This window comes from Alligator mississippiensis, chromosome 2 (genome assembly GCF_030867095.1).
Source record: "Alligator mississippiensis isolate rAllMis1 chromosome 2, rAllMis1, whole genome shotgun sequence".
NCBI lineage: Eukaryota > Metazoa > Chordata > Crocodylia > Alligatoridae > Alligator > Alligator mississippiensis.
Genome location: NC_081825.1, coordinates 179,524,534 through 179,593,769, shown reverse-complemented (window position 1 = coordinate 179,593,769; position 69,236 = coordinate 179,524,534). Strand labels below are relative to the sequence as shown.

Genomic DNA, 69,236 nt, shown 5'->3' with positions numbered 1-69,236 from the left:
CTCCATCATACACATGCACCCACACACCTCTTGCATACATGCAGGCCCCCACCCCCATCACACAGCCCAGCCCCCCTCCCCCCACACAAATCTCCCCACAAACCCCACATATCCACACCCACATGCTCCCTCATCCCACATACCCACACACCCATAGCCCCCACAAACCTATACCCACCCTCCACAACATACAAAAGTAAGTCTTCATTTAAGACTTCATATTGTGCAATCACCTGTATGTACACTACACAAACACATGTAAATCTGAACAAAAATATTTTTTAAATCAAATTAATGAATGCTGTAGCTGTTTCCTTTTTAGAATATAATTTGGTATTTTTCTGGTTCTGAGATGGCAAAACCCCTTGCTGAAAGGAGCACTCTTGGAGGCAAGGGAGGGACTTCTGGTGGCAAAGGTCAGGGGTTAGAGGAGGGACTTTGGGTCACAAGATGGCGACCACGGGGTGGGGCACCTGCCAAGGGGCAGGGCTACCCATGCAGCCCTGGACAGCTTGCCACAACTCAGTAAGCAGCCCTCCACCCAGAATAATTGCCCGCCCCGGCTTACATGACTGGCCCTGAAGGGTGAGTGGGGGTGGGTCATGCAAACACGCCCTAAAACACACCATCATTCATAACAGGCAAGTGGCTAGTAAATTAATAACATTTGATACTGATACAATTGTTATGGGTACCAAAAAATTGTCTACACCCTCAGTATAAGGTACTGTTATCTTTCTTAGAGAACAGGAGTGAGTACAGAGCCCTTTCCTGTGGCTTGCTGCCTCTCGCCCTCGAGTTCTGTCCTGGCAGAGGAGTTTGGTGTGGAGATGATGTGAACTGGAGGAGTGAAGCAGCTACTGTCTTGAAGCTGCTCTCATCCTCCTGACTAACCCTATTAGCAGCCTAGTCATCCCATGACATGTTCATTCTTCCTAATACCTCACCTAAATGTCCCTTGTTGAAATTTAAGCCCATTACTTCTTGCCCTGTACCTTGTACATGCAATCCTAAATAGAGTGGAAAAAACACTTTTCCCCACTTGCATATAACACTCTTGTTAATACATCCCAGTATGCTAGTGTAACGATATTACCGTGTTGTCTTGTATTCAGCTTGTGACCCACAATAACCCCCAGACCCTTTTCTTCAGTACTGCAGCCCAACCAATCATCTACCATTTTGAATTTATCCATTGGACTGTTCTTTCATAAATGTAGTATTTGATCATGTCTCTATGAAATTTCATTTTATTTTTAGACCATCTTTTTCCAAATTTATCAAGGTCATTTTGAATCTGTTGTGTTTGTCTGAATACAACCATAAATAAAGTGACCCAAGCCACAGGTGTGGGTAAAAGTGCTGCCTTGCTGGTCAGCAATGTATGCATTTGGTACATAAAGTAAAGTTATGCAATAGTTGCCATCAGCAGATTTAACAAGCCAAACATTTTGTTTGAATTCTAATGGATCCATTACTTCCATGTATCTCACAATATCTTAGTGTTATCCCCTACAGTGTCTGCTACCCCACCCAGTTTGAGGTCACCCACAGATTTCTATCCTCTAAGTCATAAATGAAGATACTAAACAGGATCTAGGACATATCTCTGAGGAACCCAACTTGATACCACATCCCTATTTGACAGTGAGGCATTGATGCCTACTTTCTGAGCATGATTATCTAAGCAGTTATGCAATCAGCTCCTAGCATTCAGTTATGCAGTCCCTAGACTGTATTTCCTTAGTTTGCTTACAGCTAATTTTCAGCTATGTGGTGGGGAAAAAATCATGTTTTAGATGGCAAAACTATAAAATTTTATCTGGGGGGAAGACATATACTGGCCTTGTGTCTACACAAGACACTGACTGCACAGTAACCGGTGTTACTGAGCAGTACTGTCCCCAAACATCTTTTTGGTGATGCTGACTGCACTCATTACTACTGTGCAGTAGCATCACATCATGCTTCATGCCACATGACACTACTGTGCAGTAGTAACGAAGTACTGCACAGTCAGTGTCTCATGTAGATTCAGCCACTGAAAAGTACATTAGTCATTAGGGCTGTGGATAATTTCACCACCAGTTTTGTTTTGCTGCTATTTCAACCTGTTTCAAGGTTGAAGCAGAAAAATCAAAACAAAACAGATATGGTTGAAACAGCCTTGAAATGAAATGAGGCAAGTTGAAACGTTTTGCCGTTTTGATGCTGTTTCAACATTTTGCCCATAGGCTATAATGGGGAAGGTCAAAACAGCCTATAACGTTGTCATTTCTGGCCAGATTTGGATAAAACATGAAGAAATGGTGGCCTCTTCTGAGGGCATAAAGCGTGACAAGTTTCAAGAAGATCAGTGCAGGGGGTTTGGAGAACCTGCACCCCAAAATCCTGAAAGCAAAACCCATGTCACATGTATGTGTTAAACCACAGAGGTGTCAAAACTGCAGGCATGCTAGCTCCTGCTGAGGCCACAAAGCCTGCCACGTTTCAAGGAGATAAGTACAGAGGTTTGGGGGAAACTGCACCTCAAGCTGCAGATAAGCAAAACTCATGACATGGGTGACACTGTGTGTTAAGGCACAGCAGGGTGAAAGCTGCAGGCCTGCTCGCCCCTGCTGCAGTCATGAAGCCTGCCAGCTCTTGAGGCGATAGGTGCAAGGCTTCTGGGTTCTGGGGCCCTGCACCTCTAGCTGATGGCAGGCAAAACTCATGACATGCATGCTTGTGCAACTGTGTCAGTCTTGGGGCACAGGGAAGAGGGGTGGAATACTGCAGACCTGGCTGCTAGGCCCTGCTGCAGCCATGAAGCCTGCCAGTTGTTGAGGAGATGGGTACAGGGGGGTTCTGGGGCCCTGCACCCCTGGCTGCTGACAGACGAAACTTGTGCCATGGGTGCTTGTGCAACTGACTGTCTGTCTTGGGGCAGTTGATTGTCTGTATTGATTATTTCCTCTCCTTAGTCTGGTTTTGTAGGGGTTAATCCTTGCTCATTAACTAGTTATGTAGTAGCTAAGTACTGTGTAATGAGCTGGTCCCTGAGTGAATCATGATTGATTGGTAACTGGTAACACAGCAGCTTAGCAGCCAGGCCTGCAGCAGTTTCCCTACCCCACCCCCACCCCCGCCAGTGCCTCAAGACAGACACAGTTGCACAAGCACCCATGTCATGAGTTTTGCTTGTCTGCAGCTTGAGGTACAGTTTCCCCCAAACCCTTGCACTTATCTCCTTGAAACTTGGCAGGCTTTGTAACCTCAGCAGCAGTCACCACCCCTGCAGTTTTCAGCCTGCTGCGCCTTAACACATACACTGTCATCTATATCACGAGTTTTGCCTGTCAGCAGCTTGCGGTGCAGTTCCCCCAAACCCCTGCACCTATCACCTTGAAATTTGGCAGGCTTTGTGGCCTCACTAGGGGGCTACCACCCCTGTGGTTTTGACCCCACTGTGGCTTAACACATACACGTGACACACGTTTTGCTTTCAGGATTTTTGGGTGCAGTTTCTTTGAACCCCCTGCACCTATCTTCTTGAAACTTGGCAGGCTTTGTTGCCTCAGCAGGGGCTAGCATCTCTGCAGTTTTGACTCCATTGTGGCTTAACACATACACGTGGCATGAGTTTTGCTCTTGAGATTTTGGGGTGCAGGTTCTCTGAACCCCCTGCACCGATCTTCTTGAATCTTGGCACACATCATGCCCTCAGAAGGGGCTACCATTCCTGCAAGTTTCATCCAAATCTGGCCAAGTGTGGCCAGAAATTACAAAGTGATAGCCTGTTTTGACCTTCCCCATTATATCCTATGGGCGAAACGGTGAAACAGGGTCGAAACGGCAAAACACTTTGACGAGATGAAATGGAACAGCTGTTTCCATTCAAAACAAAAGTTGAAACAAAACAATGTTCTGTAGAAATGTTGGAACTAAACGCTTCCGTTTCGCACAGCCCCATTAGTCATGAAAAATGTCCTAGAGAAGATTTGAAGTGGGAGGGTATTTGCTCTGATGACTCACAATGCCACAGATAATCTACATTTTACTGCAATATGGTGTGTTTAGTGCACCCTAAGTCTGCTTCCTAATGATTTCACTGAAGCGGGAACACAGAAGAAGAGGCAAAGAAGTCATAAAATATATTAAAACTATTCATGCTATAGCTCCAGTCTTTAAAAAGAATGAAGGAGAAAAGCAGGTTAAGAATAAAATGGCAATGTAACTTTCTCATAAAAAATAAGGTGGGAAAGTGTGGTCATGTCATTTGAAAGCTCACCAGAAAAACAAAGAAGCTCTTAAAAAAACAATGGTAACTTTTGATAAACAAGTAACTATGCAGATATTTCAGTATTTCTTGCCCCCACCCCCTCCCCACCCTTCAATTCCTCCTGATACCATCAAAATGTCTGTAAACTTTCCATCTCTAACTAAAGAACTTTCAGGTCAATAAAGAGAAATACCTAACCTGTTTAAATGTCTTTAGGTTTAGGTTGTCACTGACTGTGGATTTTTTAAATGAAATATTAGATTTAGGCACCTAGCTCTGTCTAAACCCTACTTTAGACACCCAAGTTGTTCTTTGAATCTGGGCTTTACTTAGTTGAGCAATGATTTCAGGAAATAATTCAACAATAAGCCATTTACAGTGAGGACATTTAAAGGGAAGTTAACTAAACTATTATTTTTCAGTGATAACCTATTTCTGCTCCTAATGGAACATCATTGGATAGAGTGGATTCTTCTCTCTGGCACATGGTGTGTAGAAGCTTCCACCTCCAGGCAGATCCAATCCAGTTTGAGATCAGTGGCAGTATTATAGAGAGAGGAAAACAAATGTCCATCTTTCCTCAGTTAAAAGTCAGGATGTGTTTCCTCTGAGACCACCTGTTTCCTAACTGTGATTATTGTTCTCCTGCTTCCTCTGACATCTGTATAATGGGAAAGAGCTCTTGCGGCATAACAGCTCTCAGGCAAACCTTCAGTTGGTATAAATCATCACAGCTCCATTGAAACCAAATGAGTGACACCATCTGATACCCAGAAATGGGTTCTCACTTGGTCTATAACTCTTCTTTTCAGAGATCATTTTCTTTCTATTGGTGACTTTTCTAGTTTTTTCAGCCTGATGCTCTAAAATGTGTTATATGTCTTCACCCTTCCTGCCTCCATACACTCAAGCATGGCTGGATCTAGAATTTTGACAAGCGGGGTACAGGTGGTGAGGTGCATCACCAGATGTAAAAAAAGACATATTTTTCTCCAGTTAAAAATGAACCAGAAGCTTTATTAATATGCTACAGTTCTGGGGCTGTATTATTCAGTATATGATTGAAGCAAAAAGATGATAACTTTATTGGAACGAGTTAAAAACAACCTGCAGGGCTGTGAAATAGAACCTTCATTACCAGGAGCGAGCCAACCAGCAGAAGAGTGGCAGAAGAAAGGATAGCCTGATTGGTGGAACATCAAGACCGTTACAAAGAAGATAGGGTCATTAACACCTGTGGAATGAAGAGCTGAGATGGGATCAGATAGGCTCGAATGAGCCATGAAGTCAGTTGAGTCCCTCTGCACTGCCTGACTAGGAATGCTGCTGCTGCCAGGGCCAGGCAGTTGGTTTGAAACTTTGGGTGAAGCAAGAATCAAAGAAGGTGCAAGTGCACCAGTGCAGTCCCCTGGTTCTTCTCCTGCTCTCAAACCATCATTTTGTGAAAACCAAGTCTCCAAATAGGGCATTTTTCCTGTTGTTCAGGCAGCACAGAGCATATTTTCTCCCCTCCTAAGGGACCCAGTTCTGCTGAGAACTCTTTTAAGAAGCAATGTGGTTCACTGACTTCTGGCTCTCTGCCCTCATCAGTTGTGAACATAGTTGTAGAAATGTAAAAAGTCTGGGGCCGAGGGCCAGCATTTTGAAATCTCTCTCCTTTTCAGGTATAAAGTGTTAGTGAGTTATCTAAGGTCATACTCATGTAAAGAAATCTGTATGTTCATGTAAAAGGTGGGCCGGTCTCTGCCCTTTTGCAGGCTCAAGGAGGGCCTGATGCCCAGAATCATTCGCACCCACAAATTTGCATTCTGCAAGTGGTTGCAATAGGAAAAGGGGGCAGGGGAGAATTCATGAGCTACAAGATTAAGTTCATGGGGATCATTCTTGATTAGGAAAGCTGTAGGCATACTCATGGATTTATCACATTTTACTTTTGGGCCACTTAAATTGTTCACAAATGTAAGACAATCTTTGTAGAGATTTTCTGTGTTTTTTGTGTATGTCTAAACTTGTGTATCCCTTATTCCTCCACTTGCTCCCACTAAAATCAACCTAAGAAAAAAAGCACAGAATAGGGCCCTGTTTGTGCAGAACAATTAAGTTGTCATCAGACACTTTCGGATTTCCCTAGTGGTGTATAAAGATGTTCAGATCTCTTACGACATGATTAGAATAACTGCCCGTGAGTTAGGTGAACTGAGTTCCTACTCTCACAGTTAAGCAATTTTTTTTATATACACAGTTCAAGTTGTTTTCATACCACAGCAATTACTAATATTAGATGTTGCATTTTGTTTCAGTCTGGTTATTGGATGCATATCAATGGGAAACCAAAGCAGTAGAATCATTGACCTTCTATTGCGTGCCCTTGATAATATCTCTCAGGAAGATTTCAAAAGGTTTAAAGACAGTTTACTGCATTCTGACTTCAAGGGGAGAGGTAATATTTCCAGATGTCGGCTGGAAAATGCTGACAGGATAGATACCAAGAACCTCCTGCTGGAATTCTATGGCAGACATGCTGCAGCAGATGTGACCATAGAAGTTTTCACTCAAATCAATCTCAGGGATGCTGCTGCCAAACTCAGAGAAGAAAAAGAGAAAGGTGAGATTCTTAACTTTGCTGTAACACCTGCAAGTTTTTCACAATGTATTTGCTCTATGGCAGATGTACTAGAAGCAGAAGAAAAAAAACAGGCTGATGAGGCAAATGAGGAACTGTAAATCCCAATAGAAGCTCATGGTGAGTCCAGACAGAAGTGCCCACACTGGACCAGATCCACTGACTTGCTACACTCTCCTGTTGCTTCTCAGCTGGGACAAAAGGAGTAGAAAAGACCTGTAGCCTCAGATAGGAAGTTATCCCCATGGTGCGATGTCCACCAAAAGTCCACCAAAGTCTACACTATAGCAGTGTGGAAGGTCCATTATGGCCAGAGAGATGTGGGGAGGGGGAGGAGTACCTGTAACATCACTACAGCTAGAGGCCCAATGGCAGCTAGTGCAAGGCAGCATGGACCTCAAGACACTCCAAACCATGACATAGTTGAGACAGGGAAGACTGATGATCACAACAGAGAATGCTGCCCAACATATTACAGCTGATGAGAATCCTTATGAGACCCTTTTGGGGGTGCAAGTATGAACTTTATCTCCAATCTATATTTTGAATTTTTTAAATATACATGTCAAGGAACCAGCAAACCTGAAGAGTTGCAGTTCAGGCGCCCTGGGCTGCTTTTTACCATATCCAGGCATAAAATCTAGTGCCGCCAGGGGCGGGGGCGACACAACACTCTCCAGTGGACCAGGGTTAGAGTCCATGTGCTCTGTTACATACATTCCTATTCTCTCACCTATGCTCTGTGATGACAGTGGAGATGAGATGAGTTGTACCTATTCTAGATATCCAAAGCTAGCAGTAGGGCTCTCACTAGAAGTGAGGGAATTCACCACTCTTGACAACCCACAAGGCCAGAGCGTATCAACCTCCAGAAAGTAGGAGAAGCTGTAGATCTGTGTATATTTTTGAGGTTTGAGTAAATTATTCCCTAGAAATAGTTATTAAGGGATGTTTTGCAATAGGTATAGCCAGTTTATCCCACCTATTCTTGGTTGCCTACATGAGTATATATTCATTTAAAACTGCATCTAGTTGACTGGGCAATTAGCATTTATAATAGTATATTTAATAAAATAAAAGGAGGCCTTTTGGAAGGCCTCTTCTCCCACCCTCATTGGGTTCATCCTGCCTATTAATTATCCCAGGAACAATGTTTCCATCTGGCTGAATTCTGTGGTTTTGAGCTTTGCCAGGGGCTTCTCTGTGTTTCCTTGATGTTGGAGTTGGCTCATTATGTGAAGTGCACTTGAGTCATGAATAGACACAAGCAGAGAGAGGTCATCTGTAGAGGACTTCCTTTAACCTATCCAGCAAATTGAACTTCATCAGATGACTGCAGACAGCAATACTCTCTATAGCAGCATAGGGTAGGAAGTGGCTTTTGCACATTACAAAACCCATTTTGTTCTGAAACAAAACTACGCTCTTTCTAAAGGGAGAGGGCTCCAGTGTTCAGGGCATTTACATCCAAGTAAATGCCCTGAACACTGGATCTTTAGGGTATCACGGTATGTATTTCCCTCTCTGTATTTGACTACAAACATTATCCTGAATCCAAGAAATTTTTCCTGTCATACCTGATTCAAACATTCCCAAGGAAAGTTTCAGCTTCTACAAATGAGCACTGTCCACCAACAAAAAAATTGTCAAAATGTCATGGTGAGCTCTAGTTTTCAGTGATTAGTACCTCTCAAATATCCAATGTAAATGCATCCCTCATTCCCTTTATACACAATATAAATACACCATACAGTTTTACACTGTTGTTCAGATGTAATTTGTTTTTCAGATATGGACCTGAAACCAAAATCAGGAGTGAACGTCATCCCAGAAAAAGGTATGTGTCACTTACATTGGGGAGTTACTCAAGTATAGTGGTGTACTTAACTGGATGCTCTCTTGGAACTATAGATAAGAAGCACAAACAGTAATGCTAACAGAATCTGTGCAAATACCTATCAAGTTAATATCATTAGTACATTTATTCAGCATAAAAAATACCACAAATACTTCTGTAATATTATTTACTACTAAACATAGTACTGAAACTTTTTAATGGCATATATCTTAATACTTAAAGTAAAAGAAGGGCTGTAGAATTGCCAAAGCAATTGTGGCCTCCAGCAGACTACATGCAAATGTGTAGGAGAGAAGAGGCGTCAGTCAACAAAGAAAACTGAAGGTCTACAAAGCAATTGTGTTGCCAATCCTGATGTATGCATGCAAAACATGGACAGTGTGGAGACTCCATGCTACGAAGCTGAACCACTTTCACATGGGCTGTCTGAGAAAACTGATGAGATAAGATGGCAAGACAAGGTCCCAGACACTGAGGTTCTCACATGGGCAAGCATTCCAAGCACCCGTACTCGGCTGATGTCACCAGGATGTAGGTGGAGTGACTGACAAAGAAGATCTTTTACAGGGAGTAAAAGGAGGGAAAGTGCTCTCAGGGAAGCCAGAAGAAACATTTCAAGGACTCCCTTAAGTCATCCTTGAAACATTTCAACATTGACCCAAAGTCTTGGGAAGATCTTGCTCATGATTGTTCAGCCTTGTGAAGCCTCATCCATACTGCAGCTACAGTCTAGGAGAGGAGAACTGTGATGCAGAGCAGAAGCACAGTGTAAATCTCGCAACAGCAGCACGTCCACTCTTGATCAAGCAATCCAAAGCAGCATCTCTTGCTCAGTGTGCCACAGACAGTTCATAGCACAAATTGGCCTGATCAGCCACTCATGTGCTCACAGAAACCAAACCAATCAGTGATGTCATTGTCATCTTTGAATTCAACAGATGGACAAGAACAACAGGTCTGTGACTATGGGGTTCCGGTAAACACTAGCAGTAAAGGTCCTTTGACACACTTTAGCACTTGCCCAGAGGACATACATTTGGCACTTGGTAGAGTTACTCTTCATATCTAAATTGTCACATGTTTCAATTGTACATAATATTTTCCTAAACTTTGTGCCTTAACCAGTTGGATAGCATTGTTGTTCAATGTTAAACAGTTGCCAGGTTTATTTCAAATTATTCTTTTCTGTGGAGGGTGAAGGGATATCTCAGTTTTTGACCAAGTTTAAGTTGTTTTTTTTCAATTAGGTAAGGCTTGGAGGGTTAAGTGATTTTAGGATCTTTTTGTGAGAAATAGGGCAACATCAGGCATACTTAAAATGGAATTAGTGTAAAAGATTTGTCACTTTTCTGAATCCCCAGTTCACAGTTTTTCATGTCTTATACCACTGAGTCAGATTCTAGGGATTCTAAATTACATGAGAGAGATGTAGTGCCAGTCATGTTAGTGACTCTGAGAGCCTAAAAAGAAGCAGAAAGCTGTTTATTGTAAAGAAACCACTATGCAAGCGAGAAAAAGCATCAAATCGCATACAATATTTCAGTTAATTACATTGTACAACATTCTTTTACTCAGTAGTTGACATGAAGTGGTGGTGCATCACTCATAAACAGGGATCCTGGTTTTCCCAAGTACAAAAATCACACATTTTCTGATTTAAAAAATAAAAATAAAAATCACAAATTCTCTGATAAGAGCTCCAAAATCCATGATTAAAATGAAAGGCCCCTCACTCCCTTCCACAGCCCCCCCCAGCTCTGCTGGTGACCCTCACCCCCCGCTCCAACAGACCCCTGGCCCTGCTCATGCCCCTCATGGGTCACCCCTGCCTCTATGGGAGTGTGTATAGTGGTGGGGAGCCAGCCCCATTCCACCCTTCCACCCCCTTGATGACCCACCCACAGCCCCATCCTGCTCCCTGCCAGGGCCCAATGGATGCACATTGTGGCCCCAAGCCCCATGCATCTCCTGGCTGGGCAGAAGCCCAGCCCCAGCTCTGCCCAACTCCCTCCCTCACTGTGAGGACCTCTATCTCTCCCCACACCAGCTGCTTTCCAGGCTGCCTGCCAGCCATGTGCATATATATGCACATGGCGCCCCTGCCTGACTGCTCTCCTCCTGCTCCCCCCAGCCCTTTGCAGGCTGAAACTCTGCCAGCCTGCAGAGAGCTCTTTGCAAAACTGCAAAATCCATGGGTTTCTCTGGTAAAATGAGAAATTGGCATTTTCCTCTGGTAAAGGGGGAAAATCTGTGGTTTTCTCCATTTTTTCTGTGGGAAACGGAAAACCCTGATCCCTGCTCATAAAATAATTTATTCTTACAGTGCTTACAGATGCAAGTAAAGAACAATAAAGGCTAAAGAACCCAGGTCCATAGTTGAAAACATGGTTTTCAGCAGTGGTGGGGTAGTACCTTAAAATGGATTTGCTATTTTACTGAAAGAAAAGAAAAAGGGGTCATTAATCTGTATCTATTATTAACACTGCTAACAATTCATCTTACTGGTTTAGATTACAGGGTGAAGTACAGAGAACGTATTCTGAAACAGTACCAGTTAATGAGAGACAGGAATGCTCGTCTTGGTGAGATGGTAGGACTAAACAACAGATACACAAAGCTGATGATTGTTACTCAATATCGTCCTGATAAGGAAAGAGAACATGAAATCATTGCCATGGGACAGACGCATTCAAAAATCATGAACAAACATGCTCATTGTGCTGTGACAGTAGACAGACTTTTTAAGAAAGATAATGGTGGACGAACACCGCAGACAGTTGTGCTGCTGGGGGCTGCAGGAATTGGAAAAACAATGACAGTAAAAAAGATCGTGCTAGACTGGGCAGCTGGAAAACTGTACAAGAAAAAATTTCATTATGTTTTCTATATAAATTGTAGGGAAATGAATTTCATTCCTAAGCAAGGAAGTTTAGCTGACATAATTTTGAAAAGTTGTCCTAATAAAAATGCACCAATTGAGCATATCCTGGCTAATCCAGAAAAGCTCCTTTTCATAATTGATGGGTTTGATGAACTGAGATTTTCCTTGGATCAGCCTGAAAGTGATCTGTGCTTTGATCCCTGGGAGAAGCAGCCAGCTGAAATCATACTGAACAGTTTATTTAGGAGAACAGTTCTCCCTGGAAGCTACTTGATAATCATTACCAGGCCAGTTGCTCTGGAGAAGCTGAAACAGAGTTTGCAGTGTGCTCTTTATACAGAAATCCTGGGATTTTCTGAAGAGGACAGGGAGGAGTATTTTTACAGGTTCTTTGGAAATGAAAAACAAGCCTCAGAAGCCTTCAACTTTGTAAGAGAAAATGAAATTCTCTTCACTATGTGCTTTGTCCCTATTGTGTGTTGGATCATCTGCACGGTTCTGAAACAACAAATGGAGAGGGGTGAAGACCTTCTACAGACTTCAAAGACAGTCACTGGTGTATACATGCTTTTTCTCTTCAGTTTAGTGGACTCTTCTAGCAGCAATTCAAGGCTTCAGATACAAGCTCACATGAGAAGACTTTGCTCCCTGGCTGCAGATGGGATGTGGGAGCAGAAGATACTCTTTGAACAAAATGATATCAAGAGGTATGGGTTAGACCAGGCAGACTTTCTCCCCCTCTTTCTGAATGAAAACATTTTTCAAAGAGACCTTGGTTGTGTGAGTGCCTACAGCTTCATTCATTTAAGTTTCCAGGAGTTTTTTGCAGCTTTGTCCTACGTTCTGGAAGGGGATGAGGATACAAGGAAGGATTTGGTGACTCCAAGAAGAGAATTGAATACCATTCTAGCATATTATGGGAAATCTAGGCATTATTTGATGCTAACTGTGCAATTTTTGTTTGGTCTCTTAAATGAGAACAGAAGGAAGGACATAGAGGAAAAACTTGGCTGTAAAATGTTACCAAATCTGAAGACAGACATAGGAACTTGGATTAGCTCATTTTACCCATTAGCCAATAACCAAATTGAAAATCTTGAGGCATTGTACTGTTTGTATGAGAGCCAAGAAGAGCAACTTGTGAAAAATGCATTGGTGAATTTCAGTCAATTAGATATATGAGGAAAACAGCTGACCCAAATGGACCAACTTGTTCTTTCTTTCTGTGTAAAATCTTGCCCCCAAATTAAATCACTTCTTTTATGTTACTGTGGATTGAGATTTGAAGACCATAAGGAAGAAAAGTTCCAAAGGCTGTCGAAGCAGTTACGTCAGTAAGTATTAGCTGAACTCAAAAATCTGTAGATATTTTTGAACAGATAAAACATTTTCACACACACCCCCCCCCCAAATGATGATTACCAAGTACAGAAAAATTTACTCTTCCTGCAGGCTACTAATAGATCAGTTGAGGCTTTTTTTGAATCACACTAGGAGAAACAAATGTGTTTTTCCTTTCTCCTATCACAATTGTTTGTTCTTCTTTCCTCTGAGAGTGCATTATCTAGTTTAGTCCCATGTGCAATACCCTACCTAGGGGTGGGTAAGCAAGGTGCCAGTCCCTGGCACTGACTTCAAGAGGATGCCATTATGGCCCCCTTTGCCTAGGAGTCTTTTTCATGGTAGGGGCAGCCCTGCATTACCTGGCTGTAGGAGCCAGACAGGCACAGCCCCATACCCAGTAGCATATCTGGGGGGAAGTGGGGCGGCACACCTCGGGCACACCCCCCTGGGAAGCTTTGCCATGGGAAGCACAGTCCTGTGCCTGTGGGGAAGGGAGGTGCTAATAGGGCACAAGGAGTGGCACCAAAGAAGTCTATGGTGCTGCCTGTCCCCTAGGGGCAACACCCAAGCCCATGCTGCTATAGCTGTAGCTGCAGCAGTAGCAGCTGCTGGAGTGAGGAGAACTGGGCAGGTAAGACCTAACTCACCCTCCTCTCTTGCCCACGTTTCCCCCTCATTCTTCACTTGTAATTCTCCCACACCACCCACCTATGCCTCAGGCATTGAAAGAGCTCGTTGCACCCCTGCTATGTGAGATACAGACACGATTCCCCCGTCCCTCTGTGTCAAATTGCTCCAGGAGAAGAGTGCTGTGTCCATTGCTTTACAGGGAAGGCATGGGACTACTTTGGGCTGTCAAAGACTTTGCAAAGACCTTTATCATGAGGTAAAGAAAACAAAGAAAATAGCCATTGCCCTCCTTCCTCCCATATAAAGTTACATTGCTCCTCTCAAAAAAAGATAGAAAAAAGTATCACCCCCTTTCTCCCCCTCCCCCCCCAATTCAAAGGGCACAGGCTTCAGTGCCTGTACACATGCAGTGAGACTGCTCCAACATGCTGTAATTATAGTACATTGGAGGAGACTCAGTTAATTGAATCTGCTGGAGTGTGGTAGTTACCATGCTCCAGCAGATTCCAGCATCATGTGTATCAGCATCCCTGTGCTGAAAAAGTGGCAGGGGCACTTTAACTAATGCTCATTTGACAAACTTTGAAAAATGGTAGTGCGGACACTTTAATTAGTGCAGGGATGCGGATACATGTGATGCTATGGGTACTTTAATTAGAGGGGCTCTTCAAGCAGGAAAGATAATTTGGGGACAGGTGACCCCAGGAAGATGACTGTCTAGTCTCCTCTTGAAGATTTCCAGGGTAGGTGATCGTACCACTTCTGGAGGGAGCTTATTCCCCAGTCTGGACACCCTGACTGTGAAGAAGTTTCTCCTAATGTTGAGCCTGAATTGGTCTTCCAGGAGTTTGTGGCCATTACTCCTAGTTTTCCCCTCGGGTGCCCTGATGAGCAGTTGTTCACTGAGCGCTTGATATACGCCCCTGATGTAGTGGTCAGCTGCTACTAGGTCCCCTCTCACCCTTCTTTTTCTCAGCTGAAGAGTCCCAGATCCCTCAGCCTTTCCTTGTATGGCTTGCATTGTAAGACTGATCATATGGGTGGCTCTTCTTTGGACTCTCTCAAGTTGGTCCATGTCCTTGTTAAAGTGCGGTGCCCAGAACTGAACACAGTACTCCAGCTGCAGTCTCACCAGTGCTGAGTAGAGCGAAAGAATCACCTTCTTGGTTTTGCTGGAGATGCATCGATTGATACATGCTAGAGTGTTATTTGCCCTACTGGCTACAACATCACACTACCAGCTCATATTCATACTGTGGTCTATTATTACCCTCAGGTCCCTTTCATTCGTGGTGCTAATCAGTTTGGTGCTGCCAAGTCTGTAGGCGTGTTGAGGGATGCTCATCTCGAGGTAGAGCACTTTATATTTCTCAATGTTGAACTTCATCAGATTCTGATCCATTCAACTTGCTAGCCTGTCTAGTTCCTCCTGTATCTTTAGCTTATCTTCAAGCGTGACCACGCTTCCCCATCACTTGGTGTCATCTGTAAACTTGGCCAGTGAGCTCTTCACCGCCACATCCAAATTGCTAATAAAGATGTTGAAAAGTACTGGACCAAGCACTGACCCCTGTGGGACACCACTGCCCACGTCTCACCAGGATGACATAAATCCATTCACTGCGACTCACTGGGTCCTATCCTACAGCCAGTTTCTCACCCACCTGACTGTCTCAGAGTTAAGCCCACAATCCTCCTATTTTCTTGCAAGGAGTTCATGGGCTACTAGATCAAAGACCTTTTGGAAGTCAAGTTATACAATGTCAACCTGCTCTCTCATGTCCAGGTGGCAAGTTACCTGGTCATAGAAGGAGATGAGGTTGGTAAGGCAAAACTTTCAGTTTCTTCCAATGGATGAGCTATACACAGTGTGCTGAAGCTCTCTTCTTTTTCATTATAAAAGGTTTCTTCAAAGAGAATTGGTACTGACAGGCTATGATTAAAGCTGGCTGTCATTCAGAATCTTACCTTCTGCAGATAGACTCCTTGATGAACTTTTCTAGGATTTTCCCTAAGATAGAAGTTATGCTGACTGACCTATAGTTACCTGGGTCCTCCCTCCTGCCCTTCTTGTGGATGAGCACAGCATCGGTCTTTTTCCAGTCCTCAGGGATTTCTCCAGAACCCCACGAGTTGTGGAAGCATTTCTCCAGGGATTCTGCAGTGACTTTGGCCAGCTCCTTCAGCACTCTCGGATGAAGATCTTCTGCTCCCACTGATTTCTATAGTCTCATTTTTTTAATTGGTCATACACCAATTCTATGGCAATGGTAGGAAGGTCATTATTCCTACCATGCTTATCCTGTACTCTACCTGGCATTGTTTTCCCCTTGGTCCAGTGAAAGACCGAGGTGAAGTAGTCATTCAGGAGTTCAGCTTTCTCCTGGGTGTCGATAACCAGCTCTCCTGAGTTGTTGAGCAATGGCTCCATACTCCCATTTGTTTTCCTCCAGTTACCTATGTACCTAAAGAGGGACTTCTTGTTCTCCTTGATTCCTATTGCTAATCAAAGTTCAGTCACCACTTCAGCCTTTTTTATCTGTTCCCTGCAAATGCAGGCCATCATGGAATAGTCCTCTGTGACAGGGGGCAAATTAGGGGCCGGGTCCCATGCCGGCCCACCCACCTGTCTCTATGGGGTAATCTGCTTTATCTCACCTGCCATGACTTTGGTGCTCCCATAAATGGATGGTAAATGCGGGAGACTGCCCATTACATGCCCCGATGGCAGGGGGCACTATCTGTGGCTCCAACCTTCCCTGCACCACAGCCCATGCCTCGCAGATAGCATCTACATGGTGTAGTTATACCCTGCATCACAACTGGTGCTCCCAGGCCTCATAGGGACTCTCACTCCCTCCCTGGAGCAGCAGGTCATTGTGCTCAAACTACAAGTCTTACTTTCATCCCACACTAAGCTTCCTTGGAGCGGAGGACTTACCGGGGTCAGGACTCGCCCCTAACTCTCTGGCAGAGTCCCCTACTTGGTCTCTGGCCCAAACTGCAGTCTCAGGCATCCACAACCATGCCTTGGCCTCTTTCCCACCTGGGATTCCTACTACACCCCCTCTAGGGCCTCTACACCACGCCCACCCTGGGGCCTTATAATCTTCATGATCAACTTACTCATGGGGCTGGCCCTTGCACTGCCCTTCAGGCTTACTCCCAGTTTGGCCCTACTCAACCCCCCCTTATGCACAGCCCTTCAGGTCTACTCCCATTCAGCCTACTCTGTGTGGGGTCACACAACAATGTTCCCCATGCTACCCCATCTGGGGTCTCTGGGATCTCACATCCCTGCTGGAATCAGGTGGCAGTCTGCTTGCCATACCTGGCCCCACTACTCCCACAACTGCCTCCAAAGCCACCCGAAGAAGGGGGCTGGGGTTAAGGCGCCCCTCCTCAGCTATCACCAGGGAGGTAACCGGCCTGGTATATCCTGGGGGCTCCCACACCACTAGGAGCCCCACTAGGCCACCCTTCCCCAGCAGGGTGCAGTTTGAGGTCCTACCTGCTAGATGTTCCATGTAGCTCAGCCAGGTGATGTTTCTGCCTGACTCGCAGCAGCAAACTGTTCTGTTTATATAGACAGCCATACTCTTAAATGGCTGCTGCAATCAAGCACCTGCTGGCTGCCTGACTGTCACAGGAAGGGGTCCCCAGGGATGGCCGTGGGACTCCTAGGGCTCCCTTGACCATGCCAATTCAGCCCAATGGGCACCCTGTCTTACCCACCATGTCTTGGTGTAACTATAATAAATAAGGAGGCTGCCCTCAAGTTTGTTTGGGCACGGTCCTGATGGACCCCACTGAACCTTGTGGGTTCTCAGACCCCCATTTGGGTCCTGCTCAAAAATGGATGTCTCGGGACATCCTCAGCCTTATGGGCAAGATGCGTGGCTCCAAATCATCCCTTTATCACACCCCAAGCCTCACAAATGGTATTCACACAGTGTCCCTCTGAGGTCTTAATTTCACTTGGCCTCTTGCCCAACACTGGGCTCTCTGCAGCCTTGTCTCTCTTTGTCTGTGTCCACACTGGCACTGGGGCCTGTGCACCTCAGTTACTGCGCCCATACTGGTGCTGGGGTCCCCACACTATAGTGGGTCCCCAGTGAGGTCTCCTCCTTTCCCAATAGCCTCAGCCCAATCCACCAGTTTCCAAACAGAAATCAAAATACAAGCCCCTGGGCTATAACATAATGCAAGCAGCTCTGGGTGTGCTCTGTTCCTTTAAATGAATCACCCTTCCCCAGCACAACATGCCTTGTAGGTCAGGGTCTGGGGAGCTCCTGAAGTCCCTTAACCTCACCAGAAGCAGGAGATGGGCTGTCCAGCCCCTTCACTTTGCTTTCTCTAGGAGGGCTCCTTCCCCCTTAGCTGCTGGCAGAGACCTGACACTCTGGTCCCAGCCCTGGGGTTTATATATGAGCCAGGCCCTGCCTCTTCCTGTCAGCTGACCGTACCTGCCATCATTCCTGCTGCCATGGTAACTTGAAGCTGCGGGGTTCCTGACTGACTGCTAGGGCTCTCTCCCTAGCAGTTTCAGTCCTTAAAGGAGCAAGACACCTTAGTGCCCTGTGACACAGACTCAGCCCTTAAAGTGCACTGCCACATCCTCCTTGGGCCCCGCTCCAAGTTTCCATTGTGTATAAGCCTCTTTCTTCTTTCTTAAGAGGACCATGATTTCCCTGTTTAGCCAAGAGGGCTTCCCAGCCCTTCTGTTACCTTTTCTTTGCATGGGATTGGACTTCCTTTGTGCTTCAAGGATTGTGTGCTTAAGGAACAACCACTCTTTGTACACACCTTTCACCTTCAGTCCCTGGTCTCATAGCACTCCCCCTACTCGTGACCTAAGCTTGTTGAAATTTGCATGTTTGAAGTCCAAGATTTCAATCCTGCTAGCAGATTTGTCTGCCTTACACTGGACAGTGAACATGATGGTTTCATAGAAACAGCCAGGGCAGTCTTCAAAGGACTGGGGCATTTTTCCAGGGTCCTAAGGAGTGAGAGGACTCCATATATTTTTCCAGGCCTTTTTTCTGCATCTTGCACATAGGTCTCTTTCCCCAGAGACAGAAACAACCTACCACTAATACCTCATAGCAACTGGTTTCCCAAAACTGACTCATGCCAGCATTTCTAAGGGAAGCTTCACTCCCTTCCAGGTGGGCCTTATAAACAGATTGCCTGCTGCATTTCTGAATCCACCACTCTGAAATAACTGTGCTCTCAGCTTCCTAATAACTCCAACACACAGACATTGTTTCACAAGGTTTAACAGCAATACTGGCTGATAGTCAGATATAAAACTTTAAGAAGATACACATGTGTTTGTGCTTTGTCTGTGGGGATGAATGAAAGCAAGACAATGAAACATGGTGATTTCTACTGTATCTCCAGCAATGATAAAACAATGATTAATCAATACAAAAGGTTTAAAGCACGGAAGACACACTGTGTAGAGTGCATAGAACAGAGTTTAAAGGCTCACGGCATCAGAGTATCAGAGCTTGAACACTGAAAGAATCACACTTAGTAGAACATGTTGTATTACTCTATGGAGTTAAAGTGCCTCTTTCAGTACTGGACATATTCCTGTAATGGAGGATTTACAATTATTTTATACTGCAGCACAGCTCAGTATGTAATGCATAGTCACCCCACCCAAGATAGTGGTTTAATGTCAAAGAAACAGAGTTTAAAATGTTATGTGGAAAAAAAAAGAAAAAAAACAACTTGTATATTATTTTCTTTCCAGGGAACAACAGAAGCAGTCCCCTATTTACCTGCTCTGTCAAGCACTGAAGGCTCCAAACTGCAAATTAGAGAAGTTAAAGTAAGACACTTCTTTTCTGTTCAAAAAATCCCTTTGTGTTGGGATCTATAGGCCATACTCCCCAGGCCTGACAGTCACAGATAGGACTCAATGGGCTGGTAGAAGAGGCAGAGTCAAGAGATAGGAGCACAAGACCTACTAACAGGGGAATGAGAGAGCAGGATCTCCCAGCGCACAATTTGAAACCTTGTCCAGCTGCCTCAGGTGGTGGTTCCCCATACAGCCTCCATAGACCTGCTCTGATTGGGTCATACTGTTCTCATGATGTAATCAGTACCCAGTAGACTTGACTGTCAACAGCTGTGTAGATGTGCAGATTCCTTTCTGGTCTGAATTGTGGTTTGGTAGTGGAAAGGTCTAACGACAGTTCTTAGGGACAAAGTCCCTATTCTACCCATTATTTCTTAGAAAATAGGATCAGGAACTTAGATGCATGGTCAAGTCTCTGTTGAGGATTGTGGATGAAGAACAAGCATGGGGGATAAACCAGGAAGTCTCCCTCTACCATGATACTACATTGACTCAAGAGTGAATGTCAGTACAGGGTCTAGCTGAAACCCCGGCTCATTCTCAAGGCAGATTGTGCACTAAGAGGGGCTGTTGGGTGAGGATGGCTGTCAGAACAAGCACCATGCACATCATGGTTACTCTTCTCTGTCTTTTCTCTTCTATAGCTTGTGGAGCTGCAAACTCACAGTTGCTTGCTGTGAAGATCTCACTGATGTTCTCAGAAGAAATGACAGCCTGAGAGAACTGCAGCTGGGTGACAATGCTCTGGGAGACTCTGGAGCGCGGGTGCTGTGTGAAGGAGCAAACCATGCCAAATTAGAAAGATTGGGGTAGGGAGCATTTGGCTTCATCTGTAGATTCCCCATGATCCTCTTTGTTAAACTCTTGACAGCGTTGTGTATCTGGTGCTTGATGTCTGTTTACTGCAGCAACCTGGAGGCACTGAGAGCTGAGTGTTTCTCCAGTTCCAGTATCAAGAGCTCACTACATGCACCAGCTTGCTCTGTTTGGAAACCAGAAATGTTAGCTTGAGCTGAGCCTCCAAGCAGCCCCATGTCTTTTCCAGCTTCATCCTTCCTGCTTTTCCCAACATCACTGCTCTTTTCGGAGGGTCTGCCATCTTCCATGCCAAGTTTCTCCATCATAATTAGCACTGTAACATTGTTTTCTGCCTAATCGAGGGAAAGGCAAGAACAGCCCTTTTTATAAGCTAGGAAGATCTCTCCGTGTCTGAAGGAATTCCCACCAGAGAAAGTTTGGTGTTTCATTGGCCACAGGATGATATTGGGGAGAGGGTCTAGTATGGGATTTGTGGCCCATTATGAATCATCCTGGGTTGCAGAGAAGAGCTGGTGGGTGGGACTCACTGTCAGGGTAGCTGTGACAAGCCCCGTTCACCCATGAGTGTTCATGCCTACCTTTCACTCCCCTGCAGCTTGTGGAGGTGCAATCTCACTGGGGCTTGCTGTGGGGATCTCTCTGCTGTGCTCAGCACCAAGCAGAGCCTGACAGAGCTGGAGCTGGGTCACAATGATGTGGGGGACTCTGGAGTGCGGTGGCTGTGCGAGGGACTGAAACATCCGAACTGCAAGTTACAGAGACTGCGGCAAGTAATGTTTGGCCTCCCCTGGGCATTAAGCTGGGTCTTCCGTGTGAAGTGCTTAGTGCTGTGTATTGCCAGTGCCTGCTACGTGCTCCCTAAAGTGAAAGGGACGTTCTCAGAGTTGGGTTTTTCCCGACAATCATAGAATCTCGTCCACGTGCGGCTCTTCTCCCCAGTGTCCCACCTACATTTCGAGCTGCACTCGCCTTTATAGAAATGAAGCCTTCTCTTCCTCAGTGACGAGATTGGGCAGGATTTAAATTTGGACAGGCCTTCTGCCTATGCCAAATTGTGGTTGGTCCACAAAAGGGCCATGAATGATGCTTGCAGGGAAGTCTTGGCTCACCCCTTATTCCTCACTGGTTGGGGCAGAGGGTTGAGGAACAGGCATGGCCCGTTCTCAGGGAGGACTGGTTAGGAGCGAATTTCAAACGCATTTGGGCGTAAGCAGGAAATCAGTCTTAGGAGTGGTTTCTCACTGGCCAATGGATAGGAGTTGGCACAGAGCCTATGGCAGGACTTCTGGCTGTTCCCAACATAGATGGGAGGGGCAGATGGGCATCCTGGGTTGTCCCTCAGGATATTTGTTAATCATGTGGTTGCTCTTCCCCACCTTTCTTTTGCAGGTTGTGGTGGTGCCAACTCACAGCGTCTTGCTGTGGGGATCTGGCAGCTGTTCTCAGGAGCAACCAAAGCCTGGCAGAGCTGGAGCTGGGTGGTAATGAACATCTGGGAGATGCTGGAGTGCAGCAGCTGTGTGAGGGCCTGAAGCATCCAAACTGCAAGTTGCAGAAACTGGGGTCAGTAAGGTTTCCTTCCTCAGGGGATTTACCAGAGGCCTCTGTATAAAGTACTCATCAGGGCTGTGTGGCCACTGCTAGATGCCTGCTCCCTGAAGTGAAATGGCAAAGCTGAGGGTTATGTGTCTGCCAAGTCCCTACACCAGTGGTTCACAACACACACCCAGGTGATTCTTCTCAGCCATAACTGGAAAAGGGGGAGCACAAAGCAGGAAAAAATGGTGGTTCAGCAGTGAATATTATTTGTGAAGATATCCAAGGGCAGCCCTGCCTCAGAGAAACACTGGTCTCCAGGGAACCTCACAATAATTTCCTTTTTTTCCCCATTTAACATAGTTTGCTTGTATCTGGAAGTCTCCTAAGGAATCCCATTAAAATATATTCTAGAAGCTCTGCCACAAAGGGGAGCCCCCTGCTCTGGCCTGGGGAGGAGACAGGGAGCTTTGGGAGCCCTACAGGTAGCCCGCCCTAGTTCCCCTCTCTCTATCAGTCTTTGGCTCATTCCAAGCAATAGAGGTGCAAAAAAGGATCCAGTATTCTCCCCAGGTTTACTCTGGGCATCACATTTTACTTGTTAAAAATGTTTTTATGAAAGTGGGTCCTGCCTGGTGTGCTGTCACTTCTTCCACGGTTTGTTTAAGAGCGGTGGTCTAGAAAGCCCAGAAGATAGTGTCCCTTTTGGACACAACTGATGTAGATTAATTGAATGACATAAGCATCACTTCCTCTGTGTGTGTGTCTACAGACTAAGTGGTTGTGACCTCACAGCTGGCTGCTGCAGGGAGCTCTCCTCTGTTCTCAGCACCAGCCAGACCCTGACGGAGCTCAACCTGCGGGACAACCAGCTGGGACATTCAGGAGTGCAGCTGTTGTGTGAGGGGCTGCAACATCCTGACTGCAAATTGCGGAGGTTGCGGTGAGTGAAGGCTATGTCCCTTTATTGTCTCTTTAACATAGGCTCTGGGAAAGCATGATGTTTAATCACTGTAAAGGCAGAGGAGGTGCCACTAGGGAATGTGCATCACCTGCTACATTGCAACTGGTATCTTCAGACTCATATAGCAATGCAAGCAAGTTGTATCACTGTAGAGGAACCATTGTAAAATTCCAGTGTTTTTGCTACATGTGTATTCTTGCTGGAGCATGCAGACATAACAGTTACAGTGTAATAGCTTATATACATATTATTTGATTTTAATGCACTAATTGCATCAGTCTATGACTAATGTCACGATGCATTTCTTTTTATTAGAAACAGTCCTATAGGCAATGAAGCACAGAGATTGCTTCTCATTTCTCTTGCCCTACCTTGCTAGTAGGTTGCATTTTTCTCATTAAGAGGCTGAATATTGTAGTAAGGGACTTTCAGCTCAGTCTGCAGCCAGTTCAGTTTCAAGACAGATTCTTTAAGCTGCTACCAACCTGGACTCACTTCTGGCACCCAAGAGCTCCGTGAGTGTGAGCTTGCATTATTTTGGTCTGTAGTGCCTGTTGGGGTGTGCCTACACCCTGGAATCCCTCATGCCCCACTTGCCCCCAGGGCTTTATGGACAAAGGTTGGGGATGGACATCGAGCAGGACAGCTGTGGAATCCTGTGACTCTGCAAACACCCTCATAGACACAGGCAGCTGTGAGTGAGCTGTCCTGCCAATACAGAAATTCTTCAGGCAAATGTTGTCTGCCATCCTCCCTCTGTGAGTTTAGGTGGCTGCTATGAGGGCACCTAATCTCCTATTTGCCCATCTAGTTAATTAACACAGTTAGGGGAAGGATGGGCCACAGGGGGTAGAAGTGGGTTACTATGGAGTAACCCTCTCTTTCAAACAGCACCATGGGCTGACCTGGAGGTCTGGCTCTGGCTCTCTACACTGATTGTAAGTAAGCAAGCAAACCCAGTTCTCCTCATCTGATCATATATATCAGCATTCCTCACTCTTTTGCCCCTACCCTCCACCCCTCATCAGGATGCACACCAGTCTGTAGGCTGGATTGGGTTTTGGGGGCTCAGCACTGCCCCCTGATACCCCACATGCACTGGGCCTGGGTCCCAGGGACCCAACGCTGCCCCCACCAGGATTGGGCCCTGGAACCCAGTGTGGACCCTGCCAGACCCTGCTTGCTGGGACTAGGCACCCCATCCAGCAAACAGGGCCTGGAAATTTGGCAGCAGAGGAGCAGTGCCACCACTCCCCCCTGCCAAATTTCCAGACCCATAGAGAGACCCACAGGTCAAAAGACACAGCACCACAGGCTGGGGATTGAGCACCTCAAACACAGGAAGAAGTGAAAGGTCAACGTATCTCCCACAGCTGGGAGCAAGCCAGGCCTCCCTGCCTGCATTTCAGAAGCCACTTTAGGCCATGTCTGCTGCAGCACAACAGCTGCTGCAAACTCAGCCCCCTCAGGGAGTGGGTTCCTGATAGCTCTGCAAGGAAGTGGCCTAAGGAGTATGTGCAGCAGTGCGGTCCTGCTGCCTCTGGGCAGGGAGTCCTCAAGCTGGATGGTGCCATCCCAGCCCTCTCTGAGCACTGAGGAGCCCCATGGAGATCAGTGGGGTGTTTGTATAAGTGCTCACCCTCATCAGTGAGGGCTACATAGTGCAGCTTGGTCTGTGAAGACAGGATATTAGTCAGATGTGGCCAGAGCTCCCTGGGTGCGTGGGTTGAGGAGGGAGCAGAAAAGACCTATAGCCTGGACCAGCCCTTGTCCACCCTATGCAAGTTAAAAACTCCTGCTGGCAGTGAGACTGGCAGGCAGGGGATGAAGGTGATAGATATGTCTGGGACACTGGCAGCAGCTGGTATGTTGGAAAGAAGTTAGGTGCAGATTCTGTACTGTTGTCCTCTCCCTATACAGCACCCAGCACACAGGGGCCCTGGCCTGTGACCAGGGCTTCAAGAATCATCCATAGGACAAGTAGTGTAACAATACAAACCACCATGGTACTTAAGGGATCAGGGTCTCAGGGGTGATCTACTGGTACAAGTAACACTTTCTTTTTGTTTCCTATGGTCCTGCAAAGGCTGAGCTGTGACACTTTTAAAGAAGAAACGAGGACAGAGCTGGGTGCTGTGAAAGAGATAAAGGCCCATCTGGTCATAGAGTCGAACTAGTAAGCAGGAGCCCTTGCTCCAACATGCCTTGGCCCACCTGCCCTGCCACTTCCTAGGAGAGCAGCAAGGGCTGGCAGAGGGACGCACCTGCACATTGAAGAGAGGACCGTCCCACTACCAGGCCCTTCAGAAGCATATTCCAGCATGTGTGATGGGGGTTGGGGAAAGACTTTGGGACTATCCCTTCTGCAGGAGCAGCTGTTTTTATGTCTTATATGACCTGAACTTGGAAGGAGACAGTTGGTTTGTTGAAAGGAGCAAGAAGGAGACATGGGATCCGCATACAAAGGAAGGAGAGGACCACAAGATGGAGGGGTCTGGGAACTGTGCTTCTTCTGTCCCTGTCAGGGCAAAAGAGAGACCCAAATATCCCATCCCCAGACCAGTGGGGAATTTCTGTACTGCCATCACAGCTCACTCACAGTTGTCTCTCTATCTATGAGAGTGTTTGCAGTGTTACAGGCTTTTGTCAGTTTTTCTGAAATTGAATAAAGACTAAGAATCCAGAAGCTGTATTGGACTTTGTAGTTTTCTTTTCTTGCTCCCCTTGTCCAGAACCATGTGATCCCCCAGGACTGTTCCCCATTTTTTCCTTGTTCCAGTTTGTGACAGGGAACCGTGACCCTATCACAAGGAAGAAGGTGCGCCCCCATAAGGCCAAAACCTTCTGAGCATGGAGGACTGGTGAGGAAGGGGGTAACTGCTGAACTGGGATGGCTAGTCAGCTGACTGGAAGAGGCAGGACTATAAAAACCCTGGGTTGAATAGCAGTAAAGGGGGTCAACAGCCGTAGGGGAAGCAGTGCCCCTGAGAGCTCCAGGAAGAAGTCTGGGGAGTGGTCCATGGCAGGAAGAGGGAAGTTATGGAAGACCCTGCGAGATGACGACTGCGTCCACAACCAGGACTGTAGCCGGCAGTGCGGAGCCGAGACTGGAAGTGAGTTCATGTAAGCTGATCCACTGTGTTGATCGAGCACGTGCAGTTATTATTATTATTATTATTAGTGATTATTGAATAACACCAGAGGTTTGGGTGAGGCTATTAGGGGATGGAGGAGGCCTCATTTTTGGGGACTCACTCTGGAGTGGGAGCCCCGGCACTAGTGAAGGTGCAGGTTTTTGGCGGGGCCCATCCCTGGTGCCAGTGAGGGCGTAGCTTTTGGAGGCATAGACCCCAGCACCAGTGAAGGCGCAGCTTTGCGGGGGGTACAGCCCCGGCGCCAGTGAGACGCAGAGTGCGACATGGCTGCAGAGAGCCCGAGTGCCAGTAAGGGCGCAGCTTGGGATGACACAAACCCTGGCACTCAAGGGACGATCTTAAAAAGGCTGGGGAGGCCTGGTGCACCTGGGGGGTGCAGATATATTGTTTTGTTTTGTTTGGACTGGTGGGGTTGCACCCTGGTTTTGGACTTGTAGCCCCCTTGTTGTGGGGCAGGCGCCTGTGCCTCTGGGCCAGGGAGTGCCGTGCTCTAGAAGGGAGCAGAAAAGGGGGTCACAAGCCTCCAGGCACTGGAAGGAAAAGCTAGAGCCTTGGAGTCGAACCCTGTGTGGTGGGTTTGGACAGGGAGGCCTAGCTAGAGAAAAAGGGATCAGGCCATCCTAGGAGAGACCCCAACATATCCAATATAATAGGCAGTCTCCCACTCACATAATAATTTCCATCAAGGCGTGGCAGGTGAGATTAGGGCGGGACAGAAGGAATCCAAGAGAGCTTCAAGGGCACCCCACATAAGACGCAGATGACCAGGAAGATGGAGCTGGGGAGGGCGACCTGTTACACAGTCTCATAGCCAATACAATGCAGGGAAAATCACAGATCAGCCAGCCAAAAGAGGACTTGTTTTTCCATCTTTAGATGCCCCAGGAGTTTTAAAACAAACAACAGAAGAGGCCGTGAAGGGCCCTGACTACCCAGTGGGGGATAGAGAGCAAAGGTCCATGACAGGTGGGGAAGGAGGGGACAGGATGGTCCAGGGGTTCAAGTCACTGCTGTGTCATTCACATACTGTGTGATCCCTTCAGCAAATTTCCCCGCCTCTATGTGTGTCACTTCCTTACCTGTAAAAGGGGAATAACACCCCTTCCGTACTCATAGGGGTATTGGGAAATGGCACATTGAAGAGTGTGATGCACAAGGACCTTGTGAAATTAAGGTTGGGAGTCTGGTAAACAAGAATATCACAAATACTGTTATGGACAGGGCTGACTGCCTGGCATTTTCAACCCCCAGGATGAGTCCCATGTGCCCAATGCGCAAGCACATCAGCAGCACACATGAATACTCTTACATTACAGTGACATGCTTGCATGGATGCATCACACCTGCATCTCTGGGACAAAGCTATTAAAATATCCTTAAACACAGCAGAAAAACAGGGGTTTGAGTGAGATGCAAAGAGCTCAAGCATCATGGGGGAGTTGGGCAGGGTAGAAGGGCAATGAGGCTTGCCTTAGGTCTGTGCCTAAAAGTGGTAGAAGGAAAGGATTTTTTCTGAAACATCGTTGGTCAGGGTGGGGAGCAGTGACTAGCAATCCTCTTAGCTAAAGCGAGTCTGAATCTTAACCACAGACTCTACCTTAGAGCCTCTGCTGACTGAGCAGGTTACAGATGAATCTGTTTATGTGTAGATTTTAACGTGCTTCGAATCATCATCTGAAAACCACAAGAGATGCTTAAATCACAGTGCAGCATCTGCCTCCCAGGGGGTTAAAAAAGGACTTCTGGGGGAATCCTAAACTACCAAAAAAATGGAGGCCACAGAAAGCACTTTACAGTTAATTGGTCTGACATCTACAGCGTGCCAAGTATACAGTCTCTGTGCAAGCCCCTGCGCACCTCCTGCCCAGCCACTCTGGCTATGCGCCCCATCAGCCCTGGCAGTTCAGCAGTCACCTACATTAAGATGACACATAAGCTGCACACAGATGGGGAAGCAGGGCCCGGCAGGTTTGAAAACTAAAATCTCAGGTTGAACAAGCTGTTTTGTTCCTTGCTTTGGACATTTTCATATTGAACATATTTAATGCTTTTCAACATTTCAAATGACAATGCAAGGAATCAGATAACAGAAGCACTTATAGAACAGGACACACATTCAATAAACAGATCCACCCTGAACTGATCTCAAATTAGGGCACCTCAGATGTGATCTGTATCTGGGTTGATTGCACCATTTTTAGCCTCATGTATGCATTGAAAACATCTGTACACGATCCAAGTATAATGTCAGCATGTACCTTATAATACATAGAAAAAAATGTAATGATTGAAATTAAGACAATGATTCAGGGCTGATGCTTGAATCTTGAACATTGGGGGTTGGCAGTACTGCAGCCTACCTAAGAATAAGATTAAAAAAAAGGCACCTGGCTAGAGTGTGCTAGTACCATGAGATGGGGCTTGTGCAACTGTGAAGTCCTCTCTCTGGGATTCCTGGCTGGCATAAAACCACATAGGGAATAAGGGTATCAAAACAAATGAAGGCTGTTGGGTACATTCTCTGAAGCTTCATCGGCCCAGACCCACGCTAGGCGGAAACCGGCTGCCATGCCCATGGTTATGTTCTTCCGCTGAGATCCGCTCTGTTGGAATCTGCAAAACTGGGAATTTGCACAAATTTCAGGTTAAGGTAGGTGAAAGGTAACACCTGGCAGCTGTTCCCAGAGCATAAAAGGAGTCACACAAGACATGTTAACTCAGAACAAGATGTTCAAGATGAGGAGGGTGAAGGTCAGCTTACCTATACGTGGTGGGGATATCAGAAGTCCTGAGCATCCATCCTGATGCTCCCTCTCGACCTCAGCTGCTGGGTTTTGGCTGTTTTGAAAATCGCAGGTTTCGCTGACATATCTCAATAGGCTTTGAAACTCATATCTTAGGCTCTTTGTTTGAAAACTCTTAATGGACCCATTTAGGTTGGGGATGTCTATGTTGAAGACTTGGTCTCCATTGCTTCCTTAAGATCCTGTGTTACTGAAAACTGTGTAGCCCGAAAAAGGTAGCCCTGTATTTGAGGACCAAGAGGCTGGAGAAGCTACATTTGAATGAACACTTTTGTAGGCAACTGTCCAAGTGCCTGCTATCCTGTCATGTTCCAAAGAAACAAGGATCAGAAATACCAGCTTCTGTTCTTTGTTTTGTTTTGTTTTGTTTTGTTTTGTTTTGTTCCCCCATCACTATTTTAGCATTGATAGAAATGGACTTTTTCCACAGTTTGAGGTAGAGTAAAAATTTATAACACAAGTGAAGAAGTAGTAGGTGGTATATTATTTAATTAAACTTTGTATATCCCTCTCCACTGGGGGTTTGAAGATATACCATTGTAGATCCCCCTTGTAGGATGCAGGAAAAACACAGTTCTGTTGTCCTCAGAAGGCAATTTAAAGGAAACTGTACTAAGTAGATAATGGGAGTATCTACATGTGCGATTAGTGCTATATGGGTTTCCTCCGCAGTAATGTACTGCGCAGTGAACCCACCCTGAGCAGGCATCTATACGAGTGGCCATTTGGAAGCAGATTTGTGGTTTATGGCAGTAGCTTGCTCCCGACCTCCTCTGGCCCTGCGTTGCCCCCTTGCAGCAGTAAGGGGGGCTGGAGGCTCCAGCTATAGCTGCCTGTGGGTGGGGTCCTCTTTAAAAGTCATCCCGTGTCCTGCTCCCTGGCCACCTGCCTTTCTGGCCCAAAGCAGGCTGCAGTGCACTGGAACAGCTCTCTGCGACTCTGTCAGGAGTGAAGGGCACTGGCAGGGCTGATGGGGCTGGGGGTTGTAGGTTAGGAGCAAAGGGCATCAGCAGGGCTGGTGGGGCAGAGGGCTGCGGGTCAGGAGTGAGGGGCACTGGAAGGGCTGGGGGAGGTAGGGGGCTATGGGTCGAGACAAAAGGGACAGAGCTCAGTCTGAGAAGGTGCCAAAGCCTGTGCCCACCATGGAATGGCTGCACTACCCTCAGACCACAGGAGTGATGACCTGTGCCCCGGGATCCAGTTCACCATCCTGCTTGCCATGCTTCACTGCCACAGCAACCACCACCTGGCCCAGATCACTCTTAGCTCTGCTTGCCCCCCTGTGCTGTGTGGCCATGTGGCCAGGCTCACCACAGCATCTGAGCCCCCTGCCACCATGCTGCTGCTATGCAGACCCCAGCAGGGATGCTGATAACACTCTCATGGACACTGCCACTGGTACTGTCTGTGAGCTCTTGGGGCTCCTGCCCCACTGCCTGTAGGCCTGCCTGGCCAGTGGCTGCATGTCATCCACAGCACCTGGGACAATGAGCACTGGGTGGACTCATTCTGGGTGACTGAGGCCACCTTCCAGGAGCTACTCGACCAGGTCCACCTGCACCTGGAGGCAGAGCAAGGGCTAGGGGCAGGGGCAGGAGGCATGAAGGTGACTACCAGGGCCAGAATGGTGTCAGCACCTGGCGGTCCTCCTCTGTGTCCTCCACTGCCACCCCTGGGCCTCCACTATCCTTCCAAGGAGGGTGAGATCCCTCTCCTTGAGGGCCAGGAGCCTGTCCTGGAATGCCTGGTCCACTTGGTCCCTCTCCACCTCGCGTATGGCCCTCTCTCACTCACACACGATGTCCTCTGTGCACCAGACCTGTGAGTCCACCAGCCACTCCTCCACCAGAGTGACCAGCTGGTCCAGCAGCCAGGTCCAGTTCTGGGTCTGCTGCTGCCAGAGTCGGCATATGGAGAGCCCCAGCTGAGAGTGCATGCAGCTGCTGGACCTGCAGAGCCAGGAGAAAGAGACTGTTTGTGAGAGCTTGCCATGTTTCTGAGATAACATGCACTGTACCAGGGGGCTGTGCACTGCCTGGCCTCAGATTGGGGGTCGTGTGCAACAGGTGAACAGGGAACACGGTAAATCGGCCAGGCAAGCCCTGACAAAGGTGGCAGTGGCAGGCTGAGTCCCCTGTCCTTGCTTGCTCCTCAGGGACAGAGGCGCTGCTGGGTGCTTGCTGCAGGTAATCTGCCTTCCCTGCCCCCTTCCCAGGCCGGGACAGGCCTGGCTCCTGGCAGCACCTATTACAGCTGTTCCAAATCCACTCTCCCCCTTCTCCTCCTGCAGACCCAGCTGTTTCCTCCACAGCCGCCAGGCCCATGGCAGCTGGCCTCAGGGGTAAGGATCTCCCAGCCAACTGGGACATGGAGCTGGTGATGCCCCTGCCCCCCCCCCGGAGGCCTCTCTGGAGATGTGCCCCAGGGCTGCCCTGCACCCTAAGTGTGCCCCTGATGAGAGTGTTCTGGGTGCACCACGAGGTGTTTGTGCTAACCGAGGGGTGCCCTGTTGTGTCTTATTGTGTTTTCCTCTTGTACTGTTCCTTTAAGACCAAATTCCTCATGTTCAGCACTGCAGGGTTCACTTTGCTTGCGCAGTTTTGCAGCACTGGGGACTCCCTGTTCTCTGCTATGAAGAGCCAGAGGCATTCTTGGTTCCTCTCCCTCCACAGGACTGGACGGGGTCAAGTCAGAGGCAGAGCAAGTATAAGTTCTGCATACATCTACTGAGGGCAATTGTTAAGATCCAGCCTGGGTATGATTCCAGAGAGTTATAATAATAAATAACTAGTTCAACACAGGAGTGTCCAGAGTGTTTTTGCTGAACTCACAACTTATCACCCAACCAACTACACCCTGCTGCTACTGATTGCCATGGTGCCCCAGGCACACCTGAAGACCTGGTGTGGGACTCTGGGCTTTGGCAGTACAGCAGGCAAGTCCACGCTTCCCGGCAATGTTTGCCACCACCTGGAGGGGTACCTGTGCCTATGCTACATGTCCCTGCCCCTGCAGGTGAGGGTGACATCGCCACTGGCATTGTTGCATTTTTCCACATGTAAGAGGCCCATGCCTGCCTAGCTGAGGGGGCACAGGCTGCTCAATAAAGTTTTGTACTACCTCCCACCTCCCTGCATGCCGTGGAGTAGCAATGGAGTAGCAAATTAACCACACTGTATTAATTTATTCTACAGTAAGTGTCTGCACATGTAAGTGGGGACACTTTGCTGTGCAGTCAGTTGGTCTATTGCAAGATAGGGGCTCACGTAGACGTTCCCTGTGTTTGTGCATGAGCATGTGCATGTGCAGACATGCATGTGGACCTATATATGTGTGTGAGTTCTGCATACATTCACATACTGTATATGATACAGGATAATGGAGGCAAAAGTGGTACACTATCAAAAGTGTTTGCTACGAAACTAATCAGTTCTAGGCATGCACACAAGAAATAGTTACACTGCTTTAAAAGTAAGAAGGGTGAGGCTAACCATGGTGCAACAGTATCCAGTGTTGCTGTTTTTTTTCTGTCTCTATCTAACCTGCAGTAAGGGATCCTACAGACCTGCACACTCGTTGGCCCACATTTACCTGTGAAGTATCCAAGATAACACTTTTTCCCAGGCTAATTGCAGCTAATTCAAGTTACTTGTCATTTAAGCTGTGTGTGAGAATTATTGTCCTGCACCTGTTTTGGTATGAATCAAAATCTAGGACAGTCAGATCCCATTTAAACCATACATCTGTTTTTACCCTCTGTGTAATTAAGCTACAGTAATTTACTTCCTTTTTTATTCAGGGGTAACTGACTGTGTTTTGATGTCACTTTCTGTGGTTTTTGTTGTGGCTAGACAAAACAGTTATACCTGAATGTGCTCCCAAGTGGTGAATCCCCCATCCTTCCCACCCCCCCACACACACATTCATTTTAAAATAGTACAAGTCTATCCATGCCCTCCGTTACTACTGCAGTTGCATTGGCTCTTCCTTTTTCTGCTGTGTTTTAATATGCAGCTTGCTTTGCAATTTTAAAAGGAAACAATTCTGGGAGCCAAAATATTCAGAGGCCCACTAATGAATGCAACACTTGTAGAGCTGCTATGTATTTGCACCTTGACTCCCATTTTAGAAAATCCTTTGAACAAGGAGCTGTACTGGGCTAAACAGTAACTGCTTTCAAGGACACAGGAAATGCAGAACCTGGATATCGAACTTGAAATTACTTCCTGGTATTGTTGATAGCAGTGCTATAGCATTTTAGCATGAAAAAAATTTCACCTTTGTTAGGGGCCGGAAGGGACCTCATGGATCATCTGGTCCAGCCCCCCTGCACTTGGGAGGAAAGACTGCTGGGATCAATCTGCCTAAACTACCACTCTTCAGCCTCAAGGTGAGCCCATAATGCTTATTATTGATCTTTCTCATGTTTCAGTCAGTCAGGGTCAGTGAAGGAAACCAGACCAGAGAAGGTGTGTACCAGGAACACTATCATATCTTGCTGTAAGAGAGGAGGTACATCTTCAAGATCATTATTTATTTATTTATTTGATAGTTTTAACTTCTGTGGGATGAGACTTTAAGGATGAACACTTGCCATTTGCTGGGGTCTCTACAGGGAGGTGAGAAAGCAGTGCTTGTTCCACTGCATCTCCCCTTTCCCCTTCCTACCTTCTAACTGCACAAACTTCCCACCCCAGAGCTCTGCTGCCCAGGGGGTGGTTCTGGCATCAAACCAGCTCCCACTCCCACCCCCCAGGTCATCACCTTCCCACCCCTAAGGGTGCAACCTTGTGCAAACAGCCTACAGAGCACATGCCAGCTATCCAGGTCACAGAGCATGGATGGGTCTAAGGGTGGGATCTAGGAGGAGTTGGGGTAAAAATTAGGTAGGAGCCAGATCAGGTCCCCATGAAATGGGGCTTCCTTCTTGGGGCAGGCACAGGAAGGTCTGCCCAAAGTGCCTTCCCTCACTGCTCCCACATCTCAGCCACTCCTGGAAGCATGACCAGCACCACACCTCAGTCCCAAATCCCAATTTACTGGAACATGAAACCTTATTTAATTTACTTAGTCTTTATTTTTTTTACTTCTTTTTTATTTGATCCTTTAGTGGCTGACTTCCTTCATTTCATCACCCTTCCCCCACCCCATTTCCTTTTCACTTCCTATTTCATTAACCACCCTCATCCTATTAACTCTCCACCTCCCAGCTTCATGTTCCTGCTCCTCTCTAATCCAACTCTTACACACCCGCACCTAAAGCAGGGATAGAAACCTGTCCTGGCCCACCAGCTCAGTAGTGACAGCTCACTGCTGCAGCTCCTAGTCAAGCCCCTGCTCACCAGCCCTTTAGTGGCAAGTCACAGCTGTGCAGGTTGGGGACAATTAGAGAAGACGTGACTGCTCCATATTCAAGCAAGCACTAACACAGATCAACATCTGAGCAGCTCAAAGTTCAACATCAGGTCCAGCCCCCGTGCACTTGGGCAGGAAAGACAGCGGGGATCAATGTGCCTAAACTACCTGTCTTCAGATTAAAGGTGAGCCCATAATGCTTATTATTAATCTTTTTCTTATGTTTCAGTCAGTCGGGGTCAGTGAAGGAAACCAGAGTTGTAGACCAAAGAAGGTGTGTACCAGGAACACTATCATCTCTTGCTGTAAGAGAGAAGGTACATCTTCAAGATCACTATGTAACTATTTGTTTTAACTTCTGTGGGATGAGACTTTAAAGGGTGAACACTTGCTATTTGCTGGGGTCTCTACAGGGAGGTGAAGACAAAGCAGTACTTGTTCCACTGCACCTCCCCTTTCCCCTTCCCGCCTTCTAAGTGGAGAAACTTTCCACCCCCTGAACTCTACTGCTCAGGGGGTGGTTCTGGCATCAAACCAACTCCCACTCCTGCCCCCAGGGTTGCTACCTTTGCACCCTTAAGGGTGCAACCTTGTGCAAACAGCCTACAGAGCACATGCCAGCTATCCAGGTCACAGGGTATGGACGGGTCCAGGAGTGGGGTCTAGGAGAAGTTGGGGTAAAAATTAGGTAGGGGGCAGATCACCCCATTTCCTTTTCACTTCCTATTTCATTATCCACCCCCATCCTGTTAATTCTCCAGCTCCCAGCTTCATGTTCCTGCTCCTCCCCAATCCATCTCTTACACACCTGCACCTAGAGCAGGGATAGAAACCTGCCCTGGCTCACCAGCTCACTAGTGACAGCTCACTGCTGCAGCTTCTAGTCAGGCCCCTGCTCACCAGCCCTTTAGTGGCAAGTCACAGCTGTGCAGGTTGGGGTCAATTAGAGAACGTGTGATTGCTCCATACTCATGCTAGCAGTAACACAGATTAGCATTTGAGCGCTCAAAGTCCAACATGTAATAAAATTGTTACACTGCATGAATAGGGGAAAAAACCTTGTCAGTCCCAACAAGTGACATGCACTGACAACTGTCCTGAAAGTTTCAGGTCGTTCCCTTCTCCGACTGGAAGCAGATTTCTCCACTCAAAGTGCTGATACAAGTCCTGCCCTTCTTGAGTCTCCATTTTGCCAGTGTTCATTGAGTACCTAAATGAGCTTGAAACAGTTTTTCTTAACATCTTTCGGGCTATCAAGTGGGGTTTTTCATGGGACTGTCCTGGTTCTAGCACTGTTCAATCTCTTTGTTAATGACTCAAAAGACCAAACTGAGTATATGTATAATAATCATGCTGATGGCATAAATTTGTTGAGGGGAAGCTGGCAGTTGTAAAACAGCAGGCAGTGGGATAGATAACTCCTATGGAGGTGAAACCATGGGGTAAGAATGGGGTTAAGAAACAGGGAGGGAGTACTCAGGTGAAATGCAGAGAAGACCAGGACAAACAAATACATTTCCTAAGTAAAAGGTCACATACAAGTAGCCAACCAGGCAACAAGAAAAAGTATTAGTGTTTTTATACTAATTCTACAAGTCTGAGATTGAAGTTGAGGGGCTTGAATGCTTAGCAGTAAATAACAATACTGACATAACAGAAATCTCAGAAACATGGTAGAATGAGGAAAATCAATGGGATGTTGTAATATCAGGATATAAGCTAAAAATCAGGATCCCTGATAATCACGGTATAAAACGGGTGCTAAAGGGTGACAGGGCTATTTCCGGGAAACTATATGCATTCTTTGCACCCGTCTTCACTGAGGAAATTGTTAGGGAGATTCTCTCACCAGATACACTCCTCTCCAGGAACAAACAAGTCAGTGTAGCTGATCCAAACTTAGGTTTGAATAGATGTTGCTGTAGAGAAAACTGGTAAAATAAACAGAAGGAAATCATGAGGATCTGATGGCATTCATCCTAGCATCCTGAAGGAGCTCAGATTAGAAATTGCTGAGCTCCTAACTGTTGTATGTGACCTATCACTAAAAACAGCTTTTGCACCAGAAGATTGGAGGACTGCCAAAGGGACTCTCATATTTTAAAAAGGCTCTATAGAGGATCCAAGAAACTACAGGCTGGTAAGTCTAACTTCTGCTCCCTGGAAAACTGGTAGAAACAATAGTAATAAAAAGAATTCACAGATTCACAGAAGTTTAGGGCTGGCAGGGACCTCGTGAGATCATCAGGTCTAGCCCCCTTGTTCTTGGCAGGAAAGACTGCTGGGGTCAAATGACCCTAGCAAGGTGTGCATCTAGTCTCCTTTTGAAGATCTCCAGAGTAGGTGCCTGCATCACTGCCTCTGGGAGTCTATTCCAAAGTCTGGTCACATGAACCATGAAGAAGGTTTTCCTTATATCTAGTCTGAAATCTTCTAGGATTTTATGACCATTGCTCCTGGTTTTCCCCTGAGATGCTTTGGTGAATAGTTGTTCACCTAGCTCCTGATACTCTTGCCTGATATATTTGTAAGCTGCCACCAAATCCCCCCAAAGTCTTCTCTTTTTACACTAGGCTGAACCATGGGTGACTGGTGCCTCCCAAGTCTGGGGACGCTGACAGGGGGGCAGGAGAGGGGCCCCCAGCGGCCAATTGCCGAGCCCAGAACCAGCAGCTGCAAAGCCAGAAATGCACTTCTGCTGGCACTTCTAGTTTCGCAGCTGGAGCTTCCAGCAGGTGCACGGTCAATCTCAGGGGGTGCACGTGCACCCATGTGCACCCCCTACATGTTGCCAATGGGCTGAACAGTCTCATATCTGTCAGCCTTTCTTCATATGGCTTGCTCTTCAGGCCTCTAATCAAATGAGTGGCTCTTCTCTGGACTCTCTCAAGCTTCTCCACATCCTTCTTGGAGTGTGGCACCCAAAACTGGATGCAGTACTCCAGCTGCGGTCTCACCAATGCCAGGTAGAGCAGGAGAATAACATCCTTAGTTTTGCTTGAGATGCTTTGGTTGACGCATACCAATGTATTATTTGCTGTGCTAACTGTAGCATCACACTGGTGGTTCATATTCGTTTTATGGTCAATTATGACCCCCAGGTCCTTTTCAATGTGCTACCATAGCACCACCGAGCCTGTAATTTGTTGTGGATTTTTCCTCCCTGGATGGAGCACTTTACACTTCTCAGTGTTGAACAGCATCTGGTTCTGGTCCGCCCAGCTAACTAATCTGTCTAGGTCCTCCTGATATGTCAGCCTATCCTGATGCATGGCCGCACTTCCCCACAGATTAGTGTCATTGGCAAACTTTGCCAGTGCGCGTTTCATCCCCACATCCAAATCACCGATGAAGATGTTGAAAAGCACTGGTCCAAGTATCGAACCCTGGGGGACCCCACTGGCTACCTTCCACCAGGTAGACACAGATCCATCTATTAGTACTCTCTGGGTCCGACCCGCAGGAAGTTTCCCATCCATCTGACCATTGAATTGTTGAACCCATAGTCCCCTAGTTTTACCTTGAGAGCCTCATGGGACACCAAGTCAAAGGCTTTCCTAAAGCCCAAGTACATGATGTCAGCAAATTGTTCAGTATATGGATGAACATGACTTGCTAGGGAGGAATCAACATGTTTTTGTTGAAGGGAAATCATGCCTCAGTGACCTGCTAAAATTCTGTGTCAGTGAGCAGGTGGACCAGGGTGATCCAGATGACACAGTATATCTGGAGTTACAAAAACCCTTTGACAAGGCCCCCCATCAGAGGTTCTGGTCAGGTTTCAGTACTACAGAAAAGGATCTGGGGCTTGCAGTGGACCACAAGATTAATATGAGTCAACAGGATGATATTGGTGCAAATAACCCTATATCACGATGGGATGTATTAACAGAACTGTGATATGCAAACCACAGAAAGTGATTATTTTACTGACTTCAACACTAGTTTAGCCTCACTTTATGTACTATGTCCAGTGTTGGGCCTTGCACTTTAGGAAAGATGTAGAGTAATTGAAAAAATTTCAGCAGAGAACAAACAAAGTATATGAATCAAATTCTAGAAAATATGATATATAAAGAAAAGTTGAAAGAGCTGGGATAACTTACCCTGGAGAAGGTAAGACTAAAAGAGGAATTAAAAAGAATCTTCAAAAACAGAATATATTATTGTTATAAATAGGATGGTAACAGATTATTTTCAGTATCCAGAGAAATATAAGACCATCAGCCTGACTTCTATCCCGGGGAAGATCTTAGAAAAGTTTATTAAAGAGGCCATCCTTAATGGACTGGCCAACGCCAACATCTTAAGGGATAGCCAGCACGGGTTTGTTGCAGGTAGGTCTTGCTTGACCAATCTCATTTCCTTCTACGACCAGGTGACCTATCACCTGGACAAGGGAGATGAGATTGATGTCATATATCTTGACTTCAAAAAAGCCTTTGATCTGGTGTCCCATGATCGTCTCTTGGAGAAACTGGCCAATTGTCGCCTTGGGTCCTCCACGATCCACTGGCTGGAAAATTGGCTCTGGGGTCGGACCCAGAGGGTAGTAATTGATGGAAGTCACTCATCGTGGTGTCCGGTGACCAGTGGGGTCCCCCAGGGCTCTGTCCTTGGACCCATACTGTTCAACATCTTCATTAATGATGTGGACACTGGAGTCAGAAGCGGACTGGCCAAGTTCGCAGATGACACCAAACTTTGGGACAAAGCATCCACACCAGAAGACAGGCGGATGATCCAGGCTGACCTGGACAGGCTCAGCAAGTGGGTGGACGAGAATCTGATGGTGTTCAACGCCGATAAATGCAAGGTTCTCCACCTTGGGAAAAAAAACCTGCAGCATCCTTATAGGCTCGGCAGTGCTAAGTTGGCTAGCACTATGGAAGAAAGAGACTTGGGGGTCATCATTGACCACAAGATGAACATGAGCCTGCAATGCGATGCTGTGGCTAGTAAAGCGACCAAAACACTGGCTTGCATCCATAGATGCTTCTCAAGCAAATCCCGGGACGTCATTCTCCCCCTGTACTCGGCCTTAGTGAGGCCGCAGCTGGAGTACTGCGTCCAGTTTTGGACTCCACAATTCAAAAAGGATGTGGAGAAGCTTGAGAGAGTCCAGAGAAGAGCCACGCGCATGATCAGAGGTCAGGGAAGCAGACCCTACGATGACAGGCTGAGAGCCCTGGGGCTCTTTAGCCTGGAAAAGCGCAGGCTCACGGGTGATCTAATGGCCACCTACAAGTTTATCACGGGTGACCACCAGTATCTGGGGGAACGTTTGTTCACCAGAGCGCCCCAAGGGATGACGAGGTCGAATGGTCACAAACTACTACAAGATCGTTTCAGTCTGGACATAAGGAAGAATTTCTTTCCTGTCCGAGCCCCCAAGGTCTGGAACAGCCTGCCACCGCAGGTCGTTCAAGCGCCTTCATTGAACACCTTCAAGATGAAACTGGATGCTTATCTTGCTGGGATCCTATGACCCCAGCTGACTTCCTGCCCTTTGGGCAGGGGGCTGGACTCGATGATCTTCCAAGGTCTCTTCCAGCCCTAATGTCTATGAAATCTATGAAATCATTACTAGCAATGGTTTTAATTGCAAAAAGGGAAATTTAGGATGGTTATTAGAAAGAACTTTCTAGGTAGACAGGTGGTTAAGCATTGGAATAGATTTCCTAGAGAGGCTGTTCAATCTTCTTTACTGAAAGTTTTAATGTGCAAACTAGACAAACATGTGGCTGGGATGGTTTAGACAGAGATGTTCCTGCCTCGAATAGGGGGCTGGATTAGATGATCCCCTGCAGTCCTTTCCAGTTCTGTTTTTCTAGGACTATATTAAATACTTAAGCCAGGAAGATGTACCAATGGGCATCAAAGGAGGACTGAATTGCTATGCCTACTAATGATCTCAAGCTATTTTTATAATGAACTCCTACAATGGGAAGCCACAGTGGAAGAGGAGCAAGGCACAGAAGATCAGAACATGCTCTGTTCACCCTCCCTTTCAGCATCCACACTCTGTCTCTGTGAACGACATGGTACTGGGAGACATGGGACCTATAATCTAAACCAGTAAATGTCCTTTCTTATGTGCAGTGGTCATACATTGGATTGAGGTGTTATTAGCTATGTGTCATAATAATGTCTACCTCTCTCAAAACACAGTCAACATATCTACTTGTGAATCGGGTGGATATAAATAACCTACTGATATCACTACACTACATTTCTTACTACTGGATAAGAAAAATGTTCTGACCCCGCATTAGTTATTAATGCTAGACTTTCTGTAATATTTTAGTTGAGTTACCTGATGCAAAATGATGGGAAACCAACGAACTAGAATCAGTGATCTGCTCTCACGTGCCCTTGAGGACCTTTCTGAAGATAACTTTGAGAGGTTTAAAGACAAACTGTTGCATTCTGACTTTAAGGGGAAAGGTAACATTTCCCAAAGTCGGCTGGAGGATGCCACCAGGATAGCTACTAAGAATCTCCTGCTGGGATTCTATGGTGAAGACGCTTCAGTTGATGTGACAATAGAAGTTTTAATTTGGATTAATTGCAGAGATGTTGCGGCCAAGCTCAGAGAAGAGAGAGAAAAAGGTAAGAAACCTCAAGTTACTGTAGCACCTGTGAATCTTTCCCCAGGAATCTACCCCAAGGCTGATGGCTCCAGTATGGAGCTCTAATTCCCATCATGATGCCAGGGGGATGTTAACCCAAAACATCCAGAGTTGTCTAGACTCTCTGGTGTTCTTTGCTCTTCTCGTACTAATCAGAGGGCATGAGGAGAGAAGAAGTTGGGGAAAGAATACCTAGAGCACACTCCAAACTTTTGGATTACATACTGGAGACCATTGGCAGGTGCTGAAAGTTAGAATAAACCAGAGACAGCTCTCACCTGTGCCAATGCTGGGCCAGAGAAGCTAAGATCTGGAAGTGATTCTGTTGGCAGCAGAGACTGCTCCTGGTATGACTCTGCTCCCAGTCAGCTGAGTGTCTCTGATGACTTTTTGGTGTCACAAGCAGGGAGGGGCTTTCTATTCTGGGCTATATTAGACTTAAATAAATGAATTCAGTGAAATACACACAGCCACATATCTAACCACACTGCAGTGCCAGAGGCACTGATCTGCTTTTTTTTTAGCATCCCATAAGAAGGTAAGACCCAAGTGCCAGTAGGAAACCCATTTTCAGTGTGTTACTGTGCAGTCATTTAGTAATTACATGCACAAGTACTAAATGACTGTGCAGTAACCAGAGTTACTGAGCAGTAGCATCACCAAACAACTTTTAGGCGATGTTAACTGCACAGTAGCTCATTACTGCCACACAGTAGCATCACACCCCGCTTCATGCTGCATGGAGCTACTGTGCAGTAGTAATGAGCTACTGAGTAGTCAGCATCTCATTTAGACATGGCCACAGTGTATTTTTGGTCACCTATAGAGTATTTTTTATGCAAATGCCCCTCTTTATATAACGTGGATTTCCGACTTACCCATCCTAAAAACGTAGGCAGGTGACTACATCTTAGATACAATCCTTCTAAGAAAAAGTTTCCCTCTGGGTACGCTCACCAAATCTATGCGACTGACAAGCACAGAAAGGATCTCCCTGTATTCCTCTGATGATGAGGCCAGCTCATTGTGTAAAGTGCAGATACGTCATGAACAAAATCATGCAGAGGCAGGCCTCCCTCACAGAACTTCCTGTATCACACTCGCCAGACTGAATCCCACCCAATGCCAGCTAGCAGCAGAGTCCTTTTCAATATGGAAATGGTTTTCATGCACCATAAACCTTGTTTCGTAGCAGGATGACAACAACCCTTTTCAAGTGGCAGAGATCCCTTTTCTCTCAGCCCCTTCCCAAGATACACTAAAGTCAGCAGATCAGGCAGTCACCTGGGGTCCTGCAGCTCTGAATCTAGCAGAACAGAGACTTCAATTTGGGTTTCCCACATCCTAGGTGAGTGCCCTGGACATGGCAGGGTTTCTGTTTTGGGAAGGCTCTGTTTCTGGTTTTAACCAAAACCTTTGTCCTGGTTTTGATCAAGCATTGCATCCTTGACCTACGAATTATTTCCCGCCATAACTCCTAGATCCACCCCTTCAGAGAGTTTCAACTTTAGCAAATCAGCAATCTGCAACAAAAGCCTGTGCTGATAATTCCCAATCTGTTCTACCCTTCATTGTTTGCCTCTCTCAAATCTAGCACAGGCCATGCACTCAGTCCCTAGGTGGCTGTACACACAAAGACTATGAATTCTAAAAATGTTCAAATGTGGTTTTCCTTTCAGATCTGGGCCTGAACGAGAAAATATCTGAGATGTCAATAGAAGGTAAGGGGTCCTCTCTTGGGAGGTACCTAGGCATATGGGTCTTGCTTCATAAGGATACTTCTGGAATAATACACACACACACTCCTGCAGATATGGGGATACCATGGATACTGAAATATAGTTACATGCCATCAGTCTGCGCTGTAATGATATAAATGGTGTAAACCATAATAACATGCAAAGTAAAAGGCCTTCTTTGGGGGGTTTTCAACAGCAGCTGACACCAGGCTCTTGGATACTTCCTTGTCCTGGTTTCCTTCAAAACAAAACCAGACAAACGTACGTGAAGCAGAGAGGAGAGACCATCAGAGAGAGGAAAATGCAGCTGCATTATCTGATGCTGACTTTTGCAGCCCTACCTCCTTCAGTGGGATATCATCTACAGGACGCATGACTACAAAAATAATTGCAAATATGTTTTTTCCTACTCTACACTATGTATCCCTGCAGCCTTGCTATTAACATCATCAGTTGACATTCACTTTTCTCATGAAGCTTGAAACAAGTCATTAAACACTTCAGCCTAATCCACATCATCCATTATTACCTTCCTCTTCCCATTCAGTAGAGGGATTTTCCCTGGTCTCCCTGTTTCTACAGAACTACAGTTTTAAGAAAAACACCTTGCAGGACAAGACATTAATCTTATCTATGATGTGGCAGCAGCAGTACCTGTTTGCTGGGGCAGATTTCAGTGGATGTGCTTTATTGCAGCTTGGTGTGACTGTGCTTCAGTCAGGTTCCTTGGGCAGTCTGCTAGGAGAACTGCTTAGAAGAGTAAGTCCGCTTTGCACCCATCAGTGTGAAAACCAAATGTAATGGAGTAATTTTGGTGGCTAGGTCTGAAGATCTATGCAAAGCTAATTATTATAAACAAAACCATGTGAATGAGAAACCATGAAATGCCATGTAGCCCTTGCTGATTATACAGTCAGTTTTTTGCAGTTTTAAATAGAAAACAGATTCCACCTGAGAGGTGGCTGCATTTCAGTGATGGGTGAAGCCATTTATGTGGTCTTTGCTCACCAGAGTCACTTCAATAAGATCAGTAAAACATGGGAAATTAAATAGCTTGGGTATCTTTTCCAGTGAAAGAGTTGATAGAAATGTAATGTGCTATATGGAAAATATGTCTTCATTTTCACTGGCATGTTAATGCTTCACTGTTTCTAATGCTTCATGTCACCAATTTAGATTACAGAGTGAAATATAAGGAACATATACACAGAGAGTACCAACAAATAAAAGACAGGAATTCTCGTTTGGGTGAAGGTACACTTCTAAACAGCAGATACACAAAACTGATTATTGTCAATCAATATCGTCCTGAAAAGGAAAGAGAACATGAAATAATGGCCATGGGACAGAGGCATGCAGAAATCATGAATGAACAAGCCAGGTCCTCGATCACCATAAATACCCTCTTTAGGCCGGAGAGAGATGCACAAGCACCACGGCTTGTTGCGCTGGTGGGAGCTGCAGGGATTGGGAAAACAATGACAGCACTAAAGATCATGTTGGACTGGGCAACTGGAAAGCTCTACAAGAAACAGTTTGACTATGTTTACTACATCAACTGCAAGGAAATGACCCTTCTTACTCAGGAGCGAAGCGTGGCTGACATGATTTTGAAAAGTTATCCAACTAATAAGGCACCAATTGAACACATTCTGGCAAACCCCGAAAAAATCCTATTCGTAATTGATGGTTTTGATGAACTGAGATTTGCCTTTGATCAACCTGAAAGTGATTTGTGCTCTGATCCCAGGAAGAAGCAGTCAGTGGAAATCATACTCAACAGCTTATTTAGGAGAACAGTTCTCCCCGAATGCCACCTGATAATCACTACCAGGCCAACTGCTCTGGGGAAACTGGAGAAGTGCTCAAAGTGTTTTCGTTATGCAGAAATACTTGGATTTTCTGAGAAAGAGAGAAGGGAATATTTCCAGAACTTCTTTGAAAATGAAAAAGAAGCGTCAGACGCCTTTAACTTTGTCAGTAAAAATGAAATTCTCTTTACCATGTGCTTTGTGCCCATTGTGTCTTGGATCATCTGCACGGTTCTGAAACAGCAGATGGACAGGGGTAAAGATCTTGCACAGACTTCAAAGACCATCACAGGTGTGTATCTGTACTATTTTCTCAGTTTAGTGGAGTCTTCTGGCAGCAATTCAAAGCCACAGATGCAAGCTCATTTAAGGAGACTTTGCTCCCTGGCTGCTGATGGGATCTGGGAGCAGAAAATACTCTTTGAGGAAGAAGAAATCAAAAAGTATGGCTTAGATAAGGCAGACTTTCTCCCCCTCTTTTTGAATGAGAACATTTTTCAAAGAGACCTTGACTGTGTGAGTACTTACAGTTTCATTCATTTAAGTTTCCAGGAGTTTTTTGCAGCTTTGTCCTATGCCCTGGAGGGGAATGAGGATACAGTAAAGCATGCAGTAACTCCCAAAGGAGAAGTGAAATCTCTGCTACAAGAATATGGGAAGTCTAAAAATTACTTAATGCTAACAGTGCGATTTTTGTTTGGCTTATTAAATATGGACAGAAGGAAGGACATAGAGAAAAAACTTGGCCATAAAATGTCACCCAATCTTCAGACAGACTTAGTGACATGGTGTAGTTCATCTAGTATATATTCCAGAGAGAGATACGTTAGTTTTGAGATACTTTACTGTTTGTATGAAACCCAAGAAGCACAGTTTGCAAAACATGCATTGGCCAGTTTGACAGACCTAAAGATATATAGACGAGAATGGATACACATGGATCAAATGGTTCTTTCATTCATTGTAAAAAGTCACCAAGAACTGGAGTCACTTGTTTTTGTTCAGTGTGACTTTAACATTGAAGGCCACCAGGATAAAGAATTTCTTTGGCTTGTGAAGTGGTTTTATCAGTAAGTATTATATGATCAGAGATACCTGAATTTTTTTACATAGAACCCAATTTCCCTTTGTTTTGCTAAATAACAAGTGGGTGGCTGACCTATGACACCATAATTCTGTTACTTCATCAAGGTAATGTTGCAACTGTTGTAGATTTCTTGGATTCACACCAGGAAAAGTTCAGCTTCCATTTCCTTACCTTATGTACTTTTTATTTCTTTGTTCTCTGTGGCTGCAATGTTTGGTAGAGTCATGGGGGGGCGGGGGGAGGGCAGGATGTGATAACAAAAGTGCCATTTAGAGAAGCATTGGGTAAAGTGAGTAGGCTTTGCACCAATAGTTTTATGAGGTCAACAGCTGCTTACTTGTCCATTCGGTGATTTTGAAAATTCCTTCATCGCAGAGCAATGAAAGTGCAAGGAAACAACCATGGAAGCAGAAAGAAGCATGATTGTGTAGCCCAGTGGTTAGGGTACTCTGCTGGTTAAGAGAAAGCTCTCATTACAGTCAAAGCTCTCAGGGAATCCCATGACAATGGAAAACTGCAGGCTGGGTTACAAAGATGACAAATAGTGGTAGGAGAGAGGGTATTTTTGAATGAGTTAGTTTATAGATTTTCCTTTCAAGTGGTCACCATAACAATAAGAAGCAAAGCTTCATTCAAGTAACAAGGACCATACAGAAAAACTGTGTGTGGAAAATTATCTGGGATAAAGCATTCAGGAACTGATTTCATTTAGCTGAAATAATATAATGGGATAAGAACAGGTCTGTAACAGTGGTCTTAGCCTTCAGAATGTTTTTCTTTGATAGACTAAATGAATGAAGAAATCTGAGTGAGTTTGAGAGCTAAAGGAGTTAAATGTACAAGCATCATGGCATTACTTAAAGCAAAAATCCAAATCCTATCTTGACCTTGTGTCCCAAGAGAAAAGAAAACATTGGTAGAAAAGAGTTACAGAACTGCAGGGATGAAAAAAGAGCCTTAAACAGGTCATTAAGACTAAGCAGAGGCTCTACAGGGAATGGAAAATGGGATTGATAAGTAAGGAGGAATATGTTTTTTAAGTCAAAGAATTCCAGAATAAAATAAAAATTGTTGCATATTAAGAATAAGAATATTTAATAGTAACACTTCTTCAGCCATGGAAAGAGGCTGAAGGGAAAGAGCCATGGGGGAAAAAATTTAAGATACTACACACTGACGATACAGTGAAGATCAAGGATAACGTTGAGGTGTCCCAAGAACCAAATTAATATTTTTATTCATAAGGATGAAGATGTAATTGCAGACATTGATGGCACACCTCATGGCAGTGAGACCCCAGTTGTGTCTCACTAAAGTACCTACACTTGAGGTGGAAGCAAGACTTAGACTGCTTTCTGTTGCAATATTAGAGGGCTCAAGCAAACTCCATCTTAGCACTGAGCACTCAAAACAGCAGTTCTTTCAAATGGACCTTTGCTGAATCTGTCAATTCAGTGATAGTAAACTATGACTGGAAAATAGAGAATGTGGTGTTAATTTTTTTTTAAAAAGGAGAAAGTGATACAGGGCTGTTAGCTTAACTTCAATAGTATATAAAGTCTGAGAAAAAAAATCTTAAAAGAAAGAACAGTTACAGATATGGAAATAAATGGAAATGGGAAAAGCATTATTTCAGGATGCTTGGAGCATATTTGGCTGCATGGCAGACCAACTACAACATGAAGGATGGAAGATGGAGGATATTTGTCCCAATTATCCTATTAGGTGGTGGTTACTATACTCTCCTGTCCTGGGAGGTGTGAGGTATGGATTTGAAACCCCTGAGGCTAAGGAGAGACCAGGACACAGGTCTTGCAGTTCCTGGGTGAGTGCTCTAACCACTAGGATACTTTGCAAATGGCCAGCACCGCTAGCACTATGTCAGTCAGGCACCTACCCTCAAAAGATGACCCCGTATTCTGGATCCCAAGTCAACAGAGGCATCTAATGTGCTCTAAATCCTAGAAAAGCAGCAAAGCTCCAGAGAAAGGTGGGAGCTCTGCTTAATGCTTCTTATTGGCTGGTTTCTAGTGGCTCCCTGCTCAAGGCCTGGGTTCCCTGAATGATCCTTTGAGGCACCTAGGAACTCTCACTGCTTGCACAGGGGACAAGGGACCTAACGTTATCACCTTAATTCCTCCAACTGTTGCAGAGCACCTCAATTTTTTTATTTTTCCCATTTAAATATGAGGCAGAGAGAGACCCTTCAGGATCTCACCCTGTCTGGATTTTCAGTACCCTCTTCTGGTATGAGACATAATTGTTGATGGGGGAGATTACAGTGAATTAAGACTAACACTTGAGTCATGTGGAAGTATTGTCACACCACCCACCAAAGTATTGTGAGGCTGAAGAATTAAAAGCAGTTGTGGAGCAAAATGAAAAAGGGTATTCTCTCTTTCTAGGGGGAAACAAAAGCATTCATCAGTTTACCCACTGTGTCAAGCACTGAAGGACCCAGACTGTAAAATAAAGAAACTGCAGTAAGAAACATCTTCCTTTTTTTAAAAAAAACCCACCTTATTTCTGCTGTTCTCCTAGCAGTTCCACAGTTTGGCCACTCACTGTCTACCATGACTGATATAGTGACTACAGGGAATTTTCAACCCAATTCAGAATGAGCTTAACTTTTCACTCGATGATTCAGATTCTTAACTTCTCTCATAGTTCCATTAATTAGCGCACACCAGCATGGGTTTCAGAGATGCCTGACACCAAGGTATCTAAGCTATATTCATGTACGCATATTTAATATACATGCACATGTATCAGATCTCATTTCTCCCACATGCAAATGCAAAGGGTGAGGGTTGGGGTGTGCTTCCTTCTCACTTGCCTGGGCCACCAACTCTTTTTTCATTTTCTTCACTTTCTTATCCCTTCCACTCTCCATCTCCTGCTAACTCTGGTGATATTACTAGGAAAGACTTTAGCTAAGTCATATCCATGTAGTTGGTTTGATCAGTGCCAAGCTGGGCTCACTCCAATCCCCTCTCACAAGGGGATCTACAGTCAGGTTCTAGACATGGAGAACAATCCGCTTCAGTGTCCAGGGTCTACACTTGGGCTTCTCTTGTTGGACTGTCCTTGTGGAGCCCAAGTGTCTGGTGTGATAAAGGATGGACAAGCAACCTCTAAGACTGCCTGTAATAGAGACTGTTGGCCTTGGCAGCAGCAGCTCCCTAACATTTGTAATGGTGCAAATTCACACCCATGTATGCTGACAGCAGTGCACATGGGACCCCGTTACTTTTGGCATCCACCTTATTCAGAGATAGTGCAATCACATACTGTGTATCACTATGTCCCTCTTACTCTTAGAACATTTAAGGACCACAGTGGTTAAGCTATATGGCTTTATAGCAAAAATGACCAATCCCATTATTGGATGGAGTACAGTGAGTTGAAGTTACCATGTGTACAACAGCAATGATCCTGATACTAGAATTCAAGTGGTTAAAAGGAAATCACAGGTTCTTATCTTTCCTCTCAGGCTCCTATATTTTTATCCACTGCATACCTGTTGCATAAATAGTCTGAGGCAGTATCGAAACCCATGACTTTCTCACTCGCAGTATTGTTTCTGTAAGCTTGGGCTAGGCCCCCTGAAAATAACCAAAGCTGTCAAAAATGGTGACATAAACATGCACAAAAGTCTTACTCATATATGTTACTTCCCAATAAATATGCAATAAATATATGGTAAAGCCCAGCATCTATTCTGTGTGAAGAGAAAGTACTGCAAAGGGAGCAGTAGCAATGCCCACATTAATCTGTCACAGGGGAAGATATACTCTGTTCTTCTTTATCTCTCCCCCATGACCAGGGTTCTCCTCTCAGAGTAACCACAGTTTTAGGAGATCTCTACTGATGGAGGAGGCTAGAAATCCCACATATCAGAACAGCATTTGGAAGATGTTAGGGATCAGGAGGGCTCAAGTGTGGAGGCAAAGGGATCTGTGAAGCCTCCACAGGGAAGGAAAACGAGAAGTTAGTTATTTTCAAAGTGGGTCACAGGGCACCCTGGGATGCTCTGACATCCTTTCAAGAATGCCGCAAAGTGCCCTGTAATATGAACACTGTCAGGTGTCCAAATATGATTCACCAGATAAACCCAGAGGTTTCAAACAGGAATCCATAGTGTCAAAAATATTCTGACTTGCTGTCGTCTTTCTGAGTTCTGTGCAAGAGAAGATTTGCTCTGATATTTTTCCCTGGTAGAAAACAAGTAAAAACTAAAAGCTGCCTTTTCCTAAGGGGTGCCTGACTAACCGTGCTTAGTCACTATCCTTGAGGAACATATAGCCATATCCATAGCCACACTGCTGTCATGTTTATGCTTGCTGACTGCTAGCTCTGTCATGAGCCCAGGGCTTTCAGGAGTTGCAGAAACTCACAGAAATCTTTTCTGAATATAGCAGGGTCCCTGAAAGAGCCACGCTAAGCAGCCCACATAGTCACTGACATCTTAGGAACTCTTTGCTGTACAGATTTCAGGAAGCCCTCTTGCCCTGGGGCTCTCCTTCCTTTTTCTCTCCCTTTGATCCCTGGTCCCAGAGGAAAGGTTGTTGGGAGGATGTCTGTGTGGTGGGTGGCAGTTGTCTTCCCTCTCCAGGCTGGAGGGTCAGAGCTGGGAGAGGCAGATCCAGGAGGCAGCTGTGTTCTGCAGGGAGCAGCAGAGCCTGCACCAGCAGGTGGAGGATCTCCCAGCTCCCTGCTTGAAGCCTGGCCCTGTTGTCTGGGGAGGTAGGTCTCCAGCACCCATGGCCCTGATTCTATTGGAGCACACCTTGTTGTGGGTGATTAGTGCCAAAGCAATCAGATAGCTTACCAGCTGAGTGGGTGGAACTGTAGGACCCGCCTTCTCCCCATGCTGAACTGTGATTGGCCAGGGGGTATGGACAAGGGCAGTGTTTAGAAAGGAAGTCTCACTCTCTCCATTGAAGTTTGGGGCTCTCCCTGAATGGGTTCTCCTTGCTGATTGGCCAAAGGGGAAGCACAAGCATAAGCCAGAAGCCACACCCCAACTTGTTTGCCATTAAGCAAGGAGTGAGTCATCTTGCAGGGCATCTAGCCTGTTTTCAGTGCTGATGGATCAGGGATATGGGTTATGGGCAGGGCCTTCTGCCACAGCACCTGTGAGGAGCCCCATTCCCAATGTGTGTGCATCTCTCTCCTCTGCAGTTTTCAGTTTTGCAAGCTCAAAGGCACTTGCTGCAGGGATCTCGCTGCTGTTTTTAGCAACAATTGGCATCTGAAAGAGCTGAAGCTGTATAAGAGCGATCTGGGGTATTTTGGATTGAAGCAGCTATGCGAGGGACTGAAACAGCCAGACTGCAAGTTACAAAGCCTGCAGTAAGTAACATTTCACTTCCTCTGTATATACACCAGGGTCCTCTGTGTAGAGCAGGGGTAGGCAACTTTTTTTGGCCGGAGTGCCAAAAAACCCACAATGTCTACCTTGGAAGGTGTCAGAGTGCTGGCATGCCAGAAAAAGAAAAGGGGGGTGGGGTACATGACAGGATGCACTGGATATTAGTATATTTAATAAATCATAAATGTTGCCTTTGTTGTTGTGTATTCCGTTTTTGTTGAGCATGTTGCAATGAGAGAGAGAAAAAAAAGAGAAATAAGAGAAAGAGGAGAGAGAGAGAGAGAGAGAGAAAAAGAGAGAGAACCAGACACACACACATGCACACAGAGAACCACATGCACAAACACAGAGAACCAGAACATACCCAGAACAGACACCTGTGTGTACACACAGACACAAAGAACCAGATGTGTGGGCACACGGAGCCAGGCTCCTGGGCCACTGGACAAAGTCCGACCCAAAAATGCGCTGTGCTGCCCCGGGGAGCCAGCCCCCAGGCTGCAGCACAGCTGGCTGAGACCCCGGCCAGGAGCACAATCACCCACCCACCCCACACAGCTAAGCTCACAAAAAGTGCAGCGCTCCTGGCAGGGGGCAGCACCAGCCTAATCTTGGTGGAGGGCTGGGCTGGGCTGGGCTAGAAGCAGGTAAGAGTCAGGCAGGCTCAGCTGTAAGCCATGCTGCAAGCAGCCTGGGCTCTGTGATTGGCAGCAGCTACCAGAGCCTGGGCCGGCTGCAGCTGGGAAGCTGCAAACAGCTGCTCTGGGCTCTGGCATCAGCTCCATACAGGTGGGTGCACACGCACCTCCAGGTGGATGGTGGGGATAGGGCCAGAGCCTCCTGGCTGCAACTGGCCCAGGCTCTGGGTAGCTGCTGCCAACCATGGAGCCTGGTCTGCTTGCAGCAGGGCTTGCAGCTGCTCAGCCGCCTGCTGGGAGCAGCCCAGGCTTCATAGCTGGCAGCAGCTGCCTAGAGCCCAGGCTGGCGGTGGTGTGCTGAGCAAAATGGCCTCGCATGCCAAGGGTTGCTGACCCCTGGTGTAGAGTATGAAACATGGTTGTGCAGCAGATGTCTGATAGGTGAAGTGACATAAAGAGACCAAGAGTTAAGAGTGGCATTCTACTCTTTCCTAGTCATCTTTTCCCCACGGACATCTGGCTTCTGGATTCAGGTGTTAACTCTTTGGTACACCCCATAATCTCTATTTTTATTTCTCCCTACCTAACAGAAATGAATAGTACTACTTCTGAGTAGTTTATCTGGTTGAAAACATTGCTAGATATCTCACGATTTCATTACAAATCTCTTCATTTTTAATGGTTTTTTTTTAAAGCCCCCAGCTCCTGGCATCATGCAGATAAGTGAAAAAATTAAGTTAAACTTCTAGCCCCTGTAGATCCAGGGAAAGCCTAAAACAGGAAACCTAGAGGCTCAAAAACAATATAAGAAATAAAAATAATACAGAATTTTTAATTTCTCATTAGTGAGCTAGTCTTGTGACTCTGAGGTTATGGATGATATTTGTAGAATTGCACACACCTTTGTGGTACTACAAAATGTGTGCATCCACAAGTTCATGTCATTTGTAGCATCATAAAAATATTTTGGTTTTTTATCTTAGTTGGGTGATTAGAGTGAGTTCAGGGTGGCTAGGAATAGTAGGCATTCAATTCTTACAGGGGTGGCAGACTTATTTTCCTTTGCAAATACAAGAAACCCTAAGAGCTGGTGGGGTTCTCCTTCACTAGGCTGCCATGTCTTTCATGGGAACTGGACATCCTGCCTGCTGCCATAGTTACTTGGTCAGCTGGCTGCTAGCTCTCTCGGGAGCCCAGACTCTGCAGGCATCTAAAGAACCTAGCTGTAAATCATGGCTGGCCAGTGCAGAGAGAGGTTGAGGGGGACGCACAGACATTTAGACTTCAGCAGGAAATGCCATGCAACACTGCTCTTGCATTGGCCAAGGGTGAGTCTTGGCACAGACTCAAGGGCAGGACTTTAGGTAGACTCTCACCACTAATTAGCCAGGGAAATGAACTAAAGGGGTGGGGCTGCCTATCGGACCTGCTGTGGCAAGTGTAGTCCATGCTACAATCTCTCTTCATGTTTCTCTGCAGCTTCAAAGATTTGGCAAGGTCTGGCTGTAGAGATCTCGCCGCTGTTCTCAGCACCAGCCCCAGTTTGACTCAGCTGGAGCTGAATAGTGATCTGAGAGATTCTGGTGTGCAGCAGCTGTGTCAGGGACTGAAGAACCCAAACTGCAAGTTGCAGAGACTGAAGTAAGTAACATTTGGGGTAAAATCTTGTTTCACCCAAGCGGCATTTACACATTGCCATGTAACAGTAGTTTGTGGCAAGCATGAAGACTCTGGATTCTGTTCTTCCTTGGGAAGAAATGGGATCTCTCTACATACATATTGGCTTAGATAAAAATGGGGGGCTCCTACCTTTAGTGCAGTGGCCTCATGGTTAGGGCACTTGCCCACATTTCAGGGCCCCTTACATCCAGAATGGGTTTGACACTACATCTTCTTCCCAGCTATAAAGGTTGATGATCAGGGTCTAGGAAGCCAGTCTTAGAAGTTTACCAGAATGGAAGCCAAGGTCAAGGCCAGGTACTAGTCCAAGTTCCAGAATGTCAAGTCGAAGGCCCTTGAGACAGGGCACTGGAAGGAGCACTAAGTCAGGCCAGGCTGGGAGATCTAAGACAGCAACAAAGATTAACCAGAGGCAGAGCAGGAAGGTCATAAGCAGCTGCAGCCAATAGTGCTGTTGCTGTACTGAGTCCCTGCAGGAAGTAGTAAGGTTTCATAGTCCTTCAGTCAGGAGTTGGGAGCTCTCATTAATCCTCCCAGCTCACCTCGTTCCCCCATTGAGGACCTAATAGTAGGGCCCAGGTGGAGCTGGGACTGAGGTTTATGCAGCTGCCTTGGTAGATCTGCAGCCTGGGGTTCTGTCTGTGGGTGCCAAATGTACAGGTTGAAACAATGGGGGCCCTCATATAGACAGAGTGCTCTAGTCATCAGGCCATGGGGTAAGCATTACTCAGAACACCCTCCTTGTTCCTATCTCTTCGTATTATTTCTCACTTCTGACTTCCAGTCCCAGTTTTCTCTATCAAGATTTATTATGAAGGGGCTGGAAGGGCATTTGTTTAAGGTGATGCAGGAAAATGTAATCCTGTCCCTGTCAAACCCATGCACATTTTCTGGTGGACAGGGTTCCTTAGGTAAATCTGATAACTTTTATTAGACTAACAGTATAACACAGCCTCAGTTTCCCCAAAGTCACTTGGAGCCCTCTTGTGGCCTGCTGAGACCTTTTTAGGCACCTTGGCCACCCTACCAGTTGCCTCCTCCACTCTCTTTCCCACCAGGGTCTATGGCCTGCCTTGCCCTCAGGGTCCATGAGCTTGCATTCCCTCAGTTCCTGCAAAGTTCCTGCTCCCCAGGGCATGCCAAATACTGTTTTAGTCAAAGCCAAATCAAAAGGATGAGGCTGAGGCTCCAACCCTGAGGTCTGTCTTAGGTGCATCTCAGCTTCTCCCCTTCCTGGCCATCTGGTCTGAGCCTCCCTCTGTTAGCACCGCTGTCCACCAAATAGTGCTTAGGAATCATTGAAGCACAATTAACCCTTAAATGGAACATGAAATACAAAACACAGACAACTCAGTGTCCTAAACTCAAAGCCTAACTTTATTAGTACAACAAGTATTATCTTAGCAGTTTCTATATTCAGAGAGAGAAAAAACACTTAGTACAATGATCTCACCCAATCCCCGATGTTACTTTTGCTCAACAGAAAAGATGAGCACTAAGTTCCTGAAGTAAAGGGTGCATTACCGGTTGTTTTTTATCTCCATCCTTTCTATCACATTTTACCATTTTAGCCAATGACTCCTTTAATGTTTTGTTGGTTCTTTCTACTTGACCTGAGCTCTGAGGGTGCCCAGCAATATGAAACCTCTGTTTAATTCCTAGTTTGGAACATAGTTCTTTTATAAATTCTGCAGCAAAATTAGGTCCTTGATCCGAATCTATTTCTTTCGGTATTCCCCACCATGAAAACACAATGTTAAACAATTGCTTTGAAGTTATGTTAGCAGTATTACATTTAGTTGGGATGGTTTCAATCCATTTTGAAAAAGGATCTATTACTGCTAAGCAATACCCATTTCCATTCTTAGTAATAGGCAGGGGTTCGATGTAATCCATCTGTATCCTTGACCAAGGTCCATTAATCTTCTGATGCCTCAGTTGTACCTTTCTTTTACTAGAATTGACATTGACCATAGCACAGGGCAAACAATAGTCTACCCATTGCTTAACATCCTGCTTTACAGAGGGCCACCATCCTGTTTGAGAGACTATCTCCATAATCTTTTTCCACTCTAGATGTCCTTTCTCATGTACAAACTGTATTAACTCATCTCTGACTTCTTGTGGAACTACCCACTGTCTAGCCTGAGTAGCTGGGTCAGTTTTCCAAATCACACCTAATTGTGTCACATCAGTTCTGCTGAAACAATTCCTCATCTTCTACCCTGATTCCTGCACACCCTGTGTACACTTTTCCCTCTATGTAGTAACTTGATCCATCCACAAACCAAATGCTCCAGTACTCTGATTCTGCCTTCTCCTAAGTTAAGCCTGTTTGAGCAGCCCATTCTAGCCTTTGATACTCTGGCAAAGGGCATTCATGCTCTTCCCCTTGCACCGCTAACCTATATGATACAGTTGGTATTTTCTGCTGCCATTTAAAATCAACATCATGATTACAAGAGCTAGAGTTCACTTTAAACAATACTGTAGTTCACCACTCTATAAACAGGTGCAACTTCAAAGTATAATATATGACAAGCTGCCCTAACACTTCAGCTGGGGTCAGTAGTTCCTATTAGCCTAATTAACCGGCATGTTGCTTCTCTTCACTGCGGTCCTGTCTCCCTCAATGAACTGCTCAGGGGTTGGCTCCTGTAACTTGCCAATTTAACCCTTTGGTGACTGCAACTCCCTCAGTTCTGCAGCCTGATGCCAACCACCCCCGAGCAGGACTTGGGTGGCATCTCTCGCAGCATTCTGGTAGCTGATTACTACTTCTCCCAGAGCTCGGGGCCTGGCAGTGGCCCTTCCATGGTGTGAAGTTTGATTTATATCCTCCATGGTGCCATGTCCCTCCCTCAGCTTTCCTTTATTTGTAACAGGGTAAGGGCCCTATTACAGTGTCTACAAGGTATGACAGGATGCCATAACCCTAAGGTACAGAGAGGGCTCATACTCAGTAGTCCAGGGGACTTGTGGGGAGCCTTAGGAAAAGCAGGGTGCCAGGAGGTGACAGCCATGGTTGGGCCTTGTTCTTGAGGGGCACATGGACACAAATGACATATTGCCATAGTTACCTACTTAGCTGGCTGTCAGGTCTGCCTGGAGGCCAGATTCATTTTCGGGGAATTAGAGATAAAAGCACAAAACTTCTAGGTTCCCATCTTGGTTATAAACATGAAACAGGCCCAGCTAAGCAGCCGATATCACTGGTTACATCTCAAGGGTTTTCCTTCGCACAGGCCTTGGGGAACCCCTTCCTGAGACTCCTTTCTCTTTCTCAGCAGGGTCTTAAAGAAACTGTTAACAAACATATATGTTGAAAACCCACCAGGGGCTTTGGAAAAGTCCTTTGTGACCAAGATTTTAGTGAAAATGTGGATGTAAAGCTTCCTATGCTGGACATGGTGACTGCCTCCCCTCCCTCTCCTGCTGGTCAGAGCTGGGAGGCTCTGGCCTGCTGGAGGGACAGAGCCAGGAGATGGCACAGGTAGTGGTGCAGATGTGGAGAAGGAGGATCTCCCAGCTTGGAGCTTGGCCCAGTTGCCTGTGGGGGTGGACTCCCCTAGAGTCTCCTGAAGCTGTGGGCCTGCTCTGATTGAGAAGCAACATTCGTGGGGCTGGCTAGTGCCAAATCAGCTTGATTGTATGAGAGGTAAGAGGATGGGACTTGAGAGGCAGCCTTCTGCCCCTTCAGAATGGTTGGTCTGAAGTATTTTGCCCAGGGTCATATTTATAAAGGAAGTCTTAGCCCACTCTATATTAGGCATTGGTTAGTCACAAGTATTTTGGGCTAAATGTCTGCATGTTTCTCAGTATTGATTTGTCAAAGGTGAAAGCCAAGCACTGGGGCCAAATCAGGAAGCCTCACTCTACAATGTTTCTTATTTGTTATCATGTCTGATTTGGGACATAGCTGCACCATTAGCAATGCTGAATGCTCAGGGAGACAGGCTGGTGGGCAGTGTGACCTGGCACAGCAGCAATCTGATCTTCCATGCATTTCTTTTTCCTGCAGATTGGAGTCATGTGGTTTCACCAGCACTGGCTGCAGGAATCTCAGGACTGTGTTGAGAAGCAACTGGAGCCTGAGAGAACTGGAACTGAGTGGTAATCATGTAGGAGATTTGGGAGCGGAGCAACTTTGTGAGGGGCTGAAGGATCCGAGCTGTCACTTACAGAGACTGGAGTAAGCAGTATTTGGCTTCCTCTTCATATTTACCTGGGTTCACTGTGTAAAGTGCTCTCAAGCGTGGGGGTACCAGGTGCCTGACTTCTACTCCCAGCAGTGACATTGAGAAGCTGAGAGTGACTTGTAACATGCACCCTAGCTACCCAGACTAACTAATTTCAATTCTTCTAACCTTTCCTCATATATTTTCACACCTCTCATCGTGTTTTGAGGCTCTTCTCAGAACTTCTTCCAGTTTGCTCTCATCTTTCTTCAGGGTGTGGTTTCCAGCACCACAAAGTGGGGATCTTGCATATGATCTGAGAAAGAGCAAGCTGTGCTCAGTCTGATTGCCTCTGGCAAGAGAATCGAGCTGTGGAAAACACTCTGCTCCATTACCCATGGTCTGCATTTGCACATCTCTTGTTGGATTGTACCTGTAAAGCTGAACTGTTTGGCAGGGTGTAGGATGGACAAGAAGGCTCTGACACTGCCTATGCTAGAAGCTATAGGCCTTGCTAGCAAGAATGCATCCCCCTAACCCAGTTGTGATGCAGCACATCCACACATATGCATGCTGATACTGATAGCAGCAGATGGAGAACTGCGTCGCCTGTGCTGCCAGCTGTGTTCAGAGATGATGCAATCACATACTGTCCACTGCTGTCTACCTCTTACTCTGAAAAACATTTAGGCATTACAATGAACAAGCAACTCATCATGAACTACCAAGATGATGCTGTAACAAAAATAGACTTTTTTTGATATCTCACCAGAGGTGAACAGGTGGAAGGATCTCCTCCTGTGATGTTCATATAATTCTGCATCATACCTCAAAGAAACAAAAAAATCCTGCTAAGCATATACCCTAATGGTCAGAGCAGAGAGCTTCTGGGCTGCTGGAACAGCAGGCAACAGCACAGCTAGTGCCAGGGGTGTGGAGGAGCAGGATATCCCTGTTCTTTGCTTGGAGCCTGGCCCAGCTGCCTAGGGAGGCAGCTCCCCCTGCACCCACCCTGTAGCAAGGAGTCTGTCTTAGTGGGTGTGCCATTCTGGGATCTGACCAGCACCAAATCAGCCTGAAAGGTTGAGAGCTGAGTGAGTAGGACTGCAGTGAGCTGCCTTCATCACACAATAAACCATGATTGATCAGTGAACAGGCGTAATGGTGTTGCCTAATTAAGAAGACTCACTCCACCCCTTGTTCTTTAATAGTCAGTTGGTAAGGTTTGGGGCTGGAAATGTCTGGGCCATTCTCAATGAAAACTGGTCAGATGTGAAACATAAGAAGTGGGGTTTAAGCAAGAAGCCACATCCAGCACTGCTTTCTCATTTGCCCAGGGATAGGTCTTGGGACAGGGTCAAAGCCTGGACTTCTGAGCTGACTGGTCAGGGAGAGGGATAGGCAAGCAGGACCAGCAGTGATGGGCATCATTCACACTAATCACTCTTCTCCATGTTTCATTTACCTGCAGGTTGAGATATTGTGGCTTCTCAGCAGCTTGCTGTGAGGATTTTGCCCATGTTCTCATAAACAACCCAAGCCTGATAACGTTGGATTTACGTGGCAACCATCTGGGAGACTCTGGAGTACAGAATTTGTGTATGTGGCTGAAACATCCAAACTGCCAGTTACAGAAATTGTGGTAAGCATTATTCAGCTTCCTGTATGGATTTACCAAGGTCCTCCATGGAAATCACTCAATACATTCTTATGACTGGGGGCTGATGACTGCTGCCAACAGCAACAACAGCTGAGAGTTAAATCTCTCTCTACCATGTGCATCAGTGACTGAAAGCCTGCAGCCAAATTATCTTATTCCAAGCGGGGTAGGGTGGCTGAAGTAAATCGCATTAAAATATATTCTAGAAGCTCTGCCACAAAGGGGAGCCCCCTGCTCTGGCCTGGGGAGGAAACAGGAAACTTTGGGAGCCCTACAGGTAGCCTGCCCTAGTTCTGCTCTCTCTATCAGTCTTTGGCTCATTTCTGCCAATAGAGGTGCAAAAAAGTATCCAGTCTTTTCCCCAGATTTAATAATAATTGGCCTGTAATTAATCTGGGTGTCACGTTTTACTAGTTAAAAATATTTTTTATGAATGTGGCTCCTGTCTAGTGTGCTGTTACTTCTTCCAAGATTTGTTTACCACCAGTGGTCCAGAAAGCCCAGAAAATGCTGAAACCCCGGCTCATTCTCAAGGCAGATTGTGCACTAAGAGGGGCTGTTGGGTGAGGATGGCTGTCAGAACAAGCACCATGCACATCATGGTTACTCTTCTCTGTCTTTTCTCTTCTATAGCTTGTGGAGCTGCAAACTCACAGTTGCTTGCTGTGAAGATCTCACTGATGTTCTCAGAAGAAATGACAGCCTGAGAGAACTGCAGCTGGGTGACAATGCTCTGGGAGACTCTGGAGCGCGGGTGCTGTGTGAAGGAGCAAACCATGCCAAATTAGAAAGATTGGGGTAGGGAGCATTTGGCTTCATCTGTAGATTCCCCATGATCCTCTTTGTTAAACTCTTGACAGCGTTGTGTATCTGGTGCTTGATGTCTGTTTACTGCAGCAACCTGGAGGCACTGAGAGCTGAGTGTTTCTCCAGTTCCAGTATCAAGAGCTCACTACATGCACCAGCTTGCTCTGTTTGGAAACCAGAAATGTTAGCTTGAGCTGAGCCTCCAAGCAGCCCCATGTCTTTTCCAGCTTCATCCTTCCTGCTTTTCCCAACATCACTGCTCTTTTCGGAGGGTCTGCCATCTTCCATGCCAAGTTTCTCCATCATAATTAGCACTGTAACATTGTTTTCTGCCTAATCGAGGGAAAGGCAAGAACAGCCCTCTTTATAAGCTAGGAAGATCTCTCCGTGTCTGAAGGAATTCCCACCAGAGAAAGTTTGGTGTTTCATTGGCCACAGGATGATATTGGGGAGAGGGTCTAGTATGGGATTTGTGGCCCATTATGAATCATCCTGGGTTGCAGAGAAGAGCTGGTGGGTGGGACTCACTGTCAGGGTAGCTGTGACAAGCCCCGTTCACCCATGAGTGTTCATGCCTACCTTTCACTCCCCTGCAGCTTGTGGAGGTGCAATCTCACTGGGGCTTGCTGTGGGGATCTCTCTGCTGTGCTCAGCACCAAGCAGAGCCTGACAGAGCTGGAGCTGGGTCACAATGATGTGGGGGACTCTGGAGTGCGGTGGCTGTGCGAGGGACTGAAACATCCGAACTGCAAGTTACAGAGACTGCGGCAAGTAATGTTTGGCCTCCTCTGGGCATTAAGCTGGGTCTTCCGTGTGAAGTGCTTAGTGCTGTGTATTGCCAGTGCCTGCTACGTGCTCCCTAAAGTGAAAGGGACGTTCTCAGAGTTGGGTTTTTCCCGACAATCATAGAATCTCGTCCACGTGCGGCTCTTCTCCCCAGTGTCCCACCTACATTTCGAGCTGCACTCGCCTTTATAGAAATGAAGCCTTCTCTTCCTCAGTGACGAGATTGGGCAGGATTTAAATTTGGACAGGCCTTCTGCCTATGCCAAATTGTGGTTGGTCCACAAAAGGGCCATGAATGATGCTTGCAGGGAAGTCTTGGCTCACCCCTTATTCCTCACTGGTTGGGGCAGAGGGTTGAGGAACAGGCATGGCCCGTTCTCAGGGAGGACTGGTTAGGAGCGAATTTCAAACGCATTTGGGCGTAAGCAGGAAATCAGTCTTAGGAGTGGTTTCTCACTGGCCAATGGATAGGAGTTGGCACAGAGCCTATGGCAGGACTTCTGGCTGTTCCCAACATAGATGGGAGGGGCAGATGGGCATCCTGGGTTGTCCCTCAGGATATTTGTTAATCATGTGGTTGCTCTTCCCCACCTTTCTTTTGCAGGTTGTGGTGGTGCCAACTCACAGCGTCTTGCTGTGGGGATCTGGCAGCTGTTCTCAGGAGCAACCAAAGCCTGGCAGAGCTGGAGCTGGGTGGTAATGAACATCTGGGAGATGCTGGAGTGCAGCAGCTGTGTGAGGGCCTGAAGCATCCAAACTGCAAGTTGCAGAAACTGGGGTCAGTAAGGTTTCCTTCCTCAGGGGATTTACCAGAGGCCTCTGTATAAAGTACTCATCAGGGCTGTGTGGCCACTGCTAGATGCCTGCTCCCTGAAGTGAAATGGCAAAGCTGAGGGTTATGTGTCTGCCAAGTCCCTACACCAGTGGTTCACAACACACACCCAGGTGATTCTTCTCAGCCATAACTGGAAAAGGGGGAGCACAAAGCAGGAAAAAATGGTGGTTCAGCAGTGAATATTATTTGTGAAGATATCCAAGGGCAGCCCTGCCTCAGAGAAACACTGGTCTCCAGGGAACCTCACAATAATTTCCTTTTTTTCCCCATTTAACATAGTTTGCTTGTATCTGGAAGTCTCCTAAGGAATCCCATTAAAATATATTCTAGAAGCTCTGCCACAAAGGGGAGCCCCCTGCTCTGGCCTGGGGAGGAGACAGGGAGCTTTGGGAGCCCTACAGGTAGCCCGCCCTAGTTCCCCTCTCTCTATCAGTCTTTGGCTCATTCCAAGCAATAGAGGTGCAAAAAAGGATCCAGTATTCTCCCCAGGTTTACTCTGGGCATCACATTTTACTTGTTAAAAATGTTTTTATGAAAGTGGGTCCTGCCTGGTGTGCTGTCACTTCTTCCACGGTTTGTTTAAGAGCGGTGGTCTAGAAAGCCCAGAAGATAGTGTCCCTTTTGGACACAACTGATGTAGATTAATTGAATGACATAAGCATCACTTCCTCTGTGTGTGTGTCTACAGACTAAGTGGTTGTGACCTCACAGCTGGCTGCTGCAGGGAGCTCTCCTCTGTTCTCAGCACCAGCCAGACCCTGACGGAGCTCAACCTGCGGGACAACCAGCTGGGACATTCAGGAGTGCAGCTGTTGTGTGAGGGGCTGCAACATCCTGACTGCAAATTGCGGAGGTTGCGGTGAGTGAAGGCTATGTCCCTTTATTGTCTCTTTAACATAGGCTCTGGGAAAGCATGATGTTTAATCACTGTAAAGGCAGAGGAGGTGCCACTAGGGAATGTGCATCACCTGCTACATTGCAACTGGTATCTTCACACTCCTGGAGCAATGCAAGTGAACTATATCACTTTAGAGGAAATTAGGGCTGTGCGAAGTTTCAGTCACTGATTCAATTCAGTGGAGATTCGGCACAATTCGGTAGCCGAATCTCTGAATCCCCAAATTGAATCAGGAGACCCTTTAATCTCTCCGAATCGAATCAGAACCCTCTGAATCAGTTCAGAGGGATTCGGCAATTCAGACATAGACACAGCTTTAAATGTTTTTTCTACATACCTCAACGTAGCAGGCAGCTCATGAACGCTGCAATGGTGGGACAAATGGAGCGTCGCACAGGGTGTTCCCCAGTGCTCTTGACAGCAGACCCAGAATTGGACCAGAAGCACTTCCAGTCTGCTTCTGGGTCTGCCGAGGAGCGTACGCACCTACCCCCCTGCGCCTCCCCAGCTCGGCAACTGGTGCCTCCTGGGTCTGGGGGCGGGTACCCAAGATCCCCCCAGACCTGATCACTGAGATAGGGGGTACTTCTTGTCCACTTCCAGGTTTTCTGCCAGGCATGTGGAGGGCCACCCCCGTGGTCCTGTGGAACACTCCACGTGCCCCAGGATTGCAGCATTCACGAACCATGCCTGGTACCTCGAGGTATGTAGAAAAAACATTTAAAGCTGTGTCCATGGCCAGATTGCTGAATCTGTGAATCATCGAATCTTCAGATTCGGCCAAATCGAATTTGGGACAGTGATCTGACTCAGTGAATTGAATCACTGTCCCTGATTCGGGGCGAATCCGAGTCGAATATGGCCCATTTCACACACCCCTAGAGGAAAAGTTGTAAAATTGCAAAGATTTTGCTACGTGTGTAACGCTGCTGAACAGATGCATCTGTGCTCCAATGAAACAGCAGTAGAGAAAGAGACTTGCACAACTTGGCATTTTCAAAGTGTTCGTTTATAGGAATTGGCATCCTTTGCTTCAGTGCTTTGGGGTTGTTCCATATCTAGCTTCTGTTTTTGCAGTGGTTCTTCTTTTGTCTTCAACTTATCTTAGCCTTGGAGTATTCTTGTTGCCCGTCTGGCAGAATTTCCTCTTCTGTTATCTCCTTTGTGCCCTTGAGCGTCAAAGGGATTCTTCAGCCATTCATTAATTAGTTTACTGACTGGTAACTTACATTTGGCGCCTTGTTGCTTACATGAACAGCTAAATCTTCTTCTGTCTCTATGCCATTCTTTCACCATTCACCCTTTTACACACACTCATACATAAAGGCTATGCAGAGTTTATTCACTTATGTGAAGCAGAAGGATACAAAATGGAGTTTTCAAGTTGCTTACAGGACAAGACTAACGTGCTTATATTTCGCTATTATTACACACTATGTCAGGCTTGTCCAACATATGGCCCGCGGGCTGCCATGCGGCCCACCAAGCCATTTTCTGTGGCCTGTGGTGCTGCGACAGGAAACAAAAGTAAACACTGTTTACTTTAGTTCCCACCCCTTATCCCTCCCTCGGCCCTTCAGCAGCTTCCTAATGGCTGCTGAAGGGCTGGGGAAGGGACAAGGTTCCCACGTGCACCACGTCAGCTTGACGCTGATGCAGTGCGGCTCCTCCCCTCCCCCTTCATTTCACTGTGTCCAGTCCTAGCCCCGCCCCTCCCTTCCTCATTTGCATGCTGGCCCCACCCTGCGCCGGTCCCACCGGCTGCATGGGCCAGAGCAGGTCACGGTGCAGCAGGCACGCGGGTGCAGGGGGTGCGGATGCTGGCACAGAGGGATGCTGCGGTCAGGTTTGTGGGAGATGCTGCTGCCGCTGCTGCTGTGACTGTGGCTGTCAGGGCAGGAAGCTGGCACCACTCCTGCCTCCCTGCATCCCCCCACGCCCGCAGACTTCATGCTGGGGGTGGTGAGTCACGGGCCCTGGGGGTGGAGGGAGGGAGCCCTGCCGGTCAGGCTCAGGCTGCCCCGGGGGAGAGGGAGCAGGGGGGTGTCTCTGCACATCCTGCACCCCCCTGTAGGGTCCCTGTGTGTCCCCCTGGCTGCTGAGCCCAGGCGCACAGGTGTGGGAGCATCCTCGAGGCTGCCCAGGTGGCAGGGAGGACACAGCGTGGTCAGGTGGCACCCCTTGATCCCTGTCCCCCCAGGCTGCTGCCAGACTAGACAGGCCGCACAAGCACCCACTCCTGCTGGCCCACTGGGTGATAAAAAGTTCATGATCCGGCCCCACATTCAAAAAGGTTGGACACCCCTGCTCTATGTTAACATCAGCTACATTTAGTTCATGCTACATAAGGGAGGCAGGGTCTCAGGGGTGATCTACTGGTACAAGTAACACTTTCTTTTTGTTTCCTATGCTCCTGCAAAGGCTGAGCTCTCACACTTTTAAAGAAGAAACGAGGACAGAGCTGGGTGCTGTGAGAGAGATAAAGGCCCATCTGGTCATAGAGTCAAACTAGTAAGCAGGAGCCCTTGCTCCAATGTGCCTTGGCCCACCAGTTGTCTCTACCACTTCCTAGGAGAGCAGCAAGGGCTGGCAGAGGGACGCACCTGCACATTGACAAGAGGACGCTCTCACTACCAGGCCCTTCAGAAGCATATTCCAGCATGTGCGATGGGGGTTGGGGAAAGACTTTTGAGACTACCCCTTCTGCAGGAGCAGCTGGTTTTACTTCTTATTTGATCTGAATTTGGAAGGAGACAGTTGATTTGTTGAAAGGATCAGGAAGGAGACATGGGATCTGCATACAGGGGAAGGAGAGGACCACAAGATGGAGGGGTCTGGGAACTGTACTTCTTCTGTCCCTGTTGGGGCAGCAGAGAGACTCAAGATCCCATCCCCAGATCAGTGGGGAATTTCTGTACTGGCACCACAGCTCATTCACAGTTGTCTCTCTATCTATGAGGGTGTTTGCAGTGTTACAGGATTCCACAGCTCCCAGCTGTTTTGCTCCAAATCCATCCCCAACCTTTCACATGGTTACTGTAGGCTTTTGTCAGTTTTTTTCTGGAATCGAATAAAGACTACAAATCCAGAAGCTGTCTTGAGCTTTGTAGTTTTCATTTCTTGCTCCCCTTGTTCATAACCATGGGATCCCCCAGGACCATTCCCCATTTTTTCATTGTTCCAGTCTCATAGCCATTAAAGCCAATGCAATGTAGGGAAAGTCACAGATCAGCCAGCTACAAGAGGGCTTGTTTTTCTATTTTTAGATACTCTGTGAGTTTTTAAACAAAGAACAGAAGAGGCCATGAAGGGCCCTGACTATCCAATGGGGGATAGAGAGCAGAGGTCCAGGACATGGGGTGGCCAGATTGTCCAGGAGTTCAAGTCACTACTGTGCCATGCACATGCTGCGTGATCCCTTCAGCCAATTTCCCTGCTTCTATGTGTGTCATTTCCCCACCTGTAAAAGGGAAATAATAGCCCTTCCATACTCACAGGGGTGTTGGGAAATGGCATGTTGAAGCGTGTTATTCACAAGGACACTGTGAAATTAAGGTTGGGAGTCTGGTAAACAAGAATATCACAAATACTGTTATGGACAGGGCTGACTGCATGGCATTTTCAACCCCCAGGATGGTCCCATGTGCCCAATGCACAAGCACATCAGCAACACACATGAACAGTTTAACATTACAGTGACATGCCTGCATAGATGCATCACACCTGCAGCCCTGGGACAAAGCTATTAAAATATCCTTAAACACAGCAGAAAAACAGGGGTTTGAGTGAGATGCAAGTTATCCCACGAGACCAACAATATCAAAATGTGGGGTAACAAGTTACCCCATGAGAACACCAACATTTACGGTTTCATGAGAACGAATGAGTGTTAATTACGGTGCAGCATCTGCCTCCCAGGAGGTGAAAAAAAGAGTTTCTGGGAGGATCCTGAACTAGCAGAGAAATGGAGGCCTCAGAAGGCACTTTACAATTCATTGGTCTGACATCAGCAGTATGCCAGGTATACAGCATTCTGTACAAGCCCCAGCACACCTCCTGCCCAGCCACTCTGGAAATGCATCCCATCAGACCTGGGGCAGTTTAGCAGTCACCTACACCAAGGTGACACATAAGCTGCACACGGATGGGGAAGCAGGGCCTGATGGGTTTGAAAACAATAAATTTTAGGTTAAATAAACTGTTTTGCTTGTTACTTTGAACATTCTCATATTGAACATATTTAATGCTTTTCAACTTTTCAAGTGACAATGCAAGGAATCAGATAACAGATGTTCAGAAACAGGAAGCACTTATGGAACAGGACACACATTCAGTAGATAGATCTTCCCTGAATTGACCTCAAATTAGGGCACCTCAGATGTGATCTGTATCTGGGTTGATTGCACCATTTTTAGCTTCATGTATGCATTGAAAACATCTGTACTCCTAAGGGTTTAGACTGATCTAAGTGTAATGTCAGCATGTACCTTATAATACATAGAAAAAATGTAATGATTGAAATGAAGACAATGATTCAGGGCTGATTCCTGAATCTTGAACATTGAGGGTTGGCAGTACTGCAGCCTACCTAAGAATAAGATAGAAAGAAGGAACATGGCTAGAGTGTGCTAGTACCATGAGATGGGGCTCGTGCAACTGTGAAGTCCTCTCTCCCGGATTCCTGGCTGGCATAAAACCACATAGGGAATAAGGGTATCAAAACAAATGAAGGCTGTTGGGTACATTCTCTGAAGCTTCATCGGCCCAGACCCACGCCAGGCAGGAACTGGCTGCCATGCCCATGGTTATGCTCTTCCACTGAGATCTGCTCTGTTGGAATCTGCAAAACTGGGAATTTGCACAAATTTCAGGTTAAGGTAGGTGAAAGGTAACACCTGGCAGCTGTTCCCAGAGCATAAAAGGAGTCACACAAGACATGTTAACTCAGAACAAGATGTTCAAGATGAGGAGGGTGAAGGTCAGCTTACCTATACGTGGTGGGAATGTCAGAAGTCCTGAGCATCCATCCTGATGCTCCCTCTCGACCTCAGCTGCTGGGTTTTGGCTGTTTTGAAAATCGCAGGTTTCGCTGACATATCTCAATAGGCTTTGAAACTCATATCTTAGGCTCTTTGTTTGAAAACTCTTAATGGACCCATTTAGGTTGGGGATGTCTATGCTGAAGACTTGGTCTCCATTGCTTCCTTAAGATCCTGTGTTACTGAAAACTGTGTAGCCCGAAAAAGGTAGCCCTGTATTTGAGGACCAAGAGGCTGGAGAAGCTACATTTGAATGAACACTTTTGTAGGCAACTGTCCAAGTGCCTGCTATCCTGTCATGTTCCAAAGAAACATAAATATCAGCTCCAGTTTTTTGTTTTGTTTTGTTTTTTCCCTTATCACTATTTTATAATTAGTAGATAAGGACTTTTACCACAGTTCGAGGTAGGGTCAAAATTTATGACATAAGTGAAAGAGAAGTAGATGGTATATTATTTCACTAAACTTTGCATATTCATCTTCACTGTGGGCTTGGAGATATAGTTATATATTGTAGATCCCCAATGTAGGATGCAGGATAAGAATAGAGTTGTATGGTCCTGGGAAGGCAAGTTAAAGGACACTGAACTAAGTAAATAATGGGTGTATCGACAACAGGATAGAGGGAAATGGAAGCAAGGTTGGGAGAATGAAAGTGAGTTTGGTACAACTTAAGGACAGCGAAATGTGCTTGAAAAGTGTGCAGTTTTATACAGTATCCTACTTACACCCCCAAAGTCTTTGTTCTAAGTTCTACTGAACAATATCCTTTAGCATCCAATGTGCACCTTCAAGAATGATCCAGATTTTAAAAGTTACACCTTTTAAATTAATCATAACAACTCAAGAACAAACAACCTCCCCAAAGTTTATTTCATCTGTGCTGATCTAAACTGGCTGGGGCTGGTGTCACACAGTACTTCCAGGGTGGTCAGTGGACATTGGGTTGGGACCTTGTTCATTGTCACTAGAACTGAACAGAAATTTTTTGGTGAAATGTTTTTTTAGAAAATGCTTGTTTGTTGAAGCCAAAACTGCTTGCTGGGTATCAGAAAAACTTTTGTCAGGAAGGGGTTCTCAGGTGCGTGGTAGAACTTTAGAATATTTTGAATGGCCAATATTAGAACCAGAGAGTCCTGCAGCCCAAAACAGGCACCAGTCCAGGGCTTTCAGCTGGGACCCCCTGGTCCATGTTTCTAGTCCAAATCAGGAAGAGCAAGGGTGACTTGAGCCAGGGTCCTTTTTATCTAGAACCATGACTGCATGAGTTTAGGGCACATCCTTGCTTGCTCAAAGCTGTAGCAGATTCATAAATGTTTCCATGGTTCAGCAACTAAGGGGCAACAGAGATGTAAAGCAGGTCAGCCAGGATCACCCGAGGCTCTGAATTGAAACAGTGGCTGCTGCTTGTTAAGATTAGATATAAACAAGCCCCATGCTCCTGGACAGGGTGAGAAAATAAATGCAGGGGGTGTAATGGTGGTGTCTGTCTTACAGCTGGCATAGAGCCTTGCTTCCATTCCTGCAGCTGCTGGGAACGCCACCCCATCAGGGAATGGTTTCCTGAAAGCCCTGAGGGGAGATAGCATAAGGAGCACATGCAGCAGCAAGAGGTGAAGTGGTGTAGTATTGAGCAGGGATTCCTCCAGCTGGATTATGCCACCCTGGTCCCCTCTGATCACTGAAAAACCTCAAAAAGATCAGTGGGACTATCTGTATGGGTAACTGTTCACCTACCAAGTAAGGGCTGCACAGTCCAGTCCTGCCTGTGAAGAAAGCAAATTCACAAGTCTTGACCTAAGCCCCTTGGGTGAGCAGGTTGTGGAGCTGCAAAAAAGGTACATTGACTGGATTAGCCCTTCTCTGCCCCTTCTCTCACCTGACAAGCCCCTGCTGGCAGAGAAATCAGCAGGTGGGGAGTGAAGATATTGGATATGTCTGCCAAAAAATTCAGGCTCATCACAGCCCTCCTG

The 69,236-nt window shown here is 46.4% G+C and overlaps 2 protein-coding genes across 3 annotated transcripts; both read left to right on the top strand.

Moving 5' to 3' along the window:
• The first annotated feature begins 6,583 nt into the window (after positions 1-6,583).
• On the top strand, positions 6,584-25,463 carry LOC109280196 (NACHT, LRR and PYD domains-containing protein 3-like). The gene is given in 8 exon segments (XM_019485222.2): positions 6,584-6,866; positions 8,674-8,721; positions 11,253-12,957; positions 19,359-19,436; positions 20,111-20,275; positions 20,881-21,051; positions 21,675-21,848; positions 22,594-25,463. Coding segments are annotated over 8 exon segments (2,799 nt in total). The 3' UTR covers positions 22,769-25,463.
• A 7,389-nt stretch (positions 25,464-32,852) lies between these two features.
• LOC102571600 (NACHT, LRR and PYD domains-containing protein 3) lies at positions 32,853-65,319 on the top strand. Of its 2 annotated transcripts, XM_059722514.1 has the most exons (15): positions 32,853-33,134; positions 34,329-34,416; positions 40,407-40,711; positions 42,411-42,452; positions 43,647-45,351; positions 47,774-47,851; positions 50,553-50,723; positions 52,860-53,021; positions 57,082-57,252; positions 58,710-58,880; positions 59,532-59,696; positions 60,302-60,472; positions 61,096-61,269; positions 62,015-62,185; positions 64,646-65,319. In XM_059722514.1, exons 3-15 carry the CDS (start codon positions 40,426-40,428, stop codon positions 64,734-64,736), a joined length of 3,558 nt encoding a protein of 1,185 aa, XP_059578497.1. In that variant the 5' UTR covers positions 32,853-33,134; positions 34,329-34,416; positions 40,407-40,425; the 3' UTR covers positions 64,737-65,319. The 2 variants fall into 2 exon arrangements, with proteins under 2 accessions (XP_059578497.1, XP_059578498.1); XM_059722515.1 differs by lacking the exons at positions 32,853-33,134; positions 34,329-34,416 and adding an exon at positions 33,970-34,284.
• The last annotated feature ends 3,917 nt before the right edge of the window (positions 65,320-69,236 follow it).

Excerpts from the sequence above, each read along its gene's own strand:
- LOC102571600 (XM_059722514.1), top strand. The coding sequence starts at position 40,426 with ATGATGGGAAACCAACGAACTAGAATCAGTGATCTGCTCTCACGTGCC. Across the intron at positions 53,022-57,081 it reads TGCAAGTTGCAGAGACTGAA|ATTGGAGTCATGTGGTTTCA; the intron begins GTAAGTAACATT and ends TTTTTCCTGCAG. Across the intron at positions 57,253-58,709 it reads TGTCACTTACAGAGACTGGA|GTTGAGATATTGTGGCTTCT; the intron begins GTAAGCAGTATT and ends ATTTACCTGCAG.